Below are 72,089 nucleotides of genomic sequence, written 5' to 3'. Positions count from 1 at the left end.
GAAATGGACTTCAACAGTGGCATGAAAGAGCTGAAGAGGTTTCAACTTTACACCAGAATACAAAAAATGCAGTGCAAATATTGCAAAAAGTAGAGATTTTGAAGGAGGGCAAGCTGGCCTACAAATATAGGTAAGAGGAGAAAAAATAAAGAAAGAAATATGTAAGGAAGGAATGCGGAGAGTTCCTGATTCAAATCTGGAGAGTTTACAATATCGAGGCAACAAGTGATAAATAAATTATCATAAAATAATAATAAGATTTACACCGTAAAAAGAGAAATGGCTGCAAATTGCAGGTGTTTTTAAGGCTGTACTGAGTACTTTATCATGTTATATAAGAGAGGATCAGGTGTCTGCCTATATCTCTTTCTCTCCATTGTCGACAACATGTTTAAGCAGGGATAAAGATTAAAAAAAGAAAAAGGTAAAAAAATGGGTTTGTTTTCTAGCGTTTAAAGGATCTACAACCGAAAAAGAAAACCCAGTGTTTGATTGTTTGACAGTGTCAAATAAAATATATTTGTTGAGATTGTCCCTTTTCTGCGTAAGTAATAACTGGGTTAAGACATGTGCATATGATCAACGAAAAGAAACAGGGGGAATTGCTTGCGATAAAGCCTTTGTATAGGAGTTCCTATATATGTTCCACTACAACTTGATCATCATTAAATTTTGTCTTAGTACCCCAAATATGAAATTAAACTTTACAGCTAGACACACACATTACTGGTTCTTTTCAACCTGACTAAAAAAATATACCTAAATAGACTAATCATACTGAAATGACTTCAACTACCTTAAAATTAAACTCAATTAGTAAAAACAAAACATTCAAACCCAGCGTTTGAGTATGCGCCACGTGACAGACAAGGTGGTTTTGCTGACAGATGTCCGGCTTAGAATGCGAGTTGTTGGTGGTTCCATTCCTTGGGAGATTATTTTAATTAAAGCAAGAAGCGTTGACGATCTCAAAAATATCGGGGATAATCTCACGAAAAAGTGAAAAAAAGGGAATTGAAAAGAGAGAATCTCGAGAGCCGAAGCGGAAAGAAAACGACGAAACTAAAAAAAAAAGGAGTGGAGCGCGCGTGCTAACTAAGTTACAGAGCCCGGATCTTGACTCAATCTTTGACGCTCATTTCCCCTCCCCCTTTTATTTTTCACCTTCTTTGGTTTTTTTTTTTACTGTTCAATTTATACACACCTGCGTTTGGATTTGGCTTGAGAGTTGGGTGACATAATGTTTACCCCTTCTTGTCTGAAATCTGAATTGCTTGCCACTGTTTTCTTGTATAAGATTGAGGGTCCATTTTAGTTGATGATGATATTGATTTCTTACCACTGTTTTCTTGTATAACACTGAGTTCAATTATATCTCTGATCATACTGTTAATATAGAATCTCTCAAAATTTAAGTTTAATTTTTGGAGTCCAACATTATTAAAAAGGTAACAAAATAACAAAATAAAGCTAGTATAGAAGATATCCACTACAAATATTAAGCTAAACTATATTTTAAATAAAGTTTTTCTGCTATTTGATATTTACAAAAATTTTAAAATTATGTCAAATTATAATTTTATTAACAAAATGATAATGTATTGTTAGAGTTTATGTCACTCGAATCTAGTCACTTACTGAAAGAATAAATACAGTGACAAAATAAGGGACGGGGGCGAGAGGCCGAGGGTATCATTCTATTTGATATTGATTAGAATAGAGTTTTTTTTAATCTTTAAATAGATATAGTCGAAATTCATCTTATATCATTGATTTTCAATATTAGTGAATTTCTTTTGCTCTGCCCGTGATTTTTTCTCGAAACTTGAAAGGGTTTCTACGTAAAATCTGTGTGTTTTTATTTTTCTTATTTTGCGATCATTCTATTGCCATTATCGACATCTATTCTAACATGTATGTTTTCGTTGTAATTGTTTATTGTTCATTTTAAATAGCTTTAATTATGTTTTAACTATTATTTTTATATATAAAATTTTAATAATGCCTTTATTATATTAATATTTTAATTATTTATTTTTATCAAATTATAATATTATTTAATAATTAATTTAATTTTTGTAATAATACCATAATTCAAGATCGAAGTCAAAAATATAACTGAGCAGGATCAAAATATTAAAATATGTTATGAAGTAGACTTTTAAAATTCTAACTTTACTCATATTTAATTTTAATTATCACTTATTTTAATTATTAAATATGTTTTAAAATAAAAATTGATATAAAAGAAGTATTAAATACCAAACAAGTTAGATTAGACAGAGAGAAAACAACTTCATAAAATATTACAAACCTATATAAAATTTTCATAATGAAATAAAAAAAATTAATTTTTAAATATTATCACTCATCTTGCATGTGTAAAAAAATTAAAAAGAATTAAACTCTCAACCCAAAAAAATTGAAACTACCCGATTTGCGTTGCTATCTGGGAATTCATTTTTGGGTTAGATTTTTTAAACCGAATCATTTGGGAAGTAATTACACATTAAATAGAATTGTTAAGTGCTTTTTTTAGATAATGTCAGTAATTAAGACATATGGACAAAATTGTAAGATTAGCAAAATTAAAAGAGTTAACGTGTGAATATTAAAAAGTATGATTTGGAGAGCTAGAGGCCTTTAAGTTGCAAATTGCCCAAGCCCTTGATAGCACTTTACCCCTTCAAACTCATTTTCACCATTACACTATTTGTCTACACCCAAAATCTTTAAAAGTTAACTCAAACTCCTCTTGCTTTTTCAACTTGCAATCTTAATTTCCATTGAAGCCTAGTTTTCATTAAGCAAGAATCTTGACAAACTCTCTTTTCTTTTGTTTTCATGTTAGCTTGGTGCAAGAATAGGAGAAATTGGTTTTTGATGTCTTTATTCAATCTTTGATTTTTCCAGCAAGGTTAATCCGTGAATTTTAATCTCTGAAACATGATTTTTGAATTTATCTCCATTTATTTCACATTTTTGAGCATTTTTCAAGTTAGTGAAAGAAAGATTCGGTTCCTGCGTTTCTTTCTCCAATTTTCATACATCTAGGTTTGATGTAGTTAATGCATAGATGAATCAAAAAATAGTAGTAGCTGCAAATCAAGAGGGACGGTGGAAGTAGGGGTAATATAAATATTGATACCAAATAAATTTTAATTATGACCAAAAAATACATTTATAGTAATTTAAGTACCTCCTATATAATTAAGCCTTCATATAATTCATAATAACAAACTATATTCACTAAGTTTGATATGATGATAGCTCACTTTGTCCCTTAATCATATGATCCATAAAAATAGAACATATTTTCTAATTTGTTAATGATAGTTGACAATAAACATTCTCATTCCGTGAAACAAAGCTACGATAAACGTAAAGGGAACAAGCTCCTAAACACATACGAAGGAGAACCAAGCTCCCAAAAAAGAGGCTAACAAGGGAGACACAACTCCCACACAACATTGATAAACTGGATTGAATTAAAATAGACAAGAAAACATCACTAATACAACAAAAGAATAAGGAAAAACCGAACTCACTTTCATCATCTCTAAATGATGAAGGCAAAAGAGGAGATTTATCCCAAAAAGGGCATTCAACCATAGGAGATTTTAAGTATGTTAGTTTAAGTGTGGCTTATATGAATATCTCCTGATATGAGGGACACATGAGGCGTGGCCCAATAATTATGTTATAAAGCTGGTATTTGCCGTAAATTTTATCATTATAATGTTTTGCAGCTGTAATGTAATGAAACTGAAAAGAAAAAGAATGAATGTTTGACAGCCAGCCAGTGCTGTGACTACTGCGCCACCCTGCCCCAGTGCCAGATTTACGTTACGTACTCCACCACCAAAAAATGAAATGTTTTCATCATTTAATTATCACTTTTTCAAATAATTGCTTTCCTTCACTTTTTTATGTTCAAAACTCCTTCCTTCTTTTTCTTTTTTCCTTTCGTATAGTTATTCACTCTTCACTGCTCCACCCGCTTCTATGTTTTACTCAAAATGTGGCGACATATATACATCATTTTATAATAATAAAATTTAATTTCTGAATTTTCAAAGTTAATAATTTAATATTTCAATTTTTTAGTTTAAAAATCGCAATCTAATCATAATCATAGTTAGTATATAGTTAAAATTTACCAATATAACATAATTATCTTTTGTCAATCGTATATTATGTCACATATTTAATTGACAAATTTTGATAAAAAATAATTACAATTTTAATGATACAATTAAGATTTGTAAATCAAAAAATTAAGAGAACTTAATTTTTAGTACAAAAATTTTATCAAAATACTGAGAAGACTAACTATATATTTTAACCTTATAAAAATAATTGAAAACACATACAAAACCCAATTAGATATAAAAAAATGTATATAGAAATTCTCAAAAGAAAAATAATTAATTTACTGTCGAACTCATGCAAATCAGACGGACAATGCTTCTTTTCTTTTTCTTTTTTTTTTTCTGTTTATGGATAAAAATAGAGCATTGGATACGGGGGGTGGGGGAAACTGGATTTATATTTATTCATTGTTTTCTCAGCAATGTAAGAACTCATCACCCTATCTTAGGTGTTAAATTTGAATAATAATTATTAATAAATTATTACTAGCCAGACAAGAAACATCAACCAGTAATTCATTTGTCATGTTAAACTTTGCCTTAGTAAAGTTAATTTGCATGGGAAATCTTCTAATTATCTCTGTTTATGCACTGCTCAACATATAGAAAGTAAAAGTACGTAGGTTCCCATATTCTGTAAACTTTATTAATTGCCCCAACGTATACATATATGCGTGAATAATTCTTCCATTTAGAAATTGAATTTTTAAATTCAAAATCAAAGAGTGATTAGGCAAGAAAAAACAATATCCTGGAACCAAAATGTTTCACCCGTCTCAAGAATCCTTACAACCCAAACAAAGCCAAACCCTGTACTACATATTTTTATACATAAACTGTTCTTCTCACTGCTCTTCCACGTCCTTTGTCTTTTTGTATGTTATTATATAATCCCAATCACCTCAATTTGTCGGGGAACAAGCTAATTTTAAATAATTCATGTAACAATACATATTTAACGACAACATTACCATAATTAAATCCACCTAATTTGCTTTTTAGCTTCTTATGTCCCTAATGCTTTTATTCTCTCTTTCTTCTTTTTCTTTGAGAATCTTCGGCGGCATGGATTTGCACCATTGCCCTTTAATTATTTATTATTTGTTTTTAATCAAAACATATTTAAGAATTTAGTTGAAACCCATCAACGGAAAATTACTTTTTTTTTTCTTTACCAGTCCACCTTCCTGCACGCTTCAACGTTTAAGGGATAAATTTGGTGGATTAACCTCTCATCACTTAATTATATTTAAGGTAAACTACATCAAAATAGGTCTGTTTTATTTTGATCATTTTAATTTCTTTGCAATTTACTCATTCTAAATAAAATAATTATGCGTATTAGTTACTTTCATTAAATTTTTCGTTTTCTTTTAACAAATCTTTGATGTGGCACATTAGCCCATTAAGTGATTGACATATGGCATTTTTTATTAACTTTTGACTAAAATTTAGAGACCTCTCTATAAAGTCTAGGGGGTGGAAGTTTTCGATTAATTATAGGGAGGTCCCTAAACTTCAGTCAAAAGTCAACAAAAAATGCTACGTGTCATTCATTCAATGTGTTAATGTCCACATTAACAATCCATTAAAAAAATGAAAATTTTAACGACAATGACAAATTTATACAATTATCTTATTCAGAGAGACTAAATTGAGGATATGCATGACACCAAATAAAAGAGGAATAAATAGTTCAACTTGTTCATACCATTTATATGTCATTATTTTGTCGAAAATCCAAAAAAAAAAATCACAATGCTTAACATGTTAAGAAAAAGATCTTTTATTATTCTTTTTTTATCCTTACCAAAAAGAGAGAGAAAAAGACATCTTTCCTTCATGGTGACCTTGAGGAAGACAATTACATGTAGCAACAAAAAGGTTTAGAAATTGAACGTAAGGAAAATCATGTTTGTCTTCTACGAAAATCTTTATATGGTCTGAAGCAATCTCCTCGACAGTGATGCAAAAAGTTCGACTCTTTCATGTTAAGCATTGGTTTCGCACGAAGTAAGTACGACAACTGTGTTTATTTACAACGTTTAGATCACGATCCGTTCATATATTTGTTGTTTTATGTTAATGATATGTTGATAGTGGCTAAGAATTCATCAAAAAGTGAATGATTTAAAACCATGCTTAACTCTAAGTTCAATATGAAGGATTTAGGTGCAGCAAAGAAAATTTTGGAGATGGAAATTTTATGGGATAAACGTTTTAGGAAATAAATTTTGACGCAACAGAGGTACATCAAGAAGGTCCTTGAGCAATTTGAGATGCAAGACTCAAAACCGACAAGTACTCCCTTAGCTACACATTTTAAACTTTCAATTTCAGATTTTCCCGAAACTAAAGATGAAGAAAGGTACATGTCAAAAGTACCTTACTCAAGGTGTATGCAAAGGTATGCACTCGCCCCGATATTGCACATGATGTTAGTGTTGTTAATAGATACATGGCCAAACTCGACAAATTACACTGGCATGCAATTAAGTGTCATATATTTACGGGATACTTCAAATATGTGCTTAGAGTTCAGAAGAAATCAAAAAGGTTTAGTCGGATATGTTGATTCAGATTATGCAGGAGACTTAGATCGAAGGGGGTCTCTTAATGGTTATCTATTTGCTTTCAGAGATTGTGTCATTAGTTGGAAAGCAACACTTCAAGAAAAAGTGACCTTATCAACTACTGAAGCAGAATACATGACAATCACTAAAATTATGAAGGAAGCAATTGTCGTGTATTGTTATAGTCAAAGTGTTATACATCTCATCAAAGATCAAATACTCCACAAAAGGACAAAGCACATGGACATTCGTTATCACTTTTTTCAGGAGGTGATCATTCAAGATGTTCGGATTCACAAAATTGGCACAGAACACAATCCGGCCAACATGTTAACAAAAGTCTTCCAGTTTCAAAGTTCGAGCACTACTTGGACTTGGTAAGTATTCGACGAAGATTCGATTAAGCTCATAATAAGGCTTTGGCAAAGAAGTTAAGTCAAATGTAAGTCAATGTGGAGATTTGTGGAAGTTTGCCTCACATTTCAAGCAAAACAGTGAGTAACGTCTAAGAAAAAACTCTCTGTCCCGACGAGCTGTCAACGTCACGATGAGAAAAAAAGCTTCATGCTGATGACGCAAAAGCCACGACATGACGTAGCGACGTGTTCCTCAAGTTTCTCGGTTTTCTTCTCTCAGTTAAACTATGTTTTGGTTTCCCACTCTAATTAACCTTGGGATATTCTAGTCATAAAAGCTACGAATTTTAGCCTATAAATAGACCTTAGTTACCCTAGGTGTAGAAATCAAAAATATACATATTAAGATAATTCTGTGTTTTTGAGTTTGAAGGGTTTTTCTTTCGGGGTTCGGGTTTCCTTTTTTTTCGATTCTCTCCATCTTTGTACTTCTTTTATATCAGTGAAATCTAATTTTTCCTGTGGGTTTTTATCCTCTTTGAGAAGTTTTTTCATGTAAAATTTGTGTTTAATCATTTCAATTTCTTCTTTATTATTCTTGTTTGTTGCATACACAAATTTATCGGCAACATATTCTAATTGATATCTATTTCTATAATAATAAAATATTGATAACAAATTGTACCAAAATAAAAATATTATTAAGCCACTCATAACATTAAAATAGAGTAGAAATCTTATCATACGCGTATGCGTGGAAAAATCACGTATTTAGAATACAGAAATATGTTTAAAGATAATATACAATAAATAATGAAAAATATTATTTGAAATTAATTAATAATAAAACATGAAAAATGCACGATATTAGAATAAACAAATTAGATTAAATTATGAGTAAAACGAAATTTAAATATAAAACAATGCAAATTAAGAATGCTAAATGAATATAATTATGTATCATTGTTTTGTCATCAATCTTAAATTGATGTCAAGTTCATTTGTGACACTAACTCAATCAACACTGATTTGTAACATTATTAATATATAAAAAATTAAAAAAATTAGGACACATAATTCAAATTAAAGTTTTATATAACAATAAAAAATTGTTTTAGTTTAAATTGTAAATAAAAAAGTTTTATATGCATGGTACCTTTGGTTCAAATATTATTATGAGTAATTTTTATTGATTTATAAAAATATAAAAGACCTAAAACTTAATATAATTTTACAAGTAAAATATTTTTTTGATAATTTTTTAACTGAATTTGAGATTTGATAAATGGACGAGTCTAACTCATTAAAACCCTAATGGGAAAAAATTCATTGAATAAAAAGTTTAATAAATACTTAAAAAAAAGACATTAGGTTTCGTTTCCCAAGAGAAAACTCTAGTGTCACGGGGCTAGATCTTTTGTCTCGCAATCCGTGCGGCCTTAGACGATCCGTTCATCCAAACTCGCCTAAGCCAGCCTTTACTCAAGTGAGGATTCCTTAAAAACTCCTCCAAGGCACCAAGTTGAAGTGCGGAAGTGATTAATGCCAAAAGAAGTCACAAAGAACAACAGAAAGCCATAGAAAAGAACACACACAAGGTATTTGAGTAAATGCTCTTTCATAATTCTATTTCTCTCAAGAATTCAATATACAATGGAACGAGTACAAATGAGGGGGAGGCTCTCTATTTATAGTTGAGCTCCCCCAAAACCGATGGTCAAGATACATTTACATCAACGGACGAGATTATATCCATTTATTTTAGGGATTTACAAGATATGCTATATCAAATCTAATCTAATCTTTACAAGATATGGTTTCCTCAATCTTCTAAGATTAGTTACCAAATTAGCCTAAGTTGTCATATCTTCATTATCGGGCCAACCAAGCTTCAATCTGACAAGCTTCTTCAACAGTTCTTTAAATCAGGCCAGTTCTCGTGGGCTAAATGTTCCCATCTAATTGATAGACCTCCATGGGGCGCATCTTATGCCATGGTCACAGGCTTTGCACTTTGGCCCGTGACACTAGTAGCTACATGTCATTCATTCTATTTTATAAAAACTCACAAAACATCCATTGTTGAAGTTAGGTAAAGAAAAGGAAACATTGTTGCTCGGTTTTCTATAATTCATTTGTTGCATCATTAGTTACTGAAAAAAATAGAAAATAATAATGTGTGATTTAAAAAGCAATTACAAAACAAAAAGCATAAGCTAAAAATACTAGGAATCCTATGTACTTAAACACAGATTACATTTCGGTTTCTTTACTAGAAAATGAATAAATTGATTTTTTTATATTTTGAAACGTGTAAATTAATTTTTTTTATGAAATTTTATCTGATAAATGAAGATGTGGCATGCTAATTAAAATAATTAATTATTGATTTGATCCTTAAACTATAGCTAAAATATTATTTTAATTTTTAAAATTTTATTAACAATAATTCTAAAAATTTTAATATATATTTAAAATAAATATAAATTATTAAAAATTATGTTAAAATATTTTTTAAAATAGAAATTATAAATAAAAAATTCTAAAACTTGAAAATATATATGTAAAAAAACTAAAAATTTTACAAAAAATATTAAAAAAACTATCAAACTTTCTAATCGAAACTCAAAAAACATCGTCCGTTTACAATATTTTCTTTCTTATTTAAAAAAACCAAGAAAAATAAAAAAAATAAAAAATATATATATGGCAGTGGAACAACCAGATGGCAACTTGGCAAGGAAAACACATCTTGTAAGAGAAGTAGAAAGTTGTTGGATTAATTATTTTAAGTGCAGTATTTTCGTCTAAGTATATTTATATTTTTCGAACAAATTGATTTAATAAAATACCTATTAATTACATTAATATATTTTGTACATTTTCCTTAATATTTTTGCACACAAAACAAAAACGGAAACAAATATTGACTCACTAATATCTAAGGTTTAACTAATACTAAGAAATATTACGCGGTTACATCATAATATGAAAAGATGACTTCTATTAGTAGATGAACCTAAACATGACCTTAGTTCAAAAATTAGTAAACCAATTGAAAGACTAATATGTCGTTTATCATTTAACACCCCTAACCCGAATCTGTCGCCGAAATAGGGTTACAGAGCATTACCAAAATTTACAAATTAATTTTTAGACATTTCATTTAATCTTGCATTCATATTTGAAACCAAACAAAATCAAAACATTAATAAGCCAACGTTGGCCAAATTAACTTATACATACCATTATAACCAGAATCAAATCATCCAAAATTACCGATAGAACCAATGGATAGTGTGATATATCTTTGACAAGCTTCCAACCCAATCGAGCTTTCGATAATCTGTAGGGTAAATAAAAAAAAACAAATACATAAGCAATGGATGCTTAGTAAGCTCGTGTAGTCTTTAATCATATTAGTTCATTTAAAATATGAAATATATACATATCAAGAATAATCCAATATTAATACCATAGTACTCATGAAGCTATATTCATCAACTCACAAGGTGAATAAATTCACAGTATCACTTACATATTATCCCAAGCTTAGTAGGACTTTATATAACTTTAACTCTTCATAATTTCTTTATTTTCATTTGCATTTCTTTACTTTCCAGACTTATTCCATATGCGTGACGCACAAGTCATAAACATATCATTCAATCATAGTCACAAGCTAGTGCATTTAACTAAAGCCTTTTCCGAATTGATTACATGATAAGTCATTTCATAAGAAATTGCATAATTTAAACCATACCACTTTTTCATGAACACTAGCATATTTTCCCTCAAAAACTTATCAATTCAATGCTTCCATTAAATAATCATATTACTATTCAACCAATAGCTTGGCACTTGCCTAAGCATCAAGCAACAACACTGGTTAGTATACTTGCACACATTACATATAAACTCATCATGCATAATTTTCTTGTATCAACATATTAAAGATAATCATACATTTACATGTCATGATACATATCATTCTCTTATCGTTTCTTCATAGGTATATATCATTCATTTCATTATTTCGATATTTCATGTACCATCATTTTCATGGATTTCGCGTACATACCGATAATAGTTCATTTCAAACTCATGTTATCTCACATCAGAACTTTACCCGTTATATCATTTAAATATCAATAGTTACTTTTATTTTAGATCAATACCAATAATAATCTATAAATATTTCCATTCAACCACATAAATCTTTTACCATTTCTTTCTGTATCGAAGAACGACTTACGGATATGAGTACATCGTTTTCAGAAGCCCGAAGGCTGAACTTAAGCTCATGAGAGCTAAACAGATAGTAAACACAAAAGTCCGCAACAAATGCTGAACCTCGGTTTACTTGGGTGATTTTCCGTCAATTCATCCTTTCCATTTGTAATGTCATAACCCAGTTATGGTCTTATCCGTCAATTCATCCTTTGGCACAGAACGATTGTACTCAATCCCGCGTTCAATCCAAACTGGGTATTAAATTCGATAATATATTTCCAATAATAATTCAATTCCATGTTTTCTATTACCCTTATTATTTTCCATATTTATCCTGTTGAATTTCTCGAAAATTCGATGGATTTTCAGAGGTACACTTTTAGTGTACAAATCCGGGTCCGTCAATTCATATTCATGTGCGTACATTTCCATTTCAGAGAGCACACTCCCGCGAACCTTATCCTTAAAGAGGAATTACCAGTCCAGGCTAAATCCCCTGTAATATAAACTTATAAAGTATTTTCGGGATTACCAGTCCAGGCTAAATCCCCTGCAATGACAATTACTCCAATGAGCTTGGATCTGAATTACCAGTCCGGATTACCCATCCGGGCTAAATCCATTTTCCACATATTCCTTGGGAGGGCTATACCAGGATAGGATCACACGTCCGGGCTAGATCCTTTTTACCGTCAATTCCTTTTCAGAGATCCATCGAATTTTCCTTCCATTCAACCGAGATTTCTTCTCCTTTTTATCAAATATATCAATGTTTCATCAATTTTCATACAATTAACAATAAAATCATATTCACATCAATAACAAACATTTCAAGCATTTAAGAATATAATTCAAGTTACACGAACTTACCGGGCTAAATTGTAGAAATACCAAAATTTAGGGACATTTTGGTAATTTTCTATTTTCCTCGAATTTTCACCCAATCTTGATCTAAATTAATATTTCATTCAATTTATAATAGAACAATTCATTTCATGCAATTTGGTCATTTTTGACATTTTTACAAAATTACCCTTAAAATTTTACTTTTATTCAATTTACTCCCTAAACCTAAAACAAGTAAATTAGCTATTTTAAAATAAACTCATATTAGCTGAATATTCACATATATTTTTCCTCCTCCACTCCATTCCACATCCTTGATATATATACATAATACCACTATTTACTTGTTTACTCATAACAAGCTCTTCACTTGAGTCACAATCACTAAATTAATTATATCTTAAGCTACAAAACTCTAAATTAAGATCCGCAAATTTTCTCTGAAACTAGACTCACATATATTCTTACATAAAATTTTCAGAATTTTTGGTTTAGCCAATAAGTACAGTTTATTCTTTAAAGTTTCCCCTATTTCACTGTTTGACAGTTTCGACCCCTCTTTACTAAAAATTAATTATCTCTTTGTACAGGATTCGGATAATGTTCCTGTTTGTTTCTATTAAAAATAAACTCATTCAGGATTTTAAACATATAAATTTAAGCCTCTAATTATTTTTATTCAGTTTTTGATGATTTTCGAAAGTCAGAACAGGGGAACCCGAATTCATTCTGACCTTGTCTCACAAAATTTATTATATCTCATGATTTACAATTCCATTACTTACACCGTTTCTTCTATGATAAACTAGACTCAATAATATTTAATTTCATTTTTTGTTCATCCTCTAATTTGATTTCCACGATTTATAGTGATTTTCCAAAGTTAACCTACTGCTGCTGTCCAAAACTGTTTTAGTGCAAGATGTTGATTACTAAGTTTATAACTCCCTTATTCCCTTTCTCTATAATATTTCTCATCACTTTCACTTATTTCCCTTCGCTAATATATCAACACAAGACCTTATATAAGAAAACTCTACTGTAACATTAATTTCCTACTTTTTCAATAATATCAAACTCAAAAATATATTGAAATCTTGATGTTCTTACCTTGTGCTATTGATTTCAATCTTTAACTTGATTTTCTCTCTCGTCCAGCTTTTATTTCTTGAATCTAACTTGATATTCTAGCTCCCCATTGTCTCCTTATTATTTTTCTCTCTTGGAAGCTATGGAAATTCTTTTAATTTCTAAGTGAAAATAGTAAATTTTTGGTAAAAGGACCAAATTGTAAAGAAAGGAAAATTTCTTTCTTTTCCTCTCTTCTCACGTTGGTTGCATGGAAAAGATGATGAATTCTCTTCATCTTTCTTCCCTTTTATATTAATCATTTAGTAATTAAATAATACTAAAAATATTTATAAAATATTAATTAAATAACATTTATCTAATTGATTAATAAAAATATCACCAACATCATCATTACCTTCTAGAGTTCTCTCTCTCTAATTGACCATTTTGCCCTTTATAATCTTTTAAAATTCCATCCTAGAGTCATCACTTAATTTGGTAAAATTACGATTTAGTCCCTTAAAATTCTTCACCTTTTTTCAATTTGGTCCTAATCCATCCATTTTCCTTAGTTTCTAGATCATACCACCCTTAAAATATTTACACCTTTGGTCCTTAAACTTTTTCATATTTACACTTTAACCCTTCAAATTTTGAGTATTTACTCTTGGGCAACAAAATTTTTCTCCCTTTTACGATTTAATGCTTTCTTGAATTAATATGTCATAATATACTTCCCAATGTTAACATAACTCAAAATTACCCTTTTATCACTTTATTTCCTTATTTTACTATATAAGAGATATTATCTTACTTTCCTTACTGTAGAAATTTTCGGGATATTACATATCAAGTCCAATTGGAAAATGTTTTGTCTCGAGCATCAGAGCAGATAACTCCCAAAAGATATAGACACAGATGTGACTAATAAGACTGACAGTACATCGAACATGACCCTAGTAGAATAGATCCTGGACCCATTTTTGGAATTATTTACTGGCGACATTCATAGTCTGACATATCTTAATCATAAGTAGATAATGGACTATATATGCGTGACATGTTATAATTTGATATAAGTAAAAGCTTGAGTTCAAATAGATAAGGAACCAAAAGTTATGCATTTAGATTAGGAGAGTGTTTTGTATTAAATAAATATTATTTATATTATTATTATTCAACCAGGATTCTCTTATCCCTCATTATAAATAGGTGACATTGGTAAAGCTATTTAGACACAAGTTTATTTAGACACAAGTTTTATATATTGTTATTTTGCCAAAAAGTAGTAGGAATTTATTTTCTAATAATATTTTTTTTTTTGGAAATTGCAATTTATATTGGTTTCTATTTAAGAGAACTACTTTCCTATTGAGAGTAATTAAATCGTTTATTGTTCTGTATTTGGTTCGTGTTGCTCGAGTTCAAACTCGACGCAATTTAAGATATAAGGATAACATAGAAGGATGTTCAGTTAAACGCCAAAAATGATACAATTCCGTCTTGCATAAAACACATGTATTTTTTGAGAAAAGTTTATTGTTATAAATATAGCAAACCAGATCGGTTTTCAAAATTTTAAATTTTCGCTGTGACTCAAAATTGTTTTCCTAAACTTGAGTTTTTCAACAATTTGTATTAGAAGCAGGTTGTGATATGTTTATAGTATAAACTGATACTGAATGTTCTCTCTTCTTCATGTTTGATTAATTTTGATAAAATGTTCTTGTAATTATATGCATGTTTTGGGTTATGTACGTGAATTGATATATTTTAATTATTTTATTATATATATAAAGTAAATTTGCCAAAGTTGTGATTCCTAAAATTTAGATTGGATGTAATTTTAGGCTTTATAATTGTTTTTGGATATGTAATTAGATCACATATTATCATCTCCATGTAGATTTTATTTTTATTTATTTTAGAATAATTTATGAGAGCCGAAAATGGACTTAAGTTTTTTGTAACCAATTTTTTTGGTAAATCCTGAATAACCAAAACGTAACCAAAATTGATCGAGACAATACAAACTTGACCCAGTCAATAGACAAAAGATTGGCAGTGGGTCAACCGATGGTGGTCGACAGTGGCCCGACCGGTGGTGGCCAACTATGACCCCAATTGCTGTTCTATTGTTTAAAATTACAACATGCCAAAAAGTTTTTGAGAAATTATTTGGGACATTGGCTTTGGGGTTTTTAGACTCCATAAGGAAGGCGGGGGGATTGACTAGTGTCTCATAAGAGTATAGTAAAATATTAAAAAACAATTATTTTTTTAAAAATAAAACACATGGCAATTTTTCAAAGTTGCTTGTAGAATAAAAAAAATACACTGCCAATGTACCAAATACAAATCTAAAGTTTTTATGGAAGCAAAAACGTTTTCATTGAATGAAAACCATAATTTTTTTAGATTTTTTTACATATATATTTTGAATTTTTATTTTCAAAAATATTTTAATATAATTATTTATATTTTAAATATATTTAAATTTTTTAGAATTATTGTTAAGAAAATTAAAAGAAAATCAAAATGATATTTTATCTATAGTTCAAGGACCAAATTAGTAATCAACCATTTAAATTAATATGTCATGTCATCATTTAATAGATAAATTTAACAGAAAAATTAATTTGCATGTTTCAAAATGTACAAAGAGACCGAAATATAAATCATCCCCAAATTTAAAGGCTTCCCTAATTTTTTTACCAAAAAAACTAGAATAGATAAAAAAAAACATTGTCATGTCATAAACCGAAATGTAATTCAGCCCTAAGTATAACAACTTTCCTAGTTCCCAAAGCCAACTAGGTTAACACTTCAATGGATAAAACAAGCTTACTTTTTTTTCTTCTTCTTTTTGAATATATAAGATTAAACAAGTCCGCTAAATCCATTTTAAAAGTAAATCATATATGTTTTAAGGTGATTTTGAAAGGTTATTTAATAATTTGATTTAAATGTAATTATTTATAATTTTATAAAATTAACCGAGTATCCAATTATTTATTTAAATTGTTATGAAAGGATGAAAATTACGAGAACTATCCTTAGTAGTTGACAATGTTTATTTTTATTTTTTTTAATATGTAATTACACTCTGTTATCTATAAGTGATTAATTTATTTATAATTCAGTCCTTATACTTTTCTTACAATTTATAATTTAATTTCCTACTTTTAAGATTTGAAAATATAAGTGAGTACTTTTAAAATTATTCTATTAATTACTTAGCTATCAAGTGAGTACTTTTTTTAATTTTAAAATATCATACTAATGAATTTAATAAAATAATTTTAATAGTATTAATAATTAGATTTAAAATTTTAAATTAAAAAAATCTAAATTCTTAAAAATAAAAAATATTTTCCTAACCACTAATAATTTTATCCCTTTTGCATTTTTTTATCAAACCCATCAATTATTAATGAGAGGAAGAAGTAGTAGGAGGCAAGGCAGTGCATGAGATATGATAATTGGGCCAAGAAGGAAATAAAAAATGAAAATTTTGTCAAAACATGCATATTCTTTGTCTGGTGGCTCAGATGGATAGGGATCGGAATTCAATACAAAGTTCAATCATTTTCCAGACATGCCCCTGCGTGTTTGATACAAAAGGTAAAAGAGGTAAATACCTGCAGAGGTAAAAAGTAATACGTGCAAAATTCGTCAAGCTGCTGCGGTGCCATGCAAACCACATATCATTCCGTAAAATGTTGTGTCATCAAGACTACCACGCATTTACGTAGCTGGAAGAGCTTGCAGTTCAAGCATTTAACAATCCTACAAGTAACACACATTTAGGGATTAATATTTCGACATGTTATAATAGAAAAGGACTCATTATTACTTATTTTAAAGTTAAATTCGCAGAAAATTGATTTACCAGAGATAAATTTGTTTATCTAAAATACGAAGAGATTCTTGAAAAGTTTTATTTTTTATCGATTTGTGTTCATTGCCAAACACGGTAATTAAACTGCACATGCAATGTTATCGAAAGAGAAGCTCAGGTAAGGGGAGGCTTTTTAAGTCGAAGATGCATTGTCATCAGTTTTGAATTATGCTATAATCGATTGTCGATGTATGGACCCACTTTGATGATCAGTCGTGTATGTGAAGTTTTTGAGGAATCATCTTTAATCTGTTTTCTTTGTTTCTTTTCTATTTTTTGTTTCAACATTTTATGATGTTTGTCAGGGAGATTGGTGCCGGTTGAATTTACATTTCATTTCTCTACAACTTTTCTTCTATTATTGAATGTTATTTTACTTTTCGATCTTTTAAGATTCTGATTCTAAGGACTTTAAATTTATTATAATTAAAATAATAATTAATATTTAATTATTCTATAAATGTATTATTATTTTTCAATAAAATCAATATTGTTGAGACGATTGGTGCGAGAAATTAATTTCTCTCACTTATTATCACATGATTACAAAAACATGGCTCCAAACCGAAATCACAGTTGTACCATCAAAAGACAAAAGAAAAAGGGTCCAAACAAATAGCCATCTGACCAAAATTCCAGATGTGGCCATACAAAACAAGGTAAGAGTGGGGATATCCACAAAAATACCTCCAAAACAGAGGTTGTCAAGTCAATCAACCGATGCACAGATAAAAAGTTACTAATTATATCATAATTTAATTTATGTTTAGGATTGCAAGAGTCAAAGTCAAACTACAAATTGCTTTCCCTTACAATTTTATCTCTGCATTGGATTCCATGGTTGTTGCAACCTCTTGTGGAGTAATTTCTATCTTTCTTTTGTTTCTTTTAAATATAAATTATGTTGCAAAAATATAATTTTGATTATATTTTCATTATACTGAAAACTCGCATTTCTTTTAAATTTTAGCCTTATATATCTATTTAAATATTTGGAATTTTATTGTGAAATTTATATATATATATTTGACGGCTTAATTACAAATTTATGTTAGATGTTATTTTGAATAAATTAAGTTTAGTCAAATGTTGTTTAGGAGTATTTGATTATTTAGTATCAACTTAGTTGCTATTTTTTTTGTTATTTTTAGTTGTACTTCAACCTATATAAAGGCTTGATTAATTGTTGAATAAATATGAGTTTTCTGTTTTTATTTCTTAACATTGGTATCAAGAGCCAGGTTAGCAAAACCGTGAGTGTGAGTGAAAGTAAAAAGTTGAGAGTCTAAAACAGCAAAGTTTGCAGCAGGAGCAATGGCCACGGATAATTTTGTTCAACTAGCAATCCCACGCTTTGATGGTCATTACGATCATTGGAGCATGTTGATGGAGAACTTCCTAAGGTCGAAAGAATATTGGGATGTTGTTTCTTCCGGCATTGTTGAACCGGAAGGAGCAACTCTGACACCAGCGCAACGATCAGCTCATGAAGCGGCAAAGCTGAAGGATCTTAAAGCAAAGAACTACCTGTTTCAAGCAATAGACAGGTCCATCATGGAGACAATCCTTTGCAAGGACACTTCCAAACAAATTTGGGATTCTATGGAGAGGAAGTATCAAGGGTCTACAAGAGCAAGGAGGCAGCAACTACAAGCTCTTCGTACAGAATTTGAAATGCTACGAATGAATTCAGGGGAGTTAGTCACAAATTATTTTTCAAGAATGATGGCAATCGTCAATAAGCTGCAGATCCATGGTGACAAGACGGGGGACACCGCCATTGTTGAAAAAATTCTTCAATCATTGACGTCGAAATTCAATTATGTTGTTTGCGCCATAGAAGAAGCCAATGACATTGAAGAACTTTCAATTGATGAGCTGCAAGGTTCGTTATTGGTTCATGAGAAGAAACTCCAACACCAAGACCAAGAGGAACAAGCATTGAGGGTAGTAACTAATTCAAAAAACCACGAACGTGGAAGAGGGAGGGGACAAGGATTCCACCAACGCAGCAACTTCAACGATCAGAAAATAGAAGGCTCTTCCTCTGATTATGCGAGAAATAGAGACCAGGGACGACGTTAAACAGGTTTCAGGCCAATCGACAAGTCTAAAGTTGAATGCTTTAGATGTCACAAGTATGGGCACTACAAATCTGAGTGTAGAACTAATCTCGGGCGACATGTGAAGACAACGAATTTTGCTGTAGAAAAGGAAGAAGGAGAGATACTCCTAATGGCATGTCAAGAGAACGAGGCATCTTCGCCAACTTTATGGTACCTTGACACTGGTTGTAGCAACCATATGTGTGGCACCAAGGAGGCATTTTCTTCAATCAATGAATCCCACCGTACCCAAGTGAAGCTTGGAAATGCCTCTACCCTTACAGTCATCGGAAAATGAACTATCCAAGTTTCTTCAAAGGGTAAAACGCAGACCATTAACGATGTTTTTTATGTTCCTGAATTGAAATCAAACCTCTTGAGTGCCGGCCAATTACTTGAAAAGGGGTATGAAATTATATTTAAAAGTGGAGCTTGCAAGATTTATGATCAGCAGCAGAATTTTCTTGTTCAAGTTGATAAGACATCGAATAGAATGTTTCCTCTCTTTCTTCATGATTCTGTTCATACTTACTACACAGCAAAATTAAAGGAGGAAGCGTGGATTTGGCATTTCAGATATGGGCATTTTAATTTCGGTGGCTTGCGGACACTACACCAAAAGAAGATGGTGGAGGGGCTTCCTCCAATTACAATCCCATCAGGAGTTTGCGAAGATTGTGTTGTTAGCAAACAACATCAAGCTCAATTTCCACAAGGCAAAGCATGGAGAGCAAAGAAGCAACTTGAGCTAGTCCATTCAGATCTTTGCGGTCCAATCACACCGGTTTCAAACGGAGGTAAACGATATCTGATCACATTCATTGATGATTTTAGTCGAAAGGTGTGGGTATACTTCTTAAAAGAAAAGGTTCAAGCTTTCGAAAAATTTAAGAATTTCAAGAGTCTTGTCGAAAGGGAGAGTGGCAATCCTATCAAAGTTCTTCGTACTGATCGTGGAGGTGAGTACATGTCTCTTGAATTTAATGATTTTTGCATGAAGCATGGAATCCGTAGGCAACTTACAGCAGCCTATACACCACAACAAAATGGTGTATGCGAGAGGAAAAATCGAACTATTCTCAACATGGTTTGTAGTCTACTGCGAAGAAGCGCCATTCCAAAGAATTTTTGGCCAGAGGCAGTAAATTGGAGTATCCATCTCTTTAACAGAAGCCCCATACTAGCTATTTTGAATATGACTCCTGAAGAAGCTTGGAGTGGACAGAGGCCAACGATTGATTACTTCAGAATTTTTGGATGTATAGCATATGTCCATGTTCCAGATCAAAAGAGGAAAAAACTAGAAGACAATGGGGAAAAGTGTGTTTTTCTTGGAGTAAGTGATCAAACAAAAGCTTACAAACTCTATGATCTTGTAACCAAGAAAATTATAATTAGTCGTGATGTAGTATTCGATGAAAAAAAGTTTTGGCCCTGGAATGATCAAGTTCAGAGTGCAGCACCAATAACGGTTGATTTTGAAGAAATTGAGGAGACACATCAAGATCAGAATTTAATCAATAACAAAACTGATCCTGTTGAAGTGGTGATGCATCAGCCTAATTCTAGAACAGCTACAACACCTGGTGGACGCCCTCATCGCCATCGACAAAGGCTAGCTTGGATGCAAGATTATCAGGTGTCTGGAATCAATCGAAGTGAAGATCCACTAATCCATTTTGCCTTGTTCGTGGATAGTGATCCAATTACTTTTGATGAGGCAGTGAAGCATAAAAGGTGGAGAGAAGCAATGAATAATGAAATTGAAGCAATTGAGAAAAATAACACTTGGGAATTAACAAATCTTCCCAAAGGCCAAAACACTATTGGTGTCAAATGGGTCTACAAGACTAAGCTGAACAAGGATGGAGACATTGACAAATACAAAGCACGTCTAGTAAGCAAGAATTTGGAGTGGACTACAAAGAGGTGTTCACTCCGATTGCAAGACTTGACACGATTCGGTTGGTGATTGCATTAGCAACTCAGAAATCTTGGCCGATTCATCAATTAGATGTGAAATCTGCCTTTTTACATGGTGATCTTCACGAACAGGTATTTATCGACCAACCCCCTGGATATGTGAAGTCTGGTTGTGAGCATAAGGTATACAAACTAAAGAAGGCTTTATATGAATTACGACAAGCTCATCGTGCTTGGTACAGTAGAATTGAAGCTTATTTTTTGAAGGAAGGTTTTACCAGGTGTCCTTATGAGCATACTTTGTTTATTAAGGTTTTACCATGTTCTAGATCGTCTACGATCTCATTTACACAGGGAATGATAGTGCCTTGATGGAGAGATTTAAGCAATCCATGATGAATGAATTTGAGATGACAGATCTCGGCTTGATGAACTATTTCTTAGGCATTGAAGTACATCAATTTGTTGTCGGTACTTTTATTTGTCAAAAGAAATATGTACAAGAGGTTTTAGAAAAATTTCAGTTGAAGGATTGTAATCCAGTTACCACACCAACTGAAGTTGGATTAAAGCTCACCAAAGAGCCCGATGGAAAGAAAGTAGACTGCACCATGTACAAGCAAATTGTGGGGAGTCTGATGTACTTAACGACAACAAAGCCAGACATCATGTGTGGTGTTAGTCTCATTAGTAGATACATGAAGAGTCCCACTAAAAAACATCTTCAGGCTGCTAAGCGTATTCTGCGTTATTTAAAAGGGAATAAATCTTTCGGACTACTTTACAAGAAAGGAGAAAATTCAGATTTGTTTGGTTTCACAGATAGTGATTATGCAGGGGATATTGAGGATCGAAAAAGTACTTCATGCTATGTATTTATGCTTGGATCAACAGCTATTTCATGGTCTTCAAAGAAGCAACCCATTGTTACTCTTTCAACAACAGAAGCCGAATAAGTAGCAGCTACATCAAGTGCTTGTCAAGCTGTCTGGTTGAGGAAGATTCTTGCACAAATTCAGTTCGTACAGCAAGAGGCAACAACAATCTTTTGTGACAATAATTCAGCCATCAAATTATCAAAAAATCCGGTTCTACATGGGAGGAGCAAGCATATAGATGTGAAGTATCATTTTTTAAGGGATCTTTCTAAAGATGGTGTGATTGATCTTGTTTTCTGCAGAAGTGAAGATCAAGTTGCTGACTTATTTACGAAGCCCCTCAAAATTGCAACATTTCAGAAGTTAAGGAAGCTCCTTGGTGTTTGTTCGATGGATGCCTCAGCTTAGAGTGTTTTCACCTTATGTCTTGTTTAAACTGATTAGTAGCAATATCAGTTTAAGGGAGAGCATGTTAGATGTTATTTTGAATAAATTAAGTTTAGTCAAATGTTGTTTAGGAGTATTTGATTAGTTCCTATTTTCTAAGGATTTAGTATCAACTTAGTTGCTATTTTTTGTTATTTTTAGTTGTACTTCAGCCTATATAAAGGCTTGATTAATTGTTGAATAAATATGAGTTTTCTTTTTTTTATTTTCTTAACAATTTAAACATCTAAATTTTATGAAAACTCATGCCTTATATATTAAATGGTTTTTTTTTAAATTTTGTATAAATTGACGGCTTAATTACATACTTAAATATTTAAAATTTTATTGAATTTCAAACCACTTTTTGCATTGTTTTATTGAGGCGATTAGATACAACTTTAGGATTGCATGCTTGTTGTTCATAAATTCTTATAGGAATAAACCCATATTTCAAAAACAGATATCAATTATGTTTCAACAAGATTAAAAAAAAATTGAGTGACTTATTACAAGTCTCATTCTTTTGAAACCATATATTTGTCAATCTTACTATTTAGAAAATATTATCACTTATTATCATCCAAAAATTATATAAATTTTTTTTATGAAATTAAGGGTATCCTTTATACCCGTTTTATAATCCATAAAAATTAAATTTTACGATATTTTAATCCTTATAAATGCAAAAAGTGCATTAAACAACAAAAGTTAGTACCCCAAAAATATAGTGTTAGAAATTAACTAATGTTAGATCATCTTAAAAATAATATAGCACTCTTGTGATTGACTTGGTGGCAAAAGGGTTATTCACTCATAGAACCCACCTAGGTTAGAACCTCTAAGGGAGCAGTGGTAGGTCTGTATTTGGACAACTCTCTTTGGACGTAATGTATGGTGTGAGTATGCCTCTATCGTGAGTGTGTGAATACTGACCCTTTAATTTTACATTACTAACGATTTAATTGAATAGACATCAATATTATAATAGTGTTTGGTTTTGGATCACATTTCTCTCAATACATATACCTTGAAGTTCTAAAAAAATCAATACACTAACTCATATGCATGTCTTATTATTCCATCCCAACATGTCATCCAAATCCAAATCTTCGTATTTAAAGGAAAATTTGACATTTCCATTCTCAAATATTCTCCATCGCTCTTTGTCTTGAAAGGGGTCTTTTCATTTGGTCATCAGCTTCTCCAAATGGATAATTGCAGAACATAAATCAAATCTAGATATGGAAATGGGTAGATAGATTTTCTTGTTTCACACATTTCAATATTTTTTTTACAATTAATCCAACCATCGTGTGGTGGGTACATGTCAAGTTTGAATAAATTAAAAAATATCCGACTTTTGTTCCATGTAAAGGAAAAACTTTTAGCTGGTAAAATACATATTAAAAAGGATGGTGTTATGAACCAATATGATAAAGGTAGATTGAAAAAAAAAATCAAGATGGAAAATGATGACCAAAATGTTAGTTTGAAGTAGAGGATTAAGATAGAAATTTTAAATATATTTGTAATATTATGAGTATTTATTTTTAAATTAAATTTTATTTGAACTTTTAGAAGGTGAATTCTTAATTTATCTTCATTTTTATTCCATTGTTATTTTTAATACTTTTAAATTATTTAATTTGATCATATTTGATAGAACTTGATTTATAACAATGTTATTTGGTTTTAAATTTTTTTTAAAAATGTAAAATGTTAAAATAATTTTTAATACTAAAATTTAAAAATTGAAAACAATATTTTAACATGAATACATTAAAAATATATTTTTTATTCGATAATAAAATAAAATTTTGTAATTTTAATACATTTGTATCTATTATTATTTATTGGTGCTCATATTAAAATTAAATCAAATTATAATCTTAATTCTCAAATTTTGAAAGTTTAATGTTAAAGATATTTACATAATTTTTGGAGATAGAGTTCTTTTTTGACGTTTATTCAAACTCATAATACACTTTCATTATAACTTAAACTATTGAATTTAATCAATAAGCAATATCTTATTATTTTATTACATCAATTTTGTAAAATATCAAAAGTATAGATCTATAGTATGTCTATCTTGTAAACACTGTAATGCGAATTTCTTTAATATTGTACAAAAATAGTAAAAATGTAAGGCACAATTACTTTGTAAAACAATTATTTTAGCCTTTCATTTTTTTTTTTAGCCTCTTTTGTCCATGACCATATCTAGGCTAACTCCGGACCCAAATGTGTTTAAATTTCGACCTATTATGCAACTGAAAAGAGAGAAACTCATAAACATGAAAGTGTGGTTGATGCATATGGCGTAGAAGGAATTTTAAAGGAGACAATAAACCAATTATTGGTGGATTTGGATAATATAGTTATCCACTAATGGATGACAACTGTACTGCTCCTCACTCCTTAATTAACAATTTAGAGTTGGGATTATAATCTCTACATCTATAAAATGGCTGGAATCAAACAATCAGAGTCCTCACTATTTGTTACCCTGTTATTCATATAATATACATATATGTATTTTCCTTTGCTCAAAGTATCTTCTTCTTTGTTTTTAAAAAATGTTTTGTGTGGTTTACTGAACTACAAGTAGAGTGATAAATTATTGTAGTCGAAAGTAGAATTAAGTTGAACCTGAAAAATGTTATGATGGAAACCAATCCTAACAACGAGCGAGGATGCAGTAAAACCCTAACAATGCAATGGGCGTGAAACGTCAGCCCAACACCATTAAAACATCTAAATATGCCATTTCCAACACAACAAAATGGGCCTACTGAAAGCGTTATTTATTTCAAATGCAAATAAGGCTTTGGTTTAATTATATAAAAAAAGGGTATGAGTTCAAGTTTTAAGTTGTAGATTTATTTTGGTTGTGTGAATATATAGAAAGATGTTTAATTTGAGATATGGGATTGTAGAAGGAAGGGTGAAACTTGTAAGTTTGGTGGGGTTGTCAACGCTTGAAATGCCCTACTATTTTGAGATACTTCAATTCAGAACATCAAATTTGACTCATACAAAGAATCAGCATATTGGAATAGACAAACCCATTCTCAATTTCTTTTCTTTTTCGCAACACTAATAAGTGCAATACTTGGTTTTTCTGCTCAACAAGTTGTCAATTTGGGTAGGCTATGTTTCCCCTTCCCTTAGCGCCCCCCCCCCCCAATTAACCCTTAAACGTTGGAACTCAAAAAAAAAAAAACAAAATCATGTATGAAACACAACTGATCATTAATAAACCCACCGCTCCTGCTTCACAAGATTGAATAAAAAGTTGGGTCTCGTGCCCCTCATTTAATCCCCCCAACTCTATTTTTGCATTAATAATTCCGACTTGTTTTGTTAACCAAGACACGCCAAAGCAAGAGGTGCCTTCCTTTCTCAAATTTCCAGCAAGACAATTGCAATAACTAGGAAACTAGTGAAGAATCTACCTCTACCTCTCCCATCTTTTTGCCTTTACCACCACCAACAAGCACCAGCTTGTTTGAGAATGTTGAATCATTGCTCTGATTAAAACACAGCATATGCACACATAAAAGTTCGAATTAAAAAAAAAACCGGTAACTTTGCTTCCAGTGTCGGCAAACTAAAAAGGACACTTCTTTTTTGTGCGAGTGATATATTCTCTGCCAACTATTACATCAAACTAGATGGCAGTGTTTTCAAGATAATTGCAATCTTTGATCGGTAATTTTCCAATATCAGGTGAAAAATCATGATTCCAGGTTGAAAACAGATTTCATCTGGGGACCATACCCTATCCATTGCAAGATACAATACTTCTTTTGAAATTTAATTGCACAATTTATGAAAGAAAATGACATGGATACAACCACGAACTAACTTACATAAACTGTTATATGACAACATCACTGCCATAAGAAATTGATGAAGACCAACTTCCGAACCCACATTGATGCGTCGTTTGTTGCAGAAATCAAATTTTATTACTTGTCCATAAACCTTTTGAGAGATTTATCAGATATAATAGTTATGGGTTTCAGTTCTTCAACGTTCTTCAACTCTTTCTTATTTGTATTTAAAAAGAAAAAGGGATACGATGATGACCCTTGGGCTTGAAGAATCTAAATGGAGTAAATAACACTACGTACATTGACCCTCCTACCGCACCATCTACCACATTTACAAGAAACTTCAAGTGAGAATAACATTGAAAATCATCATAATCACAAATGCCCTTTCCATCAACCACAATTCTTTCTTTTAAAACCAACTTCCAATTACATATAAAACTTTTAAAAAATTTATAGAGTACAAAAGATTGAGCATGAAAAATCAGAGAAGCAAATGCAGTCGCCAAGAGTTTAGTTACAAACCTGTTTATAGGGGCATTTCCCTTCCTAAATCAGCTAAGGTTCATCAAATGCTAATGAAATTACAAACGAAAATACACCATACAGTACACCAAACCCGAAAAAACAGTAAACACAATCCATTTATAAATATGGAAGTAACCTTAAATACATCACACAAGCCTAATGAGTTAAAACACAACTTAAGGGCTTTATATTATTAGTGCAAGGAATCTACGTTCTTACTCAGCTCTTCCAGCTTCTTCATCCTCAACCTCTCACTTTCGCTCACCAGCTGTTCAATCAGTTAAAACATATAACAACAAGGTGAGATCATTTCATCACTAACCTCCATTCATTTATTTCATTTTTGCCATCTTTAATTTTGTTTTTTACATTACAATATAGATACTAACCTCCATTAATTTTGTGATTAGCTGTACTTTTTCCTTGTTCTTCTCGTTAAACGCCTCGAGGGCTTCCTTGTATTCCCTTTCCTGTAACATATTTCAATACCACCATAGCTCTCAAAGGTTTGATAATATGAATACAATCACAATTAACGGAAAAAGGTTCAAATGGCCTCAAAGTATGGCAAAATTTTACCTTTTTCTGGCAGGTGTGGCCTAGTGGCTTCAATTCTTTGTTAACTGCATCAATCTTCTTTCGGACCACAGCAACTTCCTTCCTCATAGGATCTGCCAGTGCTTCAAGCTCCTGAAATATTTACAATGAGACAAAGCAGTACTACTATTATTATTACTATATGGAATTAAGACCAGCTCTGAGGCTAATCTTGTATGTTTCAAGATAGCAACCTCTTTATAAGGCACCCTTGATCTATTAACTCTGATAGTTGTTTATGAAAAAAAAATGGGAAGACCCAAAATTAACTGAAAATTTCATTTTTTATATATATATTAAGACCTTTAACTGCAAATCTGACAGATAACAGGCTGCTAATTTCCTAAAGAAATACATTATAAGTACATCTTTTTTTCTTTTTACTAAACAACTCAGGGAGGAGCAACCTCCTTTTCCACAAGGAAAATACATCAAAAGGTTAAACCTGAAACACCCTTTTTCAGAATTTCAAAAATCCACCTCAGAGCAAGAATTTTTACCACTATGTGAGCCTCTAAACTCTGTATTTTGGAGAAATTGACCAAAAAAAAACTAAAAAGCATACTTGTTAAACATTAAAAATTCAATTTTTCCAAGTCAAAATCAAGGAAAACGTTTTGCTTTGGGAAAAAAAGGAAAATTTTGATAGAACAAACCTCACGAATCGAGGCCAAACGTTTCGTTTCCTCTTCAACACGGCCTAACTGAAGCTGAACTTTTTCTCTAACCTCCATCTTCTTCTTTTCAATCTCCTCTTCTTTGGCTCTGAAAGTAGAAAGCGCAGACTTTGAGATCTCCTCATCTTCCTTAGACAAATGACTGCTAAAGCTGAGACTCCCAGAGTTTTGAACCGTTAACTGATTTTGGTGCTGAGGCTGCTGCTCAGTCTGCATCATCTTCCCTAACTCCAGTTTCTTCACACAGATATTTTTTTTTTAAAAAAAGAAAAAGAAAAAGAGAAACCCTCCTGCAACCTTGAATTCCTCTCTTTATTATCTTCTTGCTTTAGCTTTTGCTTTTGAAATGATAGCTTGTGTTTCTCTCTCTCTTCTTTTGTTCTCCTGTTGAGAAGTGCTTATAAACAATGATAGCCTGTTGGTTAACCCCCTAAACTTTGGTTTTGTGAGCCAAGAATAATAGTAAAAAAAGATAAGGCAAGGGTTTTTGTTTTTTGGTAGAAAAATGGAATAATAGAAACAAAAAAATTTAAAGAATAAAAGGTGAAGCTGAAATGACCCAACAGCCAACCACTGATAAAAGATTGGGAAGATTTCAACTTTTACTGAAAGAATAAGAAGAGTTTTTGTCCCTTGAAATTTTGAAAACCCCAACCCCACATCATTCTCCTTTTATCAAAATTTCCTCTCTTTTTACCCCTTATCTTTCTCTCCATTCAGTATTTTTTTTTCACCACCTCTTCTATCCCACCATTTTAACTTTTCTTTCTTTTGGGGTAAAACACATTTTTTTTTTACAATCCCATAGTATGAAAGATGTAAGTGTGAATTTTTATGGATAATGTAAAAAATAAGATAAACGCATCGCACTAACTATTTAGACCCGCACTGAAACTTAATTTGGATTTATTTAAAATTAAATAAATTATTTTATTTTTAAAATTAAATCGGCTAAATATTCATACCTACTCCCAACAATATTAAAAAAAATCAACAATCATGACAAAAATGTTGAAGGGTAAATTATATTAATACTCACTTAATTATTAAAATATTTTTAGTTTAATAATTCAACCCTAACTTTTTTTAAATTTAATCATTAATACTATCAATATTTGACGATTAAATTTATTGAATTTTTTTTAACTAAGAACAAGTTTATAGAATCTATAAACATTAAAGACTTAAATTTTTTTTATTATTCCAATAAAAAAGGATACACCATTATTCGGTTAACCATAGACGATGCAAAAACACAGGCTAGAACCTTGGCCCTCAAAAATATGAAAAAAAATTGTTTAATCCTTTCAAAAATGATGAAATTATAAATTAATATATGTAAAGTTATACTTTGACTTTTTAAAAAAATTATAATTCAATCCCAACCCCTTAAAAAGAATTTTAGTTTCACTCAAGCCATTAATAATTTAACGGAGAAGTGACTAAAATATCAAATATCGACAACATTAGTGATTAAATTGAAATAACTAAAGGGAACTCTAACTTCCATTCCATCACACTCGTAGATTTCTCGTAATTACAACCACGTAATGACTTAAATAAAACTTGTTCAATGATGCGAGCTACAACTCTACCTATTCAAGTTTTAATTTGAAATAAATTGAATCAAGCATGTCAGTTTAGATGAATGGAATCCAAAGGGTCAAAGGTGCATTTAGGAGCTTTTCTTGGGCAAATACGTAGTTTTCATATCTGCAGGTAAACCGACGATTTCAATGCCTCCTCCAAATTCTCGTTTCGTCCAAATTAATTTAACTCTGAAAATAAAGAAAAATTATAACTTACATTTGATTTGCAGGCATTTTGACGTTTATTATTATTGAATGGAAATTGATTTGTCACGTACGATACATTAGTAGATTTGTGAGTGAAATGTCCTTCATCATGATATCGATGTTTTTCTTTTGTTTTCAATTTTTAAAAAAATCCAATCATACGGGAATTTAGTAAATCTTCTAATTAAGCTTCAATTTAACTAAGTGTATTTACTAAATTATGCTGCACTCACCCTCTACGTATCCTTATATTATATTTAAAATAAATAAGTATAATGATAGGTATAACAAATTTGTAGCTTGGTTTTTTATATTTTTTAAAAATCCTGGATGGGAATGAAACTGGATGTGCCAAATATTATTTTAAAAATTATTACTACTTTCATCCACCCCTCTGCTACATTTCAATTAGCTTATACCTGTTGTGTTGGATATGGATGTTTTGTAGGTTATTGTAGATGTGTTAAGAGCAATACCTTACTTTAAACCCAGGTAATTATTGGATCCGATCATTCTAGATTCGTGTTTAAAATATAGAATGTTTTTGGTACGGGGGGGTGCATTGGCGGCAGCTAAGCTAAACTTTTGACAAATATGACCTACTTTCCACTCTGGGCTTTCAACAGTCTCAAAATGAAACAAGAAAAGTAAAAAGTAAAAGCCATCCATCTGGCCTTTAAAGCGCAGCACCTATTAGACGTCACCAGGCGTGCACAACTTTTATTCACAATAATAATATTAGCAAAAGATTTTCATTTTCTTAAGATCCATTCAAACATTTTCTCTCCCTATTCCACCAATATAAAAGCTTTACTCAAAATATATGACCTTTAATTATATTACAAATTTAAGCTTAAAACAATCATATTTTGTATCATCAATCATTTTCCCTTAAAAAAAGTGAATCCAGTTTCCAACAATGGAGAACTTCCTTTAAAACCCATAAATAAAAGCAAATGATTTTTTTTTTCCCTTGGAGTTATAGTGCACTCAAAAAATATAAAAAAGAATGGCAGCAGCATAAGCAAAATATGAGGGAGGGAACTGGAACACCGATGACTTGCTGTCAGAGCTTATTATTTTACAAATGTAGCTTTTACATTCTTATTTTGGTTGTCTTCTTTTTGACTTTACTTCAGATTTTATTTTGGTTTAATACCTTCATCAATTAAATAATAAATCTGAATATCTTTGGTGTAATCTACTATTTCTTTTGCCATCTCTTTAATCAGTTTAAGTTGTACCTCAATTTTTCAAATATTTTAATTATATTTTAATATTAAAAATTTAACGTAGACTAAAACCGAACAAAAGAGTGAACAATCAAATTCTTGTAAAATCTTTGATTTATCAAACTCAAACGCATTAATTGTTGCTTTGAATTTTGACTCATTTTTAATTGTTTCTTTTTTCAAAAGTTTCAAAAAATAAACAGTTTTAACAATATTAAATAATAATTATTTATTTATATATTTGATGTTGCAAGTTGTTTTTTGAAAGACTGAAAACCTACGGCTTGGGCAACAAGCAAGTTATCAAGAATGAAAAACAAAAAAAAAAAAAAATTAAAAGAAGAATCACAATGTTCAAACCCAAGAAAATAAGAACAGATAAAAATAATGTTAACAAAGATTTTCCCACCAACTCAAACAATTGCTCTAACCAATAAGTAAAAAAAAAAAATCCCATTTATTGTGTTTAAAAATAATTGGTAGAACGTGGCACTCTGGGAATTAGTTTTTCTTGTTTGGAGTTTGGATGATTGGGGGCTAAATTAATGTGAGGTATTATTTTTATTGATTTTGGTGGGAATTGATTGGAATCAATAAAACTTGTCAGGAATTGAGAAGATAAATATAATTTTCAAAAGAAAACAAAATCCCAATTAGCTAACATTTCTAAAATACAAAGTAGGATTGCGTTAAGACAAATTAGCGATTGCGATGAATGCGTGCACAAGTTTTGGCCTTTTTCTCCATAAATAATGATTATCCGAAAAAAGGAAAGAGAGTTATAATTGAAGCCCAACCAGAAATTGAGATGGGTAATTGTTTGATCCAATTAAGTGATTTGGGTTTTTTGTTGGATATGTTTTGGGCTTAATGCCTTAAGATTTATTTCATTTTGAGTTTAGGCCCAACCATTTAAGATTCTTGTTAAAACAGATCAATTTTACTGCTCCTTGAAATAATTATTATAATTCTAACAAAGTAATGTTTCTTCAATTTTTCATAATTAAGACCTCCTATTTATGGATTTAATAGAATAAAACATATTTTAAAGTATATTTAAATTTTTTTACAATAATATATTGAAAATTTAAGTTTTAGCTTCATAACAATGTTTAAGAAATACTATTAAATAGCTATACATTTAAAGTTTCTTAAAAATAACTTGAATTTAAATATTCGATTATAACATACAAATTGGGTAGTCTCATGTTGCAATTTTTTTTTTCTGCATGATTTGAAGAGACACTCGTTGATTCTTATTTTGTTGAACGTTATGATATGGCTGTCTCCAATTAAATAAATATATCTTTATGCATATTAGATAAAAATTCAACTTTAGCATAGCCAACTAATTAAGATTGTGAATCATTTGAGTAAAATAACCGTATACCAATTGTCCATCTAAGATATCTAAATATGTACTTGATTATATTCTAATGTCTACGTGTTGGAGAATAGTTAAATCTTGCTAACAAACTTACAATAAATGTTATATCCAATCATGTATATAAATTCTCTCATGGAACTAAGATATGATACTTTAAAACCAATGAGTTTTTTTTATTTATCATTTTCACAAAAACGAAAGTGGACTTTATTTACCTCTGCTATCTTATGTCCACTTTCTTTTTGATATTTTCTATATAGGATAACTGATAGACATGAATCTCATCTTTTAAATACTCAATGTAACACCTTACATTCGACTCAGTTAGTGGATCTGCATAAAAAATGCTACGTTCAAATGTCAAAACAACCTATTTTACTATTTCATTTTATTGAAATGGTAGTGTAGTGGTAAAATTATTTTAAGAAAATTTCGACAATATTTCTGCTTATTTTACGTAAAACCCCCTGCAAAACTTAGATTTCACAGTATATTCATATTCAAATCATCTCGCAAATCAATTCCCAACACTTCAATATTCCGAAACATACTACAAACTAGGTATATTACATTAAAACCATTTAATTAACTAATAATATTATGATTATAGCAACCAAAAATTAATTTTTTTAATGCCACAAATACATATTTATAGCCAAATGACTTTACTAAAAACCAAGTACATGCCAACTTGAAACAAAACAAAATATGCGAACTTTGTTGAGTCTAGGATTTGTCGGTTGGATGCTGATGACTCTGAGTACAAAATCTCAAAATACACGTAACTTGCATATGAAAACAAGACTATTCGGTGAGTATTAATTTCAAATGGTATTACTATAACTTACTCAATATAGCATGAAATGTAAATAATTGGACTCAGTTGATTTATTTCTTCCTTGGATCAACTCAAGTATGTTTCATATCAAAATTTATCCACTACATTAATATACACATGTATCCCAAACAAACCAAATGCAATATTATAACTAGCCAATCTATTTTAACGAACTTATTAACACTTTTTGCTAACAATGTATGCAACCTTATTAGATTTTGTCTCAATTTGTCATATTGTATTACATTACCAATTTGAATCTAACCATTCTTCTTGGTCAATATTGATGTTCGCTAATACATAGCTTAGATTCGAACTAATTTACGGATCCTATTAAAACTATAATTCGGCACTCAGTGCCTCATCGATACGTCCCCGAACTAAACAAATTGCGTCCAACGCTCATCGATTAATCCAAAGCAATAATCGTGCCCAGCACTCGTCGGTATGTCCAATGGTTAGTGCTTCCAACGCTCATCGACCTATAGTCGAAGTAATTTCATATCGATACATCCGACGTAAACAATTTGCACCCTACACTCAACGGCTCAGCCGAAGAAGTAGTTGTGAAAGCCACAGTTGGGACGTTCGAATGAAAATGCGCCTAGCACTCATCGACTTATAGTCAAAACAATTATTATTACTATTATTTTACTTGATACTATAACTCATTAATTATTCTCAACTTTGCCCAATAATTACTACAACAACCCGTATTCTAATTTTATTCTAAGTTCAATTTCCATTCTGTTGATCTCAACAACAACTCTTCCGTTAAATGTCATTTCATATAAAACATGGCATGACTTGTCTCATATACAAGCCAAATGTGCAACTTTAAAAAAGTATACTATTTCAAATTTTTATACAATTTAACTCTTTTATCACAATAATCAATCTCAATATTGTATTTCTATCCAACCACTCATGTGCAACTTCCTTTTATTTGTCAACTTACCTGACAATGAAATTAAAAGGAAAAATAAATAATAAGTTGAGTTGTTGTGATTCTTACAAGGAATTTCGAACTATTTGTCAATGATTTTAGCTTTTTCCTTCTCTTTTGAAGAAACCAGATTGTCAGTAGCTATGAATTAACATAATCAAATAGCACCATCAATAATTCACTGAATTCACAATCAATTATTATCTTAAACAAACTTTACATTTCATTCAATTTAAATTCTTAAACCGAAACAAACATAACTCTCCATTCTAAGCGTTGATTTATAATCCAACTTCATTTTCTTCTATTTTAGACCCTTTATTATTAATTTATAACAAAATCTCATAACAACTCTATAATACCCCTAACCCGTATTCGTCACCGGAATAAGGTTACGGAGTTTTACCGGAATATACAGATCAAATACAGACATTTCATATTATTTAACATTCATATCAAAATTATTCATAAAGTCTCTTATATGAGTCATCGAGACTCAAAACATGCATTAGAAACAAGTCGGGACTAAACAGAGTACTCAGAAAATTTTTTCAAGGTCTAGGGACACACGCTCATGTGGTCAGGCCGTGTGGCTCACACAGCCATGTGACACACCCGTGTCCCAGGCCGTGTAGGCATTCAAAATAGGGCACACGACCGTGTCCCAGCCCATGTTTGTACCCGTGTAACTCTTTGACTTGGGTCACACGGCTAAGTCATACGTCTGTGTGCTAAGCCGTGTGAAAAATCCTGAGCATTCTGTTTTGAAATCTTAAGATGCAGGGGACACATGGCCCATGTGCTGGGCTGTGTGTCACACACGACTGAGACGCACACTCGTGTCTCTACCCGTGTGGACAAAATAAGATCATTTCCAAGCCATATTTCTTACCCAAACTTGCCTTGCACCTACATTATCACTCTAACACATTCACAAGCTAATCCAAGACATTCAAATCTAACAAAAAATCAAGTCTTATACATGATATATCACTTCATAAATCCATATTTCCAAACTTACCTATTTGGCCAAAATTGCATATAAACAATACTTATAAGATTACTAACAAATCAACCATATCAATCTCACACCAAACATGATATAGGCTTATATATTTACACAACAAAACTTATTCATCACAAGCCATTCCAATGGCTAAATTCAACCAAACACATACATGCTATTCTTGACCACTTTTAGCCTATACATGCCATTATAATCTAAGATTTAATTAACTTTTTATACCGAAACGAGCTGATGGATAGTGTAAAGTATCTCCACCAAGCTTTTAACCCAACGAGCTTCCGAAGTACTATAAAACAGAGTAAGATTTTAATGCTTAATAAGTTCGTATAACAGGAAATTAACTTACCATTCATTTACATTTAAGGTAAGCATACAAAAATGCATCCAAGCAAATTTGGCTAATGGCCTAAACACACAACTTCATCAAACATATTAGTCAAGTATTTCGTGTGAACATCAAGAATTAGGGATGAGCTCATCAAATATGGCTAATGGCCTAAACACACAACATTCAATTTAAGCATATAATTATACAATTTAGTTACACGAACTTACCTCGACAATGTTCGTGAATACAAAATATACTAATCCGATACTTTATCTTTTCCTCGATCCAATTCCGTATTTTGTCTATCCGGATCTATACGAGTAAATTTAACTCAATTTAATACAATTCATAATCAATTCAATTTAATTCACATCCTAGGAAAAATTATAATTTTGTCCCTATACTTTTGATTAATTACAATTTCATCCTTAGACTCAGAAAATAAAATTCATGCAATTTAATCATTATTCCAAGCCTAGCTGATTTTTCCATTTATCTATAATAGTCATTGTATTTCACAAAAATCAGAATTTTCCCATGAATTTTACATCTTTTCAATTTAGTCATTAAATCACAATTTCATGAAAACTCACTTTACAAAAGTTTTTTTTATCTATCAATAACCTTTCATTTTCTACCATAAATTTCATAATTCATGCATATTCATCCATGGAAAAACCCTAGTACTTCGATAACTTTACAAATTAATCCCGAGATAGCTAGATTAAACTATTACGATCTCGGAAACATAAAAATTACTAAAAACGAGACAAGATTACTTACCCAATTAAGCCAAGTAAGCTTCCTTGAATTCTTTTCTCTCAGCTAGGGTTTTCATAAAATTTTTTTGGGAAAGATGATGAAAGAGATGCTATTTTCATTATTTAATTACTTATAGTCTTTTATTATTTTTACTTTCCAATTTAGTCATTTTCTTTTCTTAAATTTCCATGGATGAATCATCATACTTATCTACTAACTCTTCTTAATGGTCTATTTGTCATATAAGGACCTCCAATTTTGAATTCCGTAGCTATTTGATACTTATAGCTACTAAAACTAAACTTTTGCATTTTATGCAAATTGGTCCTTTGATCAATTAAACATGTAATCAGTAAAATTTCCTAACGAAATTTTTATACGATATTCCTATTACACAGTAGACCATAGAATAATTTTAAAATAATTTTTCTTACAAACTCAGATTTCTGGTCTTGAAACCACTGTTCTGATTTCACTAAAAACGGGCTGTTACAAACTCTACTTGATATCCATTTTATTTTCTTAGGTAAAAATCTAACATCTAACTTCAAAAATCTAGTCATTTTTCATGTATATACTAAAAATCTATCAATTTAATATTAAAAACATAGAAAAATTATTAATGGTAACTTTCTAAAACCTTAACAGTTTTATAAATTGATACACAAATTAGTTAAATTATGATTCCTCGATCTTAAAAACATAAAATTTATAAGAAATGTAATAAATTACACTTATCAATTTGTGGGTTAAAGTTTGAAAACCCTAGGCAAATCTATTATGTTTCTTCTCTCTTTTTTCTCTCGTGGAAGGATGGAGAAGACATCTTCCCTCTCATTCCTCTTAAACTATTTTAACATTATTATTATTTTTTATAATAAATAAAAACACATAACAACCATCTTTTTTTAGCCACAAATTTGGCATTTTTATTGTCATCCAAAATTTTTAGTCTATTAGCAATTCTAGTCCCTTTAACAATTTTTAAATTAAAATTTATAGCGATCTAAATTTACAATTTAATCCTTGGATTAGATTAAATACTCAAATCAAATAAATTACATATCCTCAATTCAATTCATTTTAGCATAACTCCGTAAATATTTTTATTAATTATTTATAGACTTGGTTCATTAAAATGAAACCCAAAATCGTACTTTTCGACACCACTGTACCGGGTTGTTACACTCAAACTACACAACTTGAGAAACTTTATTTTTCGAAGATATTTTTCAAATCAGTCCTTTAAATATTTCACTACATTTTGAAGCTTTAGAAGAGTTCCAATAGTATTTAAATTGTCAATATAAACATTAATTATAAAAAATTTTGATCAAGTTTTGTTTATAAAACACATAGACAAATTGAATTATTTTTATAACTTTCTTTCAACAAATACTCACTAATACGATTATACCATATATGTCAAATTGTTTTAATATATAAGGATTTCTTTAATATGAGTGAGCAATTTTCTTGAGAAATCTTATATCTTTCTAGAATTTTAAATCCTTTTAAGGATTTTCATACAAATATGTTGCAATAACACCCATCAAGTGTATATCAAGTTTTTCATGTATTGCGAGACTAACAATATGTCTAAATTTGTTTGCATCTACCACATGAGAGCACATCACTTCATAATCAATTCTAGGCTTTTGTGAAACCTAGTGTCCTACAAATCGTGTTTTATATCTTACAATTTTATTTTTCTCATTTCGTTTTCGCACAAATGCCCATTTATATCCTACAAGTCGACACATTTAAGGTTTTGGATTCCAGGTCCAAAAAAATAACGTTTAACAAGTAAATTCAATTCTATTTGAATTACGTCTTTTGAATTTAGTCAATTTTCTCTATTTCGACATTCTTCAACAGATGTAGGTTCAAGATCCTTATTTTATATTGTTATTTTAGCAACAATATTATAAGTAGAAATGTTTTCAACAATTATGTATTTTTTGTTTTGGTTCTATCTTTTTCTCATTGTGACGTAATTTATTGTGGTCTTTTCATTTTCAATTATTTGAATCTCTTTTAGAGTTTTATAATTAGTTATGTCGAGTTTTTTCAATAGCATTTGCCTTCACTATATAACCATAATGATTGTTTATTATTTTTCTTCCACAAGATTTTTATCTTTGGAACCTATTGATCTAACATGTTTCCTTTCATTTTCTCTAACAAGTTATCCTACTAGCATATCGATTCAAATTAGAGCATTTTCCATTAGTATTTGAAACTTGGTTACCTCTTAAGATTAGTAAACATACATGGCAAAAAATTTGTAATAAAATAACTTTTCTTTTGCACTTTTTATTCGCACTACTTTGTACAAGGATTTATATAAAATAATGATAATCCATTCAAAGTAGTTAACTCATCTAGTTGTTTATTCTCTCCCACTTTTGTTGAGAAAAATATTTTATCAAAATTACAATAATCGATAAATCATGTCATTACTGAATCTTCAATTATTACTTCAAAATATTTAATAATAGAAAGAGATTTATAGCCAATAAATTTCTAAACCTTCTTTAAATATTCATTTTTACATTATGGTAGAGTAATTGAACATATATCGCACATCTATAAATTTTAAAATAAAAAATATTTAACTTTAGATCAAAAGCTAATGTAAAGTATATGTTTTAATTTATTGACTTAATGCATACAAAGGATGCTACATGAAAAATTTTATATCTCTATATTTTCATAAATAATGATTTAGCTATTAATTATAAACATTTAATTAATAATTTAGTAAGCCATTTTGTGGACAAACAACAAGCTTTGCAATAGTTGCTCCAACAAACATACAAAATTAATAAGACAAATGCTTTTAAGTGCATAATCTTGAATTTACTTGGGACTTTGTGGATGGTCCCTCTATCAACCAACATCAACAAGTGGCAACACCAAAGAACTTTTTTTGAGACAAAATGAAGAACAAAATTTGTGTAAAGGTTAGACAAGTGTCACCATTAGAAAGCAAGACAAAACCTTCTAATACCATTACAAGATAAAACAAAGCTTGAAACCAAGCAAAGAACAAAATTAGTTGACAAAAGTTTCACATGCGATGGCATAGCAAGATACAACCAATGTTAAAACACAGCCTGAGATACTTGTTTGTAGATATGTGTATAGGTTAGGTACACCCATTCATCTAAATTTTTTCTCAAATTTATTTATATTTGTAAATAATTGTTAATATTTATATTATTTTCATTTATGAAAATTTTATTATGGGCAACTTAACAAATTGTTAATGTTTCCATTGTAATATTACATGTTATTATAGATTTAATTTTTTATACGTTATAAATTACATAATATGCAAAAAAAAATTATTTAGTATACAAGTGATGAAAATTTTTAATTGTCATGTATCCTTAAGTTGCATTTAAAAATAATTGAATTAATATGACATATGGTCAAATTTCAATCTCACTTGTTGAGTTAAAAATTTTCACTACCTCTGTACTAAATAATTATCTTATTTAAAAATAAAATAAAATGAAATAGTTTATTATAAAATTAAAAAATGAGTTGGATCGGATTAAGCTTGAGGTTAGAATGCTTAAGTTGAACCTAACTCATGTTTTAAATTGGTTTAATTTTTTTTGTCAAAGCCTATTTTTTGATTTAATACTTTGATCCTTATCAAAATCTGTACACCCTTTTAAATTTAAATGAATAACTTAACCTTTGAACAAATTAACTTTTAGCATGCGAATATATAATTAAAGGTATTCATGGGCTAGGCTGGGTTAAGTTCAGGTCGGGCCTAAGCATAATATTAATACATTTTATTTTTGTATAAGCTCTCATTGGCTCGAAATATGAGCCTAAAATTTTGCCCAAGTTCACTCATATTTATAAAAGGCTAACCCAAACATATTTTTGATCCTTTGATATTATTTTCTTAATTGTTAAAAATATATTTATATTAATTTAATATTTAATAATTTTATATGATTTTTATTTATTATAATTTTGTATATAGTAATCTTAATTTTTTTAATGTTTATATTATAATAGTATTATGTATTATTATAGATTTAATTTTTATGTGTTACAAAATTACATTATATATAAAAATAACATAATATAAAACATTACAAATTTGAAAAGTGGAATTAGCTCGGGCTTTAAAAATTTAATTCCAAACTTGACCTATATTTTAAACAAGCTTACTATTTTTATTCAAATTTTTCAAATTTTGAATGAATTTTTAAGTTATCTATAAACAAATCCAGATAAATAGGTAAAATTAGTTGTTATTTATATATGACAAATATTAATAATTTTTTTGTTGATGATTGATGATTAATATAAGCGATGAATGATCCTCGTCTTTTCTAAACTCGAGAGATCGAAGCACCTTCTTATTATTAGCTTCTTTGTTTTTTAAAGGAAATGGAAATGGTGCGAAAGAGGAAGGCACGTCAAGGCACGTGAGGGGTGGGGGGGGGATGGCGTGCCGGCGTGCTTTACTTTATCCTACAGAAAAAGGTTGAAAAAGGAGAGGGACCCACGTGAGCAGCTCTACTTTTGTCTTTGTGTTTTCTGACATCGTTCCTGCCATTTTGTGTCAGTCACTGACGTATTTATCTGCTTCAGACATGTGACCCTTGTATTTTTTTCATTTTCCACTGTTCTTTTAAGTTGTTCGAGTAAAGACGAAATAAGTGACGTGGATTTTGGTAGTAGTTGTAGGATTCCCTTTCGAGATCCGTACATGGTGAGTGCAGTTGATCCAAGATTGTTTTCTTTCTTCTTCTTACAAATAATAAAATTTATGTAACTATTCATTTATCTTCTTATGTAAAACTATTCGTAGAGTGTGTTATGCCTTTCTTTCACTTCATGTATGAAAAGAAAGCGTATGTTTTAAACAATATAGGTGTTCACATATATAGTATTTGATACATTCATATATATAGTTTCTCCTATGTATGTACTTGAACACGAAGAAGAAGAACAAATATAAACTTGTTTTCTTTTTATTATTGTCTTTGGGAAATACATGGAATTTTTAGTTGGGGGGTGTAAATGCAGGGTAATCTTCATGTTAAGTTAAAGCATATCTGCAGAATAAGACACATCTTTGACTGGAAAGACAAACCAGAAAAGCCTGAGGTCGGCCTCTGTCGGCTCCATCAAAATCCTAAAATATATTATATCTACTCATTTTAATATACAAACCGTCCCTGGTTTAAGAATGTAATTACGCTTAAAATAGAAAAAAGTTAAGACAAGATTAAATTAAACCGTAATTAGCCTCTGTCAGTCAGACTAATAATATCTCAGCAGCTATTGCTGTTTATGTTTTGATGTGATTGTGTGTGTGTTGAAAACTTGAAATGAGTTCCACCGCACTATCTTAAATGGATGGAGTCCTTCTTCCCCACTGGTCTCTCAAAGAGGAGCTTAAAGAAAAAGTGGTATTTCCAATGCAATGTGCAGAGGCAGAAAAAACTGCAGGTTAATAAGCTTCTCTCCTTTCTCTCTCAATAGGATTTATTATTATAGATATTTTAATAATTTTTTTGAGGGTTTCTTTTACTTTTTCGGGCGCTCAACTGTCTTGTCTGACAGTCTTTTATTTTTTCTTCTCAAGTGTCCCAAGGGTTCTCCACTGGGTCATAAGCAACTTTGCAGGTTTCATGTCAGAACATAGTTTCTCTTTTTTTTTCCCCTATTCTATATCACTCTCTTTCCTAAGGATGCTATGCTATCTGCCAAAATTTTATATATAAAAGAAGGAACCTGCCTGCAAAAGCTTAACCCAAACTTTCTCTTCACAGATACCCCAACACCAGATAAACAAAGTTGTCTATTAAGAACCCTAAACCCAAACCCAAACCAAAAAAGCAACTAAACTACAACTCTTTTATCTTTATCTCTCACTCACTCTCTCTCCATGGACTTGCATCTGAAGCAATGGAGAAACCAGCATGAGTCAGAGCAACAACCTTCTGCAAAGATACCAAAACTTCTACTTGACCTTGATGCCCCTCACCACCACCACCACCACTCACAACAGCAACAGCAACACGCATCCTCTGAACCATCTGCTCTCCCCTTGTTTGTATCTGAATCCAACAGCAAAATCAGCGGCAGCCTGTCAGCACCACTTCCTGATTCCAACAGCAGTAAGATTTTTATTCCTTGGCACCCTTTTGTTAGCAGAAAATTTCCACCTCCCCGGTTTGGAAAGTTTATAACTTAGTGGCTTGGTTTCATCCAGCTCCTTGATGTTGTGAGTTTCCTTTTTAGTAGGAATGGGAAGCTATTTCAGCTTGGCTCAGTGGCAAGAACTGGAGTTACAAGCATTGATCTATAGATACATGTTGGCAAGCGCTGCTGTTCCTCCCGAACTCCTCCACCCAATCAAGAAAAGCCTTCTTTACTCTTCCTCCTATTTCCTCCACCATTACCAGCCAGCTTGTATGTCACTCTTTCATCTTTCTTGCTTCTGTTACATCATTAATTATTTACATTTCTTTAAATGCACATTAACTCCATGGATTCTCCTTATTAATGTTTTGATTTTCTCTGCCTTCAAAATATTTGATTATCAAGTTTGAACTCCCCGTTAGGGTTTGTTCACCTTTACGTTTTAAAATATTGCATTTTCGTTAAGATCTCATCTCATTCGTGATCTATCCTTGCTTTGTATATTGATTAAATCTGTACTTGCCCACTTTTTCATTAATTTATTATTGTTGCTTTGACATAGAATAACTGGTAAAAAAATTGGTCCACAAAATAATTTTGTATTATGTCTATGCAAGTGTTCTGATGAATGGTATGTACACGTGCGATCAGTGTTGCAATCAGGGTACTGGGGAAGAGCAGCAATGGATCCGGAGCCTGGCCGTTGCCGGAGAACTGACGGCAAGAAATGGAGGTGCTCCAGGGACGTGGTGCCTGGACAGAAGTATTGCGAGCGGCACGTACACCGTGGCCGCAACCGTTCAAGAAAGCCTGTGGAAATGCCCACATCTAGCAGCACCGCCGCTGCAGCTAATAATAGCAATGTCAGTGTAACTGCTCGTTTCGGCGGTGGTGGTAGTGGATGTGGCGCCGTAAAAGCCAGATCCCCAATGACCGCTTCAACCTTAGCAGCGGTGGCTAACGGTCCCAACAATTTTGGCCTTTCTAGGCCTTCCCCTCCCGTTGATCTTCTTCAGCTTAATCATAGGTAAAATCTTGCTGCCTTGTCTTCTGGATTTGGATGGCTTTTAGCTAGTACCATTGTTAAGGGAAACTATATGCATTTGTGTTTTAGTGGATCATGATGAGGGATGTACAAATTTATCCATAATCGATACTTTTTTTAAACTGGATTTGAAAAAAAGGACTTATTTTTTAAAATGGTGAAAATGTAGAGCCAAATAAAGAAAAATTGTGTTGTGGTAGGGTGGGATTTTTCTATGTTCCTTTTGACTGTTGAAGTTACGCGCATGTTGGACGTATGGGTTTACCGTATAACTTTTCAAGCACTTTCCAAATAAGCTGTATCTGAATTTGAATTGATATGGATTCTTTTACATATTTAATGAAACTGGTGGAACTTTGGATTCCAAAGTATCTTTTGTAGGGGCTGTGTTGATATTTTTTTGGTAGTGATACGTCCATGGTAGGACCCTGATCAAAATCTGACCAATTTTATTTAAGTTCTGCACAGGCTAACCCCAACTACTTTTTTTTACGTTATATTGCTTTGTTCTTTTTGCTTGATTTTTGCACTAAAACGTTCTTTGATGTCTGGCAGTTCCCCAGAGTCCAAAACTGAACCTAAGGGTCTTTTTGAAGCCCAAAATGAGGTCGATGACAGATCTGATGGTCACATTTTGAGACATTTTTTTGATGATTGGCCCAGAACACTACAAGACCCTGACAATAATGGAACTAATGCAAGCCCCATTAATTCCTCCACATGCCTCTCGATTTCTATGCCCGGGAATTCCTCGGATGTGTCGTTGAAGCTGTCTACAGGCAATGGCGACAGCAGAAGGGAGCATCATCAGCAGCCACCGTTGAACTGGGCCATGGGAGGATGGGCAGCATCGAACCAGGTGGCTTCCATGGGAGGACCTCTTGCCGAGGCTTTACTATCATCATCCACATCTAATTCATCACCGACTAGTGTTCTGCATCAGTTGCCTAAGGGTTCTACTTCTGAAATTAGCTATATCAGCACTTGAATTTAGTCACTGTTAATGTTATTTTTTTCTCTTCTCCTTTCAACTCTTTAAACTAATTTAGACACTGAAAACGCGTTCCTATGCAAGTTGCTTGCACTTTCTGTATGTTGGCTTTATGTCTTAGTGTTCTTTAACTGTCATATTAGCAAAACATATGTTACGGTTTTGAAAGGTTTTTCCTTAAAAATAAGTTTTGAAGCAATGGTGGAATAGGGGATAATTAAGAAAAGCTACTTTTCACTTCGATGAAATGGAGATGCTTCCATTTCTGATTTTGAAGCAGTTCTTTTAGCCTTTCAATTCTGTCTTATAGCAGCAAAATCTTGGCGCTGCATTTATGTAAAAAGAATATGGAACTATCGTTTCCACCGACCAACTACAAGTTGTTTTCAATTGAAGTTAGTCAAATGGTTTGGTGAATTTGAAATTCGAAGCTTATCTATCTCCTTTGGTAGTTGAGGAACCTGATACCATAGGCAAATACGAAGAAGAAAAGGAGACACCAACCAACATGAGCCACGGCAACTGCTGGAAGAAAGCTGTATTCGAACCCCAAATCTTCTTTAAGGAAGCCCTTTACGGTCATATTTTGCCGTCCAGGGACCTCAAGAGGACCGTCCTTGTCACCCACTTGAGACGTCACAAGGCCATATAGTGTCCAAGCCACTGGAGATGCCCAATAATACCACCTCCACCATATTGGGATTTGCTGCAATGCGATGAATAATAAGCAATTTTTAGCACATCTTTCCCCCTCAAGCGGAAAAGTGTAGTTAGTTAATGGCTTTTAAATGACTTACAGTCCTAGGAATGAGAAAACCAGAGAACAAGTTCCAAAAACTTAGGAAGAATGACATGACAATGGCGGCAATTTGATGACCAGGAGTTAGAGCGACGACCATCATTCCATACAAGGTGAAGTAGATAAAGCATGTTAATATGTAGTAGTAGAACCATAAGAATTTCACCGGCGTCCACTCAAATCCTAGCATCGAGTAAATAAGTAATGTATAAATGAGAGTTTGAATTGCAGTATAGATTATCTCTATTGCCACCTGCAGGAAATAAAGGATAGTTCTTAAGTCCACCATTCAATGGCAATATCCTGAAAACAAATCAATTTCATTTGTACAAAACTGAACAATGTTTACCTGAGCGAATGCATAAGGCAATTCAGAATACATTCCAGCTGCTCTTTCCCGGTAGAAGACTGTTCTCTCAATTGCAACAACAGATTGAACAGCAGCAGCATTGGTTGCTCCGAGGAAAAGCACGGCTGAATACATTGCTCCGAGAAGATTCATCAGATCTTGTTGTCTTGATCTAGTTATCACAGTAGTTTTGGTTAATCCCAAAATTTTCCATCACCCTTTGCAGAAATACATTGTTTATATGATAAAAAATAATGCTTACATCCGTTGTCCTTTGTTCCAGAAGATAATACCAAATAAGATGCCGATAACTGTTGTCATGAAAAACCTGATGGCATTGTATTGAGGGTTCCTCCAGTAAGACCAGTGTTGTTTCCAAAAGCATGCCTTGCATTGGGTGAGGAATGGCTGAGAATATTGTGTTGGGAAGAAGAGATCCTTGGTGCCAGGTGCTGGTGCACTGAGCTCTTTGATAAGTTCTTGGTTCATCCTGAAAGTTTGTAAAATTAAGAAATTAATGATGGGCCAGTCTAAGGGGAGAAAAATTGCCTGATCTTTGGCATTGCATTTGAACATACCGATAAAGTGATGAATTGGCGTAAATATCAGCAAAATCCATATCCAATTGAGCCTCGACAGATGGAGCACTGACTTCAAGCATCCATGTCGCCGGATTGTATCCATCTCTGATCTTCGGAACCCCTTGGACGGCCTGCACTCGAAGATGCAATTTTAGAACTAGCTTATGTTGCTCAACTTTGTCATTGAGTTACCTAATAATAAGTTTCACCTCAAAATATTCTATAAGCTTGTGAGAATGACGACCAAGTGGTCCAGAATAAATGACTTGCCCTCCTCTTTTCATTAACAACAACTGCAACAAGCATAATACTAAGTTCAATGAAAAGCAGGCAATAGAAACAAAAAAACAAAAGAAAAGTGGCGAAGTTCCTGAAAAAGAAATGAGTGCATCAAGTTCTTCACCTCATCAAATGCTTCAAATATGTCAATACTAGGCTGATGAATTGTGCAGACAACAGTCCTCCCTGTGTCCACAGTGTTTCTCACTGTTCGCATAACGATGGCTGCAGCCCGGGCATCAAGCCCTGAAGTTGGCTCATCCATGAAGATGATAGAAGGATTAGCAACCAACTCTACGGCTATTGTCAACCTTTTCCTTTGTTCAGTTGAAAGGCCTTCAATTCCAGGAAGACCAACTAAAGCATTCCTTAGTGGTTTGAGCTCGACCAACTCCATAACTTCCTCAACAAACATCTATTCAACGATAAATTCCAAACATAGTTTTACAATAGGAACTCTGTATATGATTCCAGAACAAGTGATCTTTACAGATGTTTTTACAAACCTTTCTAGTGCTGGTGTCTGTGTCGGAAGCAAGACGGAGCCAAGCTGAGTACAAGAGTGATTCGTAAACGGTGACATGTGGGGAGTGAATGTCATTTTGTTCACAGTAACCGCTGACACGAGCAAAGGTTGCTTGGTTCTTGGTGTAACCTGAGATACTGATATGTCCCTCAATGTATCCGCCTGTTTTCCTCCCTGCTAAAACATCCATCAGGGTTGTCTTTCCAGCACCACTCACACCCACCAACGCTGTCAATATTCCTGGTCTGAAAGCACCACTAACATCTCGAAGCAGCTGAAGACGATCTACTTCTATGCCTTGAGTCTTCATTTCCTGGTAAAGAAACCATGATTAAACCAAAAATATCATGAAGAAAATGTCAGCTTATAAAGTTTTCAATGTCTCTCAGATAACATGTAAGTAACTTACAGCAGGCATATCAACATAGTAGTTAACATGGTTGAACGCAACTGAAAGGGGTTGGAAAGGCAAAACCATGCCTTTTCTAGGATTGTTAGAAGAGTTTCTTGCTTTCATATGAATACCTGTAAATCATTCAGAAAAGTTATACACTTCTAAACAGATGGGGAAAAAAAAAACTCAAAGCTCAAAAGCATTTCAATCACCTTCTGGTATTCTTCCACCCGAGTATGGGTTTTTAGTCTTCTTTTCATCTTCATTGACAACTACTGCTTTGGAACCACCCAGAGCTGAAAACCCACATTGAAAATTTATTCAAACCCAATCAAATGTAAGTTGTAGATGTAGTCAAAATGAAATTAAGAATGTCACTTACGATTCAGGAAAGTCAAAGCTCCAATAAATAAAATGTTGAAGACAAGGGAGAATGCGAAGAGTGCTCCAACACAAATCCAAAACCAATATTCTTCGGTGAAGAAGCCTCTGGTCTTGAGAAGAACTTTACCCACTGTTGGTGCATCAATTCTGGGGTCTGTATTGTTCTGGCATTGCATCCATTATGTGTAAGACAATGATTTATGAATGGCTAACCCAAGTTTATATAACTAAATGCATAAGACTTTGAAGATCTTACCGCATTCCATCTTTCATCAAGGAATTCATTCATGACGATGGCATTTTGTCCATACATCATAGGAGAAACATAGTAGCCCCAGATCATCCATGGCTCAATGTCATCTGCAAGTAATAGCTCTTAGGATGTTTGAACTGAAGCTAAATGTTAATAGCGACAAAGAGAGGTCAACAACCACTTACTTTTGGCAATGATAAAACCTCCAAGTACAAAAACCAATAACAAGGTGAAGGTACCGAAGGTGTTTGCCACCACTTCTGTTCTTCCTATTGCAGCAATGAACCTAAAGAGCGACAAAGCCATCTGATGGATGCCAAAGAATGCCAAGAACTGACGGAAAAACCTGGAGATTACACCCAAAAATGGTGTTTAGTCAAAGGCTGAAATAACAAGATGATGATCAATAGAAAAAAAAGGATTGCTTTCAATGTAACTTACCTGCTAGCAGCTGGAGCAAAGCCAATTGTATAGTATGTTAGAGCAATCCATATCCCTGATTCCATAAGTGAGAGTGGGATTCTAAGCACCCAAATTGGCAAACCAAAACCCCACGCTGGATAAAACAATAAGTCCCTTTGTTTATAGAACACTGGTAGCCTGAAAACCGTCATTGCAAGTTCCGCCGTTCCATTGAACATCACATTGATTAGACTGAAAAACAAGGCTCCAAAGAATTTTTGACCATTTTCCAAGGATCCAACTGGCATTTCAGTTCTTAAAAACACAGTCAAGGCAATCAATGACATGATTGTTATTTGGACAGTCTTAAAAATGTACACGAACGAGTTTCGCTTCATTAGCAGCCATTCCCTTGCAAAGCAAGCCTTGAACAGTTCCCAATTGGAAATTCCATATTTTTTAGTAACTAAAGCAGCAGGGTGGGTACTAGTTTTGTCATAAGGAACCTTAAGATCCATTGAAAGTTGCTGACCAATGCGGAAGCAACTGAAGCCATTGACAAAGTCAGAAACTGAAACATATCCGTAAGGTAGGCTCTTTTGGAACCAGTATTGTTGTTGGTCTTTCTTGGATGTTACTTCTTGCAGAAAGTCTGCAATTCCTTTTCTTTCAGGACATTTGAAGCCCATGAATTCGAAGAAATCCAGGACACTCTCACGTGGACCCTGGTAGACAATTTGACCCTCTGAGAGTACGATAACGTCATCGAATAGATCGAATGTCTCCGGCGCTGGTTGTAGAAGAGAAATGATCATGGTTACATCCATGGTATGAACCATTTGTCTCATGAACTTGCAAATCTGGAAAGTAGTTGAACTATCCAATCCTGTTGATATTTCATCCATAAATAAAGCCTTTGCTGGTCCTACCAACATTTCTCCTATAGTAGAAGTTGAATCGAAAACAACCATTAGACTAAAAATGCCACGGTGATAGACAAAAAGGCTCTTGGAGAAAATATACCTGTGGTGACACGCTTCTTTTGCCCACCGGAAATACCCCGACGCATATCATCTCCGACCATGATATCCGCACAAATATCCAATCCAAGTATCTGTTACAAATTCTTACAAGAGTCAAATACTACTTTTTAATTTGTCTGTCTAAGCGATAAACTAAGAGGAATAATAACCTTTAGAATATAATCAGTGACCAAGCTTGTTTCTTGGCCTGCAACTGCTGTGGCTTTCATGAAAGCATCAATCTCAGGATCAGGCTTAATTCCAACTTCCTTCTCTCTCCTGGACAGCTCCGAAAGCATTTCATATCGGGTACCCACACCCAAACAACGTCCCGAAAAATCCAATGTCTCCCTCACTGTCATTTCGCCATAGTGAAGATCGTGTTGACTGATATAAGCGCATGTTCTTTGAGGAACAAATTCATTCAAATCGTGACCGCAATAAGTGACTTTCCCAGATGACTGTTTACACAAAGCCAAGTTGAAGTTATTTTTAGGAGATCATATGATATTTCAGATGAAACCATTTATATAAAGTGGGATTAGGAAAGTCACCCTTAGATCACGATCCAGCTTTCCAGCGAGTGCCATCAACAACGTTGTTTTTCCAGCTCCTGGAGGACCTAGAAGTAGAGTCATCCTGAAAATTTTCATTCAAATATTAATTGATAATTCAGACAAAGTTATATAAACTACGACAGCATGATAAACTTTCATGGGAAAAAATAACCTTGAAGGTTTGACTATGCCGCTAACGTCTTTAAGTATCTGATTTTTTCTCTTCTTAGATGGTGCAAGCCGAAGCAATCCGAGAATGCTCTGTTTTTTAAACAAAAGTTAAAAACGCAGAAATCGAAATAAACCAAATAAAAATATCAAATTCGAACTGATAAATTATTCTTTTTGAAAAAAAAAATACCTCTATGGTGTTCAAGGTAACATTGAGAAGAGTAGGCAGGGCTCTGCTTCCAACATATACATCTCCTTCAACTTCCAAATGCTGAAACCGAACTTCAATGGTTGGAATCTCGATCCCCACTCTAAACCAAACAAAACCGAATCAATCAAATCAAATAAGATCAATATTCCAAAACGACATACGTATATTGGTTAACTTACCTATCGGTTCTGTCCCTTAATCTTCTCAAGAACTTTTCATTATCTTCTTCAACAACTTTCAACATACTAGCCATTAACTGCTTCTTAGCTTGCATTCCAAGCTTAGCTACATCAACTTCATGGTGAACCACTTTGCCGTTATCAAGAATCTGTGTCAACATTCCTTTTCTCAACCGATCATACGTGGGTAACCTCTCTATAGCCGCCCAACGTAGTTCCTCCTCCTCCTCATCTTGACGTCCACTCCTGCCAAACGCTTCCGGCGGCGCTTGCCAAACCTCCCTGAAGCTGGCTGAGGTCCAGCTCCGATAGCTCCTTCCGCTGCTCATCGACCTTGCTAGTAGATCATCTCCAGCAAGAGCTGACGCCATTGTTTTGTTCGTCTTACTTCTTGATTCAGGCTACTAAGACAATAATAATCTTAAATTCTTAATAAAGATCAACAACATGAATGAATTCTCCTTGGTTTCTGGCAGAAAAAAAATGAAAACTGAGAGACAAAGAATTGAAGATGAAAATAATGGAGTCAAATCTGTTTGAAGTATGAATTACATAGACGCCATGTACAAGTAGGAAAGTCAATTAATCACTTTTTTGTTTTGCTTACGATTCAGTGCATGGTTGAAGAAAAACTGTTTCTTTCTATTACTAAAGAAATACAAAATCTGATTTTGTGATTATTTTCTCTGCTTTTAAATTAAAATTAAGTCAGGAAGTGTAAAGAAGCCAGACGCACGTTGAACTAAAAAAATGAACACTTTGCGGCTACTGGAAAAGATTGCGTTTATAACAGATTTTTTGTTTAAAATTCAATTCACGTGGACACCGTAGTATTATTCTGTATATACTCATGCGACCTGTAAGTGATGCCATTAACGTGGCAATCTGACGCATTAACTATGCCATGCGGCACTGATTTCAACTAAAATTTTTAAAATAGTATAAAAACAATTCTATTTTTGGAAAACTAAATTCAGGTTCCAACTTCAGCAACCTGGTCACACAACCTAACTTATCATATACGAGGGAGATATGCCGAAAGTTTTAACATATTTGGCTAAATAGATTTTTTTCCTTAAATTAGAGAAATAGGTTGATTTTGGAATGTGTGTGAAAATATGTCCAGTTTAGCAGAAAAACGCATACAGCTAGGCTAGTTTTCCAAAGAAAGCATGTTTAACTGGACGCGTTTTTCTTTAAGTCACATTTTTTTTACTTTTTTAATATAATCAGTTTCTTTGGTCAAATAGTTAAATGTTACTAATTTTTTCCTTGAGTATTGGGTCTAATTCCTCTTTCACTTATATTTGTATTTTTATTTCATGTTGTTTTAAGCTTTTTTTTAATTAATATTTTTAGCATACTAGCTCCTTTGGTTAAATGGTGATTTCATCTTTGAGTCTTAAGTTCAATTCCTTTTCTAAACACATTTATAATTTTTATTTCATGTTATTTCAAGCTTTTTGTTTTTAATTAATAAATATATTATTTTTATTTTTAATTCATAACCTTTTTATTTATAAAATCAAATATTTAATCCATATCATGAGTGTAGTAAATTTTAGTATTATATATTTTTGTATGTGTATTTCAAATATTTCAAATATAAACAATAATGATATTTGAAATAATTAATTGAAATATTTTACATATAAAAATATTTGAAACATCATACCCAGAAAGTAAATGAAAAAACAATGATATTTGAAATATTTTACATATAAAAACAATAATTGTATCTTAAATAATTAATTTATTTTATAATATTAGAAAGCACCATACTCACAATATACGTGGAGAAAATAAATAATTGACGTATAAATATTTAAAACAACATGAAATAAAAAAATACAAATATGAGTGGATGATGAATCAAACTCAAGACTCAAGGAGAAAGCCACTGACATTTAACCACTTGACAAAAGAAACTAATTATATTTAAAAAGTCAAAAAATGTGATTTAAAGGGAAAAAACGTCTAGTTAGACGTGCTTTTCTGGGTACTTTACTAGAAAGAATTACTTCTACCAAGGAGGGATCCATAACTTTTATTCAAGCAGTTTATGTACCTGCTGATTTGACCGACCCTGCCCCTGCCACAACATTTGTGCATTTAGATGCTACTACCGACCCTGCCCCTGCCCCTGCCAAAGGTATTTATCCAGCGGTAGATCCTTTAGACTCAACGTCCACTATGCTCCAACCTTGAATCGTTGGTGAGGAACATTATGAAACTGCGCAAAGGGTTAAGTAAACCTTACAGCGTTACAAAGAACTTCAGGACATTATAGCTATCCTTGGGTTGGACGAATTGTCCGAAGAGGATCTCTTAACCGTAGCAAGAGCATGAAAAATTGAGCGTTTCTTATCACAACCCTTTTTCGTAGCGGAAGCATTTACCGATTCCCCGGGGAAATATGTTGGTCTAGCAGAAACAATTAGAGGATTTAAATTGATACTTTTGGAAGAATTAGACGGTCGAAATTCAGTGAGAAAAGGAATTGAGTGAGAAAAGAATCGAAATTCAAGTTTAAAAAGGAAAAGAAGCTCGCTGGAATCTGGGATTAGTTTGTTGAAAATTGAGTTTGGATGAGTTATAGAATTTGGGTGAAGAATAAAATAGATAAATATGTTTATAAGTGTTTTTTAAAGCTTAAAGAAATAATATTTAATTTTTTTAAAAAAATTTCTTTTAGTTATGGATTTTCTTCTATCACAAAATGATTGACTAAGAATTTTTTTAACAGCGGGATAATTTAGATAATGAGGTATGGTTTAAGTACCCTTGTTACAAAAAGAAAATACTAATTTATAAAATTAGTATAATTTATGTATGTATCAATTTAGACACAAATTAATGGAATAATGTGATAGAAAGATGCATGCATGCATGCATATCAGAAGCAAAGGAGAAGATGCATGGATGCATACATATTATATGAGAAAAACATAAAACTTAAAAAAAGCTGGTGTTTTCCATTTCTTTTTCCGTCTTATAGAAACCTAGATGGTGAAGGGGAGACCAAAAGGTGATGGGATTATGTCATTTTAAATTTCCTTTTTATTAATAAAATAAACAAACATATTATTATATCATAAAATATGGTTAAAAGGGTGACTTTGACTTAACATCCAAGCTTTGATAATATTTTAATTTTTTAGAGGTGCAAGTGGGAAATATTAGGTACTTGAAATTTTTTATCAAAATTAATTAATAAATAATATTAAAATAAAAATATTAGATTAAATTATTTATTATAGTGTTATGAGTCGGTATCAAGTTAGCTTGTGACATCAACTCAATCAAATGCTTTTAACATGAGAATGCAATATAAATGCTTTTTTATATAATTTTTTATTAGTTTTTAACAATTTTTTTATAATTTTGTTAATGTTTTTAATAAAACTTTACAATTTTTTATAATTTTAAGTTGCTAAAGGTAGTCGACAGTAGGAATAAAAATGGGTCAATAAAGCTAGTAATTATGCACAAGCTAGATTGTAATATTAATTGGGTAGAAATGTTGGAGCCAACTTGGCCGATTACTAAAACCCCCAAAATATAGTTAACTAATGTCAAACGAGAAAAATTGGCAATCTCTTTCCCCAAATATAGTTAATGTCCTTTTGATTTGTAATGAGAAAAAAAAGTGAATTATAATTACTTTTCGATGCTTAAATTAATGAAAAATAAAACTAGATAGTTTAATCCTCGTAAACATAATTTGTATAATTAATTTTTAATAATATTAATATTCTTTTATGAATTTATAAGTCGTATCTATATTAATTAAGACACTCTCTTAAATAAACTAATAACAATTAAAAAAAATTAAAGAATTTAAAATTTAAGATTTAGAATTTTAAAATTTAGGATTTAATATTTAGGGTATAATCTATTATTTTTCGTACATTAGTTATCGCCGTTTGAATACGTGCAATCCATCTGTCAAATATGAAATTTAATGGCTAAATTAATTAGAGAAAATGAGCCAAGGGTAGGCAAAGTGCCAAACCCGAATTAATAGACCTAGATTTTAGTCTAGAAAAAAAGAGATGAGAATCCAAATTGTTGGCTGTTTGAATACGTGCAATCCATCTGTCAAATATGAAATTTAATGGCTAAATTAATTAGAGAAAATGAGCCAAGGGTAGGCAAAGTGCCAAACCCGAATTAATAGACCTAGATTTTAGTCTAGAAAAAAAGAGATGAGAATCCAAATTGTTGGCTAATTAGAATTTGACATAATAATAAGAATAAATGCGGTGGAAACGCATTAATGGGGGACAGGTGAGAAAGCACTAGGGACGCTGATATTGAGGAATGTCCCGTGAATACGTGTATTGGTTTGTCATTTGTGAATCAGAAATAGGAAATAGGAAATAGGAAATGATGCCAACCCAACCCCCTTCTTACAATTCAAAGCTAACGTAAGTTACATATCAACTCATCTACATCCAACAACGTATAGGGCGGTGGCAAAACCTCTTATTAGCCATCCTAAATGTCAGAGATGAAATTATATATATAAAAAAAAAGATTAAGGAGTGGTTTGATGCTTTCATCATGATGAGGTGAGGAGGATGACTGAAAACTTGGACTCCCCCGGGGGATGATTTGCTTCAAAATTCGGCATAGCATTAGCTGCATAATTACGCTCTCTATATGTATGCACAGTGCACTACTTCCGCCACCCAATCTTGTTTAATCAAATCATGTTCCTAACAAACCAAAGCACTGCATTTGGAGATATTGCGCAAGTGTTTCTCAGCTACTACACTATTCAGTACCAATATAACTTATTGGGCACCAATAAAGCAAGCTTCGTCTACACCATCAAAAGCCTCCCAAGTAGAGGTGTAATTACACTTGCCCATGTATCGGCTTAAAAGTCTGCTTGAAAAGTTAAGTGTTTGAGTAAAAATATAGATCTAAAAATTTAAGACCCATTTTTTAAACGGACCGAAGCTTGAGTAAGCTTTTTCGGCCCGACCCGAATTTGTAAAAAAAATTTGTTGTTATTTTTTTTATTGTTTTGTCATTGTTTTTCTATTGTTTTGCTATTATTTCGCTATTATATTGCTACAATTTTGTTATTATTGTTTGAATATTATATAACTCTTATTTTATTATTAATTTTGCTACTATTTTAGAGGTATTTGTTTGCTAAGTTGCACTTATCTTAGTGTTATTTAAGTATTTTTTTATTATTTTTCCATTTGTTTAGAAATATTTATTTTAATATTTTTAGTGTATTTGATGTATTGTGTTTTTTAAATTTATTTTTATATAAAAAATAATATAAAAAATTTTAATACGAGAAGATCGGGCTGGACTCAGGTTTTAGTATATTTATCCGGACCGAGCTTGAGAAAAATTTTAGGCCCATTTTTCGAGTCAGTTCAAGCCCGAGCCTAGAAAAACGAGCCTAAATTTTTACTTGGTTCGGCCCAACCTGATCCATGGACAACTCTAGATGTAATCAAGTTGAGCTCAATTTCAAAATTCAATATTCCATTCGAGTTCAATTGAACATCTATTTTTAAACTTAAACTCAACTTGAGATATAATCAATCTAAACTCAATTAAGGTCAATTCTCAATTTTCTTACTCATACTTGATTAAACTTGTTATTTTAAAACTCAATTAAAAATGTAATAATGATTTCTATAACATAACAATATGACTTTTCAATAACTAAGTCAACATACTTCTAAATATAAAAGCAAAAGTCTAATTGATACAACATTAGACATTACTCCAATAGAAAAATTCAATCAAATACAACATCAACCCATTAAATAAATTAAAACTAAAACTCAAAAACATCACAATTTTACTCCAATACTTCAAAAGTGTTGGTATGCTCATTTCAATTGGATTTTTTCAATAGTTTCAAGTAGAAAATATTTGTACTTTTGAAAATGTCAAAGATCATTTGTAACGACTCAATTTTTAGTGGTATAAAAAATTACGATTTTAGGACCTTATTTTTGTAAATTGATTCCATAAATATTAAACAAGGATATTTACGGAGTTACTATAAAGATGAATTAAAATTTAGATGATCAATTTAGTCAAAATTGTGGTTAATTAGGGCCCAAGGACTAAATTGTAAATTCCAATCATTGTAGATTTTTAATTAGAAAATGACTTGAGGACTTAAATTGCAATTAAACAAAGATCTAAAATAGCAATTAGACCATACTTAATTAATACTTAATGGACGGTATGATTTTATTAAACTAAATAAGTGAAATTAAGGTTAATTATAAATAAAACATAATCAACCAAAACTAATCAAACATTAAGCCATGTATAAAAGGATGATTTCGGTGGAAAGAAAGAGAAAAAAGAATACCTTTCATCATTATCTAAACCGACCACCATTTTTGAACTAAGAAACCTCCCAAGCTTGAAACATTCGACCATAAATTGGTAAGTTCATTTAGGTCCTTTTCTCGAAATTTTTGTAGATTTGAAGTCATGAGAGTTGGATTTAGCTAGCCCATGTACTAATTTATGAAACTATTAAAGTTTCATAAAGTTACCATTGTTAAGAAGTAGATGAAATTGGTGTGAAATATCTAGAAATTAAGCTTAGATTAAGAAAAAGGACTAAATTGTAAAACTTAATTGTTAGTTTGGTATATTAAGGGAAAAATTGGATAAAATGAAAAAATATCATGAAATTTCAATAGGAATAGGAAATAGAAAGTCCCTAATGAGTAATTGTGAAATCGGATTTATATCCGAAGCTTTAGATTGAAATTTATGTTTGTCCCAAATTTAGGGACTAAATTGAATAAATTGTAAAGTACGCTCAAATTTTTGATTGGTTCTAATTTGAATAGAACTTGATAATATTATATGTTTTATGATTTTATTTAGCTAACGTTGACACGGAACCGTCGAGAGGGAACGAAAAATTGAAAGTCGTCAACGAATAACTCGAAAGTTCGATTTGTATTTTTACGATTCGGGAACCACTTATTTTTTGCATGTACATGTCATTTTGCATTATATGGTGTACATGTGAGTTATTATTGGATTATTGAATTGAACTGCTACAGTTTAGATTGAATATCGAGACAAAGACTAAATTGAATAGATTAGAAAGTTGTATGAATTAATTAATATGTGATAATTGATATGAAATTGAGTTGAAACATGTTGTTTATATGATGATTTGATGAATTGGTAGGTTATTTGGATATGATTAAATATGATTTGAACTTTATATAATGAATCAGAAATTTGGTTACCCTATTAGTTGTTCGGACTGAGTCGGATATAGTTGGCATGCCATAGGGTTAGATTATTAATTGAAAACCATCGTTGTCGGGCAACCTGAGGTGGTAGATTGTTCACATTGAGTCATTATTTTCAGGCAACTTGGGGTGACATATTAATCAGATCTAGAAAACCATCGTTGTTGGGTAACTCGGGGTGAAAAATTAATTAGATTGAGAAAATCATCATTGTCTGGCAATTTGGGATGGTAATATGTACACGTATGGCGTCATCGTTGCCGAGCAACCCGAGGTGACGAATCCACTTATCTGTTCTTAATTTGTGTCTGGTTAATGTGGTTATAAACACATGAAGTGATTAAATGATATATGAAATGTTAAATGAAATTGAGATACAATATGTGATAATATGCAAAATGAATTGAAAACAAGCCCCATGAGCCAAATGCGAATGAGAGATACAATGGGCTCGAAAATTGTAACACCCTAACTTGTATCCGATGCTAGAATAGAGTTACGGAGCACTACCAAACTTATAAATCAAACAATCATACATTTCATATTTAAATCTGTAATGACCCAAAATTCACGAGCATCAGAAAAGTATGATATTGGGCCTCTGTCTTAGTAAATTGAGTCATAAATGATTATTAGAAGTAATTATGAGTTTAGTGGAGTGCTTAATTAGGTATTAATTAGGTGAATTTAGCCTTATATAAAATAATTAGAAAAAAGGATCAAATTGAATAAAGAATGAAAGCCTAATTATAGATTAAAAGAAAGTAAAAAGGATTAAAATGACAATTAAGCCATTTATATGAAATGAGGCGGCATATATGCATTAAAATCTAAGATTTTATTTACGTTATACATAAATATTATATATATATATATATAAATATTATAATTATTAACCATCATTATGGTTTTATATTATTATTATTATTATTATTAAATAAAGTAAATAATAGACAATTGTATGGTAATAAAATATACATGTGTAAAAATTATATTTGTACATTTGTAAACTAAACACCTAAATTACTTATAATTTAAGTATGTAGATATTTTATAATTATTAATTGAATTAATTATATTATGAGATTTTTATATAATAAATAAATTAAAGACATGACAAGTGTATGATGATGATAAGGTACAAATGTAATAATATTTATGTGTACAATTGTAATAAATGTAAATGATCTTAAAATAAATATTTACTAATTATTATTATTAAGTTAAAGATATTTATTAAATTAAATAATTAAACTATGAGATTTTTATTTGATAAACAAACTGAATAATGACAATTGTAATAAAATTATTGGTACAAATGTAGTAATATAGGTGTGACTAAATGTAAAATAGATATTGTTATTAAAATAGATATTTATTATAATCATTATATTATGTTAATAAAATAAATAAAATATAAAAAGAAACAAAAACAAAGAATAGAAACAGAATTGAGACGAGAAGCAGGGGAGAAAAAGCGAAAGAAAAAGGGAAAGAAAAATAAAAGAGAAAACTAGGGATTTGAAACTTGAAACTTTAATTGGTAAGTTTAATCAAGTCATTTTCTTATAAATTTGATGTTTTTGGAATCCAAGAGTGAAATACTCTTGGATTTAAGTTGAAATTTTGAAAGTTAATAGATTTTTTAGTAGGGTTTATGTTGAATAAATGATGGAATTGAGGATTTATTTGATAGAAATTTTGATTGGAATTGAATAAAGGATTGAATTGTTAAATTTTAATAGTTTTGAGTTTTAGGGATTAAATTGAAATAAATTCGAAATTAGGAAAATATGCTGAAATTTTAATAGTTAAATTTTAGTTTGGATGAAATTTGAATAGAAATAGAGTGTGAATTAAATTAGAAAAATATATAAATCTAGTTAGGATTAAATTGAAATTAAGGTAGAAATTTAATAGGAATTCAATTATTTAATATAAATTAGTATTGTATTAATAGTGTAAATTATTTTAATTTTCGTAGCTAACAAAGAACTCGAGGCATCGACATCGAAAGGAAAGGAGAAAGTTATCGAGGACTAAAACGGGAGAATTACGGTTTGTATTACTATAATTCAAATTATTTATTATTAAATGCTATATTTAAATTTATATGTATGGTAAGTGAAATATATGGTAAGTATTATTATTAAGTTGAAAGAAATTCGATTGAATTGTGATTGAAAGTGAAAAAGTGAAATTGAATTGAAATGTGAATTTCGAGACCCTATTAACTAGTCGGGCTGAGTCGGATATAGTTGACATGCCATAGGATTGGAAGAGTTCAGGGATACTTCAACCTCGAGTCAATGAGACACTGGGTGTCACTATATTTCTTCGGATAGATTCGATGAGGTACTGGGTACCAACTTTCTTCGGCTTTATCGATGAGACACTGGGTGTCAACTATTGCTTCGAACTATCAGATGAGGCACTGGGTGTCATGCTGGAGTGTTTGGTTAGATCCATGTATCTGCCAAAGTCCGAGTTTTGTTAATAGGGTAAATAATGAAATGATAAATTGAATGAGTTGATCAATCGAGCTATTGAAATGAAATGAAAAGGTAAATGGTGAATTGAAATGTGATATGAGATTGAGAAATGAATCTGAGGTTCGAAATGTGTCCAAGTTCCAAATTGTGGATATATGATATTAATTGATGAATTGTTACTGTTGAAACATGAAATTTGAGTTTAAATTTGCATGTATGATTTTATACATTACATGCTTATTAATATTATAATTTGAATTATGGTAATACCACTGAGTATGAAATACTCAGCGTACGGTTGTTTCTATGTGCAAGTCATTAGAGTTCAAGGTCCAGTTTAGCACCTAGAAAGATCCCAACTCCATCAAGAAAATTTTGATGTATTTCTTCCTTTTGATTAAGTGGCATGTACTAGGTGATTGTACACGAGTTATATATATAAATATATACATGCTAAATGATATTGGTTGTAAGTAAATGGTTATAATATTTTGAATGATAAATAAAGTAGTGAATCAATTAATTCAGCATGATTTAGTAGCGTTTTAAAGTATAAAATTATTGATTGAAATATTGGTATTGGGTTGTTTTTGGTTTTAAGTTTGCAGGGGGTTTTATGTAAAAATAAGCAGAAATACTGTCGAAATTTTTAAAAAAATGAAGCCAATTAGCATAAATTTATAGGAATTTATGATTCTTTTATATATGTTCGTGATATATTAAGAATTATTTGTAAATTGTCTGAGATGTCCGGTAATGCCTCGTAACCCTGTTTCGGCGATGGTTTAAGGTTAGAGGGTGTTACAAAATCACTAACCATTCAAATTCATTCATATAGTCCCTAATACAAGCCCTCGAGACTCCAAATAGACATTAAAAATAGTTCAGGACTAAACCGAGTACTGAAGAAATTTTTCAAAAAAACATGTAAAATTTTCAAAGTGCAGGGGATACACGCCCGTGTGACCAGGCCATGTGGGCATTCGAAATAGGGCCACACGCCTGTATCCTATCCCGTGTAACTCACTGACTTGGGTCACACGGTCAGACCACACGCCTGTGTGTCAGGCCGTATACCCTTCGAAATGGACTTACACGCCCCTGTGCTAGGCCATGTGTTAGGCCGTGTGAAGCTACTGACATGTTTTCTATAGAAGTTGCAGGGGACACACGGCCGTGTCACCTGTCTATGTTACACACACGGATGAGACACATGCCCGTGTCTCTGCCCGTGTGGACAAAAATAGGTCATTTTCCAAGCCATATTTCTCACCGAAATTTGTACCAACTTAAACACCAAAATTTGCATATAACCATGGCATAATTAGACATTCAAAACCAACCAATATCAAGCTTATAACTTGTTAAAACATCACATACACGTATGATACCAATAGACACTTCAAATAGCCAATTTAAAATTTGTTAATTATGCCTCCAAAGTGTACCTAAATGGTCCAACACATATATGCATCATTGTGCCTAAAACATAACATATATAACACTTATCAATCTCAACTATTTGGTATCCAAAATACTAATTCACAACCAAAGGCATTCATATGGAAACCATACATCATATACAATAAAGCTATTTACATAACAAAATATGTTCACAAAACAAGCCAACACAAATGGCTAAAACACAACAAGGCTATCATTAGCCAAAATGACCTATATAGGTAATTTAAGCCAAAATATAAAGTCAAAAGTACCAAAATATCGTTTGATAGTGTGATGTGGTCTCCTACAACTTCCAATCCGAACGAGTTTCCGAATCACTATAAAACATGGGAAAATAAATAGAGTAAGTAATTAAACTTAGTAAGTTCGTATAACACAGAATTAAACATACCATTTAACCACAAATTTAGGTAAGTAACCCAAAGCATAACACAATTCAATTTGGCCAAAGCCTATCACATAACCATTAACTAAGTTAGCCATGTATTCATATAAAACCGAGAAACATGTATGAATTCAACAATTATTAAATTCCATGTACTATACTGTGTATCCTTATAACATACATATATCATTTCCATGTAAATACCTGTAATTGTTCGTATCGAACTTATATGATCTCATAATAACATTATTCCCGTTGAACCACTTAGAATATCGTTAGATACACGGGCAATACACACGAGGTGTACTAAACTGTAAATCCGTCAATTCTTGTACATGTATGCTCATACGAGCTGTGAATCGGTAAGCTCTCACGAGCTTAAATCGGTAGGCTCTCACGAGCTTAAATCGGTAAGCTCATATGAGCTGTGGTGTGTCCGCAACACATGCAGAACCACAACCAAATCGGTAACCCTAAGGTTCAAACGGGGATCGGTATTTCTCGTATGTCATCGATTATGCACTCGATAATTATACATAATAATTAAACCATTCACATACATATATATAAATTAAAGCATATAAATATGCAATTTAATTACACGAACTTACCTTGAACTCGTACGATGGAAAAATGATCGTTCAATCCAAAACTTTATCTTTCCCTCAATCTAATTCCGTACGTTGATTTTCTTGATCTATATAATCAAATTTAACTCATTTCAGCATCATTCTATTCAATTCAACCCAAAATTTATATTATGACAAAATTACTATTTTACCCCTATACTTTTGACTTCTTTACAATTTAGTCCCTAGGCTTATAAAATGAAATTCATACAATTTCACTCGTAACCAAGCCTAACCGAATTTTATATATGCTTATATCAGCCCTTACATTTCACAATTTCACACAATTTCACATTTCTCAATTTAACCCCTAATTAACAATTTTATCAAAAATTACTTAACAAAAGTTGTTTAACTAACAACAAAGATTCATTTTCTTCCATTAAACTTAAAAACCTTAACATATTCATCAATGGAAAATCTAAAATTGTTCAATAGTTTTGCAAATTAGTCCCCGAGCTAACTAGGTTAAGCTACAACGATCCCGGAAATAAATAAATTAATAAAAATGGAACAAAAATCGCTCACATGCATGAAGTTCTTGGCCAAACTTAGCTTCAAGCAAAAATGGCTTCTTTCCTTGGTAAAATCGGTTGGAAGAAGAAGAATTAAAGATGATAACACTTTTGTTTTGTTTTATTTTATCATTACTTGACTTTTTACCAAATTACCCTTACCTAACTTTAAAATTTTCATAATTTTGTACCATAATACTATCATGCTGTAGACCACATACTAATATTAAAATAATTTTTTCTACATTAGATTTGTGGTCCCAAAATCACTGTTCCGATTTCATTGAAAACGGGCTGTTACAGAAATAGTTAAAGAGCTTGTATGAATTTAAATATATATAAATGTTGATATTATACTATTAATTGGTACATTATAAAATAGATAAATAGTATCTTAATTGATGAATAGCATATTTGGTATATTTTGGATGCTTATGTGATGTTATGAAGCATGAATGAATTTCGGTATGTTATGAGATAATGGTAGTTATGACTAGATACAAAATTTGTCTAATGCAAAATTATATGGAAACGATAGCACATGACTTGAATGATGTGATTATAGGTTTAAATGAAATGTAAGCGTATGCTTAAGCTTTCATTATGTGCATTGAATCATAGAATTACCGCTGAACGTATTTGATCGGTGTATGGTTTGTTTTCTTTGCGCGCAACTATAACATATTCCTGGTAGTTTTAGCAGTTGGTCCAGCATCCCGGAAGCAATCCCCGACTCAAGAAATGTAACAGCCCGATTTTCAATGGTGTCGGAAATAGTGGTTCGAGGCCACTAAATCTGATAAGTAAGTTCGTAAATATATTTAATATTTACGAGTCAAATGTGATTTTTTTTAAAAATGCATTTCCGAGACTCCGTTCCGGTAAATCGGATTCGTAAATATTTTTAATAAATATTTATGAAGCTAGTTGTGGAGTTAATTAGGTTTTGATTAGGTGAGTTTGACTTAATTAAGGTTAATTAGATAAAATGACTAAATTAAATTGATTGTGAAAGTTTAATTATGAAATAGAAAAAAATCAATGGACTAAATTAGTAAATAAACCAAAAATGTGACACTTGTGTGGTAATAATAAAATACATGTGTAATAAAATATATACATACATTTGTAATAATATGTATAATTTACTTATTATTTAAGTATAAGATATTTTAGATTAAAATATTATTATATTATATTATTATATTACTTTAATTAATCAAAAAAAATAAAGAAATGAAATAAAAAAACAGAAAGCTTAAAACGAAATAGAGAAGGAAAGAATGAAAGAAAGAAAAGAAAGAAAGAAAAGGGGAAATTGGGGTTTTGAAGTTCCAAGCTTAATTTGGTAAGTCAAATTAGTCACTTTTCTTATAATTTTGATGTTTTTGGAATCCTAGAACAAAATACTACTTGATTTAAGTTGAAATTTTGAAAGTTAGTAAATTTTTAGATGTTGTTCATGTTGAATTAATTGATGAATTAGGGGTTAAATTGATTGAATTTCAAGTTAGGAGTTAGTAAAAGGTTGATTTGTAAAATAAAAATAAGTTTTGAATAGTAGGGACTAAATTGAGAGAATTTTAAAATTAGGGATTTATGGTGAAATTAGAGATTTAAATTTGTTTAAAATGGGAATGGAATGAAAATATGAAATTAGTTTTGAGAATAAAAGTTAGTCTCGGTTCAGGGGCTAAATTGGAATTTAGGCAAATATTGACTAAAAATTAAAATATTTAATGTGAGATTGAATGGTGTTGTATTGATGATTTTTAATTGTTTTAATTCCGTAGCTAGCATTGTACCGGAATTCTCGACTAAAAAGGGAAAAAATATAGTTGACGAGGAATAGCTCGGAATTCCTGGTTTGTATTTCTATAATCTGAATCTAACTATTAATTATTGTATTTTGATTAAATGTTATAGTAAATGATTGAGGTGAGAATTATTGTGTTTTACAATTGAAATGGATTGTCTTGATATGTGATGAAATTATATTGGTTGAATTGAATTGGAATATATATATTATGAAGATATATATGTGTAAATGCGAAATTGTGAAAATATGATAATTAGATTATTTTTTATATGTATAAAATTCAGTTTTAATGCCCAAGTAGACGAAATTTAGAACTACTGGGATATTAGTGACATGCCATTAAGGAACTTTAACGCGCTCTCTGATTATTAGCACGTTGGTGCTCTCTGATTGCTAGCACGACAATACTCTCCGTTTAGCATATCTGTGCTCTCTATTTAGCACTTTAGTGCTCTATGTTCATTAGTGCATAATAATGCACCTTTGTATTTGTTCTGTATATCCGGTGTGTTCTATAAAATCTATTTTGGGCTAAGAATATGAGATAGTAAACTGAAAATAGAATGTGAAATATGTTGTAAATACATGGAATACACGAGTTATATATTCATAAATTGATTGTGGAATGGATAGTGCCATTGTTTAAATGATACGTGAATAAATTATAGAAAGATATTATATATAGCAAGGGATGACAATTGAGTATTGTGTGATTTTAAATGTTCAATTGTGCTTAACATTTTATTATACATATTTTATTGTTTTATTTTTTAAAAAATTTGGATTATAGAAATACCACTGAGTTTTTACTCAGCGTACGGTTTTGTTTTCCGTGTGCAGGTTAAGTACTTAAGTTTGATCGTTGATTCAGCATCCAACAACGATCCTGAACTCAAATATGGTGATGTTTATTTCCTTGTGTTGGCATGTACCTAGAATGTCTAAATAATAGTTATTTTGTGGTTTGATTGTAAATGAAGTTGTATGATCTATTTTGGAAAGTTCATAATTTGGAATAAAATGATGCTTTGATGACTTGTTTTGATGATATAAAATGTTTGAGATTTCTATCTATTTGATCTGTAATCTCCGGTAATGCTCCGTAACCCGGTTCCGGTTGGGGATACGGTTTGGGGGTGTTACAGGAAAGTTTGTATAAGTTTCGTTTTGGTGTCAAGTATGACATGTTCCTAGGTTGAATCAAATTTGGTACAAAACTATGTTTATATACACTTTTGGTTTAAAAAGTTAATGTATGAAGTTGGTTAATAGAATACAATGTGTAAATGAATTCAAATATGGTTTAAAATGGCATGAAATGCTGTAATTGTCAATGACCTTGGTAAATAAGTATGTATGTTGATGGTTTGGAATAAATTATACTAGTTAGCTAGCTTATAGATAACATGGTATTGGTACACCATTGTCAAAGGTGTTTTGTTATGTTGGAGGCATAAAGATACATGTTTTGACTGAATTTGTGGTTTGATTTTGCGTATGTAATTTTTTTGATAAGTGCATGCTGAAGTTTCATTTGAAAATTGCCGAAACATGATGTCATGTCACGATGTTGAGTGTATGTCGTCACAACTAGATTAGGACCCCTAACCCATATCTGTCGTCGGAATAGGATTTCGAAGCATTATCGAAGTTTATCGATCAAACAGGCAGAATTCTCAAACATTTCATATCATCAAAACAAGTCATCAAAGCATAATTTTAATCCAAATTATAAACATACCAAACCCAAATCAATTTGCCTAGTTCATGAGCACTTAAACATAGAATTAAATTCACATGCACCTATCTAGATTTAGTTCAATTTACCGTGCCATAATATGACTTCAAAAACAAACACATATTTATATGTATAAAACCAACCAATATTAAACTTATAATCTCATTTACATTCAATCTACAAAATAACTATTATTTAGACACCTTAGGTACATGCCGACAGAAAAGATAAACATCACCACAGTTGAGTTTGGGAGCACTGTTGGATGCTGAATCGGCGATCAAAATTGAAGTACCTAATCTGCGCACGGAAAACAAAATCGTACGCTGAGTAAAACTCAGTGGTATTTCTATAATCTGAATATTTAAAGACAAGATAATATAATATGCATATTTTAATTATAAACACATTTGAATATTTAAGACCACATTTATTCATACATTGGCCTTAGTCAATTATCATATTTGCACATACATATTCATTTCAATTCAAATAATCAATATATTCATAATATATATATCAATTCAATCCATTCAATCAACTTTTAATTCAATTCAATGTCAAAGTGCCAAATACTCACCTCAATACTTACCATATGCATTAAATAAATAAAAATACAACAATTAATAACTAGCTTCGGATTATAGAAATACAAACCAGGAATTCTGAACTATTCCACGTCAACTTTATCTTTCCCCTTTTCAGTTGAGGATTCCGGTACGACCTTAGCTACGGAATTAAAACAATTAAAATTCATCAATACAACACAATTCAATTTCATATTAAATATTTCAATTTTTATTCAATATTTGCCTAAATTCCAATTTAGTCCCTAAATCGAGAGTAATTTTTATTATTCACAATTAATTCTATAATTTTATACAATTTTCACTTTAAACTAAATTTAACTCCTTATTTTCACTTAAATCCCTAAATTTAAAATTTTTCACAATTTAGTCCCTATTACTCAAAATTTACAGTTCATTCTACAATTTAATCCTTTTTCATTTCTAACTTAAAAATCTATCAATTTAATCCCTAATACTAAAATTATTCAACATTAACAATATTTAAAAACTCAATAATTACTAAAATTTCGACATGGGTCGAGTAGTACTTAACACTGGGATTCCAAAAACATAAAGATTACAAGAAAAGGGGACTAAATTGACTAACTAATTAAACTTGAAACTTTGAAACCCTAAGCCGCGGGTTCTTCTTTCTTTCTATTTTTCTTTTTCTTTCTTTCTGTTTCGTTTTGCTTTTGTCTTTTTTTTTTCTTTTATTACTATAATATTTATTTACTTAAATATTAAGTAAAACATATTATAATATATATAATAATTTTACACCTTATACCGCTCGTTAATGAATGATGGCATAATTACTTCTTTGGCCCCTTTAATTATTCTTTAATCTATAATTTAACTTTCACCCTATATGCAATTTAGTCCTTATACCTAATTACTCTTAATTCATGCAAATTCACTTAACCAAAACCTAATTAACTACACAAATAACTTCGTAAATATTTTTAATAAATATTTATGAGTTCGATTTACGAAAATGGAGTCCCGAAAATGCACTTTTCGACACCCCTGACTATCGGGTCTTTACAAGGCCATCATGCCACGATGCGACGTCAAGCATGGGTCGTTGGGACGAGACTAGTCAGTATGCTACGTCGCGACGAAGAACTCCTTAACATCTGAAATTTTGAAAATATTACAATTTAGTCCTAATTTGATCTCAAGTTAGCATTAGAGCTTTCGTAAGCTTGTATAAAATCTGGAAATAAATAAAAATAATTTTATATACCTGTTTAACTTATATTGGAATGTTTGTGATATAAATTGAACTATGGTTTGATCATAGTTGCTCCAACAACGAATATAACACGTTGTAACTTGGATTTGGTGATCGGGCTGGATATGGAATGTTGCATCATCACTCTATGGAAATTTAAGCTCAATTTCAATTGGATTTTTCTCTTTCTATATATACAAAGAAAAAGAAAAATAATTAAAGCAAAGGTAGCACCAATCTCCTTCGCCTCAAGTGTATGAAAATATGACTCAACTAAAAGTATCTTCTAAAGTCACACTGTAGTGATGCGAATGACAAGCTATTTTGGACAAAATACTATTTTGTTTCCACCATTATAAAGCATCAAATTTACCAGAATCACCCAAATAGATAAAACAACCCTTAGTTAGATAGACATGTAAGTCAAAATGTTGTGGTTGAGCAGTTTTGACAATTTTTTTACATTTATATTTAGTTTCAGTTTTGTGAGCCATTTTTTACATTTAGTTCACAATCCTGTTGTGACTTGCAATAACAAGAGATTATTTATTTAATATTAAGCTTTCTTTGTTTTATTTAATTATCTTATTCATATGCTTCACCGTTACATCTTTTATATGTTGAAAGATCGTAAATTAATGGCTTAGTAGAGTAAAACTTGATTTAGGATCAGATTTGTAATTTAATTTTTTGATTTGTGCTCCCATATTAATTCTAAAAAATTGTCAAAAAAATAATCTAAAAACTTATAATTTATTATTTAAAAGTATGTAAAATTAAATTAATATTATTACGCAAAAAAAATTTAAAATGTAATCAAATTTATCACATTTAATCCTGTACTTCCAAATGATTCAAAAGGAAAAGATGTTGTTATCCCTCACTGAGCTCATTAAATTATGTAGACCTAAAAATTTTCCTACTCAAGTTACATACACTAGAAATCATATCACAAGTGTATGCATGTGAATACCACAAATTTAGAATACAAATGTATATATGTTTAAGAATAACATACAACAAATAGTGAAACATATAGTTTGAAACTAATTAATCATAATAACACATGAAATATGTACGACATTTAAAATAAAAAAAATAGATTAAATTGTGAGTATAATAAAATTTAAACACATAAATACATCAGATTAACAACACTATAATAGTTTATCATGATGTCATGAATTATGAGTTAGTATCAAGTTGACTTTTGACACCGACTCAATCAGTGACATTATCTATATTCACAAATTTTGTGAGAAAAAAAATTTTATGTTAAAAGTTATTTTTAAAAAAATCTAATTAAGAATTATTATTGGTGTAGTGATAAAGAATTTGTTTTAAAATCTATTAAACACGAGTCCAATCACTAGACATATTAATTTTAGGTTTTTTTATTTAAAAATAATATAAAAGTATGAAAAGACATAAATACCATAAAAATAATAATAGTAGTCATATTAGTATAAATATGTATTTATCGTAATCATGGTTAAATTATTTTATAATTAAATTTATAATTAAAAAAAAGTTTAAATTTGATTAAATTAAATCTTTGACTATTTATATTTTCAAATTTATCAATAATTGAGATAAGGTTTTCAAGGTTGAATCCAAATTTTTCCTATACAAGCATCTTGACATGAGGAGAATAACGACTTTTTCTTCTTCTTCTTTTTTTTATCATATTTTATATTTGTTGTAGGATTCATTGAGAATAATATTTTTAAGGATTTATGGTTGACATTTTTAATAATATCGTCTTTAAAATTCTTTTGTTTTTTCTAGAGCTAAAAATAACAACTTATAAGATCAAGTTAAAAAGGGACATTAAATAAATAATGATAATAATGATCATAAATATATAACAATGAAAAACAAAAAGAAGTAACAAAAATCCTACAAAAATTAAGAATTTTAACAATGGCGTAAAGTATATCATCAATAAAAGAATAATTACCCAAAAGACTGCGACGACATTCGGAGAAGATAGAGACGAATCTGGTATTTGGTTGATGAAGGATATAGGAGTAACTGCGCTGCAAGCAGTAGTAGGAGTGATCAAAACTAACTATAGTTCATGTCACAACACAAATAATTTTGTCATAATATTAAACATTGATAAACATGTAAATGGTACAAAATATTAACTAATCGAAATTATGGTAGAATATATGAACATAACCCACCAGTTGAAGTAGATGGATTTGAACATAAACACATTTAAATTCATAAAAGCATGCATCGCGATAAACAGGAGTAGAAAAGGAAAAAGTAAGAATTTAGGGGAGTGGTGATCAACTAGCGGGAAAAATGAAAGAACATGTACAACTTACACTAACTAAACATTAATTGTTGAAATATAAGATTTTGGTGTCTGATAATAGGACAAAATCTGGCGACAGCTTTACCAAGTATTCTCAATTAAATATACATCATGGGCTACATTATTAATTACAACAAGGGAAGCATGGCTCATGGCCAGCCATGGAGAAGGGTATCCTATGGAAACCCATCTCCTAAAGTACATGTTTACATCAAAACAGCTCAAATTCAAGGTGGTCTCCTGTAGCTTTACATTCCAAATAATTGCTCTCTGCTTCCGGGGACTTCATGCTCGGAATCCCAAATTCATACAACTCTGGCAGTTCTGGTGGAACAGCACATCGTATCAAAGCCCAATTCAAGCCTTCAAAGAAAGGATGTTGCTTGATTTCTGCAGCCCCTTTTTCTGTTCCCAGCCGATTCTCAGGCTCCTTCACCAGCAGCCCTCTGATGAGATCCCTTGCCTGGAAACTCACAAGAGGGCTGTCCGGGAACTTAAGGCTCTCTAGCACAACATTAGTTAACGTTTCTTCATTACCTGCACCTTTAAAAGGTGTTCTACCATAGAGAAGCTCGTAAAGGAAGATACCGAAGGTCCACCAATCAACAGCAGCTCCATGACCCTCTCCTTTAATGATCTCAGGAGCCAAGTACTCGTGCGTCCCAACAAAGGAATTGGATCTTGCATCAGTAGGCTCAGCCACAAGCTGTGGCAGTGATCTGACTTGGGCAACAAGGTCAGATTTTGCCTTCCTCTTGGTTTTTGCAGCAGCAGGCAAGAACCTAGGACTGAAGCATGTGACTTGACAAGATGGTTCAATGCAGAAGGGTCCTATGCAGCTAGATCCTGTGCCCGGACCAGACATCCTAGCAGGATCCAAATTTGATGAAGT

At 31.3% G+C, this 72,089-nt stretch overlaps 6 protein-coding genes across 11 annotated transcripts in view; 2 read left to right on the top strand and 4 right to left on the bottom strand.

The window, feature by feature from the left end:
- The window catches only part of LOC107908711 (uncharacterized), a 3,357-nt gene extending 2,773 nt beyond the window's left edge, over window positions 1–584 (bottom strand). Inside the window, exon 1 of the mRNA XM_016835960.2 lies at window positions 1–584. This exon is cut by the window's left edge and continues 863 nt beyond it. The gene's annotated coding sequence lies outside the window, so the exon portion shown is untranslated.
- Window positions 585–18,445: 17,861 nt separating this feature from the next.
- LOC107907687 (uncharacterized) lies at window positions 18,446–19,216 on the top strand. The gene has a single exon (XM_016835019.1). It carries the CDS (start codon window positions 18,446–18,448, stop codon window positions 19,214–19,216), a length of 771 nt encoding a protein of 256 aa, XP_016690508.1.
- Window positions 19,217–26,775: 7,559 nt separating this feature from the next.
- Window positions 26,776–28,774, bottom strand: LOC107908710 (probable DNA double-strand break repair Rad50 ATPase). Of its 2 annotated transcripts, none has more exons than XM_016835958.2 (4): window positions 28,087–28,774; window positions 27,413–27,523; window positions 27,223–27,303; window positions 26,776–27,110 (listed from the first exon to the last, which is right to left on the bottom strand). In XM_016835958.2, the coding sequence occupies exons 1-4, from the start codon at window positions 28,324–28,326 to the stop codon at window positions 27,027–27,029; spliced, it is 516 nt and encodes a 171-aa protein (XP_016691447.1). In that variant the 5' UTR covers window positions 28,327–28,774; the 3' UTR covers window positions 26,776–27,026. The 2 variants fall into 2 exon arrangements, with proteins under 2 accessions (XP_016691447.1, XP_016691448.1); XM_016835959.2 differs by having other exon boundaries at window positions 26,776–27,101.
- Window positions 28,775–41,766: 12,992 nt separating this feature from the next.
- Window positions 41,767–44,747, top strand: LOC107908708 (growth-regulating factor 3). Of its 3 annotated transcripts, none has more exons than XM_016835954.2 (5): window positions 41,767–41,913; window positions 42,050–42,584; window positions 42,709–42,879; window positions 43,261–43,636; window positions 44,210–44,747. In XM_016835954.2, the coding sequence occupies exons 2-5, from the start codon at window positions 42,353–42,355 to the stop codon at window positions 44,640–44,642; spliced, it is 1,212 nt and encodes a 403-aa protein (XP_016691443.2). In that variant the 5' UTR covers window positions 41,767–41,913; window positions 42,050–42,352; the 3' UTR covers window positions 44,643–44,747. The 3 variants fall into 3 exon arrangements, with proteins under 3 accessions (XP_016691443.2, XP_016691444.2, XP_016691445.2); XM_016835955.2 differs by having other exon boundaries at window positions 41,770–41,913; window positions 42,712–42,879; XM_016835956.2 differs by lacking the exon at window positions 41,767–41,913 and having other exon boundaries at window positions 42,368–42,584; window positions 42,680–42,879.
- Window positions 44,748–44,883: 136 nt separating this feature from the next.
- Window positions 44,884–51,563, bottom strand: LOC107908709 (pleiotropic drug resistance protein 2). The gene is made up of 20 exons (XM_016835957.2): window positions 50,753–51,563; window positions 50,553–50,673; window positions 50,364–50,452; window positions 50,189–50,273; window positions 49,805–50,095; window positions 49,636–49,726; window positions 48,652–49,552; window positions 48,396–48,556; window positions 48,214–48,317; window positions 47,956–48,121; window positions 47,786–47,869; window positions 47,589–47,704; window positions 47,160–47,492; window positions 46,778–47,068; window positions 46,584–46,667; window positions 46,372–46,505; window positions 46,056–46,283; window positions 45,794–45,965; window positions 45,443–45,697; window positions 44,884–45,351 (listed from the first exon to the last, which is right to left on the bottom strand). The coding sequence occupies exons 1-20, from the start codon at window positions 51,121–51,123 to the stop codon at window positions 45,082–45,084; spliced, it is 4,347 nt and encodes a 1,448-aa protein (XP_016691446.2). The 5' UTR covers window positions 51,124–51,563; the 3' UTR covers window positions 44,884–45,081.
- A 19,646-nt stretch (window positions 51,564–71,209) lies between these two features.
- Window positions 71,210–72,089, bottom strand: part of LOC107908707 (serine/threonine-protein kinase D6PKL1) — a 4,336-nt gene continuing 3,456 nt past the window's right edge. For all 3 annotated transcript variants that reach the window (XM_016835951.2, XM_041100804.1, XM_016835952.2), the window contains exon 3: window positions 71,210–72,089. This exon is cut by the window's right edge and continues 166 nt beyond it. In XM_016835951.2, coding sequence (XP_016691440.2) covers window positions 71,409–72,089 — 681 coding nt within the window. In that variant the 3' untranslated portion in view covers window positions 71,210–71,408.

The sequence above is a fragment of the Gossypium hirsutum genome, chromosome D09 (assembly GCF_007990345.1).
Source record: "Gossypium hirsutum isolate 1008001.06 chromosome D09, Gossypium_hirsutum_v2.1, whole genome shotgun sequence".
In the NCBI taxonomy this organism is placed as follows: domain Eukaryota; kingdom Viridiplantae; phylum Streptophyta; class Magnoliopsida; order Malvales; family Malvaceae; genus Gossypium; species Gossypium hirsutum.
The sequence above is the reverse complement of the archived record's forward strand: the minus strand, read 5'-3'. Positions and strand labels throughout refer to the sequence as shown.

What these genes read in the sequence shown, in the direction of transcription:
- LOC107907687 (XM_016835019.1), top strand. Translation starts at nt 18,446, where the DNA reads ATGGCCACGGATAATTTTGTTCAACTAGCAATCCCACGCTTTGATGGT.
- LOC107908710 (XM_016835958.2), bottom strand. Translation starts at nt 28,326, where the DNA reads ATGATGCAGACTGAGCAGCAGCCTCAGCACCAAAATCAGTTAACGGTT. An exon ending in GCCACACCTGCCAGAAAAAG is followed by an intron (nt 27,304 to 27,412) that starts GTAAAATTTTGC and finishes AATATGTTACAG; the next exon opens with GAAAGGGAATACAAGGAAGC. An exon ending in TAATCACAAAATTAATGGAG is followed by an intron (nt 27,111 to 27,222) that starts GTTAGTATCTAT and finishes ATGTTTTAACTG; the next exon opens with ATTGAACAGCTGGTGAGCGA.
- LOC107908708 (XM_016835954.2), top strand. Translation starts at nt 42,353, where the DNA reads ATGGACTTGCATCTGAAGCAATGGAGAAACCAGCATGAGTCAGAGCAA. An exon ending in ACTTCCTGATTCCAACAGCA is followed by an intron (nt 42,585 to 42,708) that starts GTAAGATTTTTA and finishes TTTCCTTTTTAG; the next exon opens with TAGGAATGGGAAGCTATTTC. An exon ending in CTTCTTCAGCTTAATCATAG is followed by an intron (nt 43,637 to 44,209) that starts GTAAAATCTTGC and finishes GATGTCTGGCAG; the next exon opens with TTCCCCAGAGTCCAAAACTG.
- LOC107908709 (XM_016835957.2), bottom strand. Translation starts at nt 51,123, where the DNA reads ATGGCGTCAGCTCTTGCTGGAGATGATCTACTAGCAAGGTCGATGAGC. An exon ending in TTAAGGGACAGAACCGATAG is followed by an intron (nt 50,674 to 50,752) that starts GTAAGTTAACCA and finishes TGTTTGGTTTAG; the next exon opens with AGTGGGGATCGAGATTCCAA. An exon ending in TTTGCTCCAGCTGCTAGCAG is followed by an intron (nt 48,557 to 48,651) that starts GTAAGTTACATT and finishes TGTAATCTCCAG; the next exon opens with GTTTTTCCGTCAGTTCTTGG.